The following is a 72,089-nucleotide window of genomic DNA, read 5'->3' as shown; positions in this document are numbered from 1 at the left end:
TGCATATAGGTTAAATAAACAGGGTGACAATATACAGCCTTGACGAACTCCTTTTCCTATTTGGAACCAGTCTGTTGTCCCATGTCCAGTTCTAACTGTTGCTTCCTGACATGTATACAAATTTCTCAAAAGGCAGATCAGATGGTCTTGTATTCCCATCTCTTTCAGAATTTTCCACAGTTTATTGTGATCCACACAGTCAAAGGCTTTGGCATAGTCAATAAAGCAGAAATAGATGTTTTTCTGGAATTCTCTTGCTTTTTCCATGATCCAGCGGATGTTGGCAATTTGATCTCTGGTTCCTCTGCCTTTTCTAAAACCAGCTTGAACATCAGGAAGTTCATGGTTCACATATTGCTGAAGCCTGGCTTGGAGAATTTTGAGCATTACTTTACTAGCGTGTGAGATGAGTGCAATTGTGTGGTACTTTGAGCATTCTTTGGCATTGCCTTTCTTTGAGACTGGAATGAAAACTGACCTTTTCCAGTCCTGTGGCCACTGCTGAGTTTTCCAAATGTGCTGGCATATTGAGTGCAGCACTTTCACAGCATCATCTTTCAGGATTTGGAATAGCTCAACTGGAATTCCATCACCTCCACTAGCTTTGTTCGTAGTGATGCTTTCTAAGGCCCACTTGACTTCACATTCCAGGATGTCTGGCTCTAGGTCAGTGATCACACCATCGTGATTATCTGGGTCGTGAAGATCTTTTTTTGTACAGTTCTTCTGTGTATTCTTGCCATCTCTTCTTAATATCTTCTGCTTCTGTTAGGTCCATACAATTTCTGTCCTTTATCGAGCTCATCTTTGCATGAAATGTTCCTTTGGTATCTCTGATTTTCTTGAAGAGATCCCTAGTCTTTCCCATTCTGTTGTTTTCCTCTATTTTTTTGCATTGATCGCTGAGGAAGGCTTTCTTATCTCTTCTTGCTATTCTTTGGAACTCTGCATTCAGATGCTTATATCTTTCCTTTTCTCCTTTGCTTTTTGCTTCTCTTCTTTTCACAGCTATTTGTAAGGCCTCCCCAGACAGCCATTTTGCTTTTTTGCATTTCTTTTCCATGGGGATGGTCTTGATCCCTGTCTCCTGTACAATGTCATGAACTTCATTCCATAGTTCATTAGGCACTCTATCTATCAGATCTAGGCCCTTAAATCCATTTCTCACTTCCACTGTATAATCATAAGGGATTTGATTTAGGTCATACCTGAATGGTCTAGTGGTTTTCCCTACTTTCTTCAATTTCAGTCTGAATTTGGCAATAAGGAGTTCATGGTCTGAGCCACAGTCAGCCCCCGGTCTTGTTTTTGCTGACTGTATAGAGCTTCTCCATCTTTGGCTGCAAAGAATATAATCAATCTGATTTCGGTGTTGACCATCTGGTGATGTCCATGTATAGAGTCTTCTCTTGTGTTGTTGGAAGAGGGTGTTTGTTATGACCAGTGCATTTTCTTGGCAAAACTCTATTAGTCTTTGCCCTGCTTCATTCCGTATTCCAAGGCCAAATTTGCCTGTTACTCCAGGTGTTTCTTGACTTCCTACTTTTGCATTCCAGTCCCCTATAATGAAAAGGACATCTTTTTTGGGTGTTAGTTCTAAAAGGTCTTGTAGGTCTTCTTAGAACCATTCAACTTCAGCTTCTTCAGCGTTACTGGTTGGGGCATAGACTTGGATTACTGTGATATTGAATGGTTTGCCTTGGAAACGAACAGAGATCATTCTGTCGTTTTTGAGATTGCATCCAAGTACTGCATTTCAGACTCTTTTGTTGACCATGATGGCTACTCCATTTCTTCTGAGGGATTCCTGCCTGCAGTAGTAGATATAATGGTCATCTGAGTTAAATTCACCCATTCCAGTTCATTTCAGTTCGCTGATTCCTAGAATGTCGACATTCACTCTTGCCATCTCTTGTTTGACCACTTCCAATTTGCCTTGATTCATGGACCTGACATTCCAGGTTCCTATGCAATATTGCTCTTTACAGCATTGGACCTTGCTTCTATCACCACAGTAACATCCACAGCTGGGTATTGTTTTTGCTTTGGCTCCATCCCTTCATTCTTTCTGGAGTTATTTCTCCATTGATGTCCAGTAGCATATTGGGCACCTACTGACCCAAGGAGTTCCCCTTTCAATGCCCTATCATTTTGCCTTTTCATACTGTTCATGGGGTTCTCAAGGCAAGAATACTGAAGTGGTTTGCCATTCCCTTCTCCAGTGGACTACATTCTGTCAGATCTCTCCACCATGACCCACCCATCTTGGGTTGCCCCACGGGCATGGCTTAGTTTCATTGAGTTAGACAAAGCTGTGGTCCTAATGTGATTAGATTGACTAGTTTTCTGTGAATATGGTTTCAGTGTGTTTGCCCTCTGATGCCCTCTTGCAACACCTACCGTCTTACTTGGGTTTCTCTTACCTTGAGTGTGGGGTATCTCTTCACGGCTGCTCCAACAAAGCGCAGCCATTGCTCCTTACCTCGGACAAGGGGTATCTCCTCACCACCGCCCTTCCTGACCTTCAACATGGGATAGCTCCTCTAGGCCCTCCTGCGCCCATATCAAACTAAACCTATCCAAAACTGAATTATTGATCTCTCCCCAGCCAACACACCCCATCTCTGTAATGACAGCTCCATTCACCCAGTTGTTCACTAGGTACCTGGGAGCCGTGCTGGCCAGGTCTGTTCCTTGAAAGGCCTGGCCCCACCCATTGTCCCCTCACAATACTGTGCACCAGGCACCCTGGTTTTCCTTCAGATCCCTAAATATTTTATGTCTCTCTCCCTTGAGACCACTGCACTGCTTGTTGTTCCTTCAGCCTGGAATGCTCCTAAACTTACCCACCTCCAAGCTAATCATCACTAATCCTTCCATTTCAAATTAAAGGTCACTTCCTCAGAGAAGCTGCTTCTGAACCTCTAACCAAAGTAAAGCCCATCTCTGCTCTCTCATACAACCTATATGCTTCCTTCAGATTTGTGACTGTATATTTTGGGGAGTGGTTAAATACTTAGTATCTGTTTCCTTGCAATCTCATGACTGGATTCTACAGACTCTAGTATTTGAATGTTAAAAGAGTGTCCTTAGGGCTATACAGATCTTAAGATCTTAATAGCAAAATAGACACACCTATTTACACAGTGAGTTCTCATACTTACAAGAAAAGAAACTTAAGACACAAATTTAGGAAACACTGACTTTATGTCCTGAGATTCCTAGTTGCTTCTGAGTAGTTTTTGAATTGAAGACCACACCGTTTAAGAACTTTTGTCATCTATTTGTTTGAACAAATAGATAGTTGGTTGTGGTGAGTTTCACTTGGCCCAAGTGTCACCTTAGTCAAAAATGCCCAAACCACTTTTGTCCTGGTTTTGGCGTTAATCTGGCAAGGAGCAGAGATGATGTAGTACAATTCAACTAGACCTCCACATAAAAGTTTTCTCTACAGGAAACCAAAATGGAAATCCCACCTCATTCTGGAAAAACCAAGGTGGATCACCAGAAGAGTTGATTACTTGAGATCAAGGCACCTCCAAGAAGGAAAGTGAAGATGATATTGAAGCTGCTGATCAGAACCTCACTAGTGCAGTAGTAACAGAATTTTTAAAGGCATAAGCCCCCAAGAGCAAAGAAATAGAGGAGAAACTACAACAGATAATTAGCAGTTTGCTGTCTAAAGAAGATGAATCAGGGAGAGCCCAGGCACAGCTGAAGGTAAGGTGCCATATTGAAAACAGGAGAGTTGAGTAAAAGAGATGACTGCAGCTTTGACTGACACCCTGGCTGCAGTGTGATGAGACACCCTGAGCCAGAGAACACAGCCAGATCCCTGATCCACAGAAATTAATGAAGTGATAAATGTTTGTTCTTTTAATCCACTAAGATTGGAGGTAATTTGTTATGTACCAATAGATAATGAATGCAAAAACCAAACTATCAATCAAATGTTAAGGTAAAACAAAAGACAATTTCAAATATTCAAGGCTTCAAAGAATTTGCTCCATTTTTTTCTTAGAAACAAGTAAACAAAGACATGAAATCAGGAAAACAAGAAGACTTACAAAAGAAAGAAGAAAGGGGCATCCTCAGGATGATAAGGGAGACCCCAGCTGAATGACAGTTCTAGAAAGCATCCAGCTCATTTTGGAGCACAAATAAAGGGAATATAATAACAGTATATACTATATAGCTTGGTAGATTGTTTGCTAGGGCTGCCATGACAAAGTACCTGAGGCAGAGTCAGAAAGAACAGAAAGAATGAGATTATTTAAGCCAAGTAATGAGAAAGTAAATGGGTTACCTTTCTATGTCTGAGGCTTAGAGGAAAGGCTTCTTGGTGCCTTCACCCTCAGAATGACTGGATTGTGAATATTGGAGCTTCACGAAGATTCTCATTCCCATGGAAAGGATGTCCACTCTTAAAGGATGGTGTAGATTTGAACTATGGTTTACTATGAGAGTCTCTGAAGTTGCTCTGCTCTATATAAATTCTCCAAAACCTATACCTGATTCAGGAACGGATATGGGGAAAACTTCAATGATGACTGAAATTTAATTTCCCAGAAGCTCAGAGGGATGGAGCTCAGATAGAGATTTAAATTGGTTCTTGTGTCTTGAACACCCGAGTTTGTGGAGTAAGACTCAGGCCCATTACATAGATGAGTTTACAGTGCAATTTGCCAAGAAATTCAAAGTTTACTAAGTAAACAAGCAAAGAAGGTTAGATAATAAGTAGTGTTATCCATCTTTCCAATATCCCAAATCCTGTACTAGGACCACATACAATTGTTGATACTGTCAGAAGATTAGGAGGCTATTTCTTATAACATACCTCAATGTCTTTATTGACAACAGACAACATTTGGTTCAACAGAAATGAGAAAAAATATTTCTATTGCATGTCTAATAATCACAGTTAATAGCATGCCAGTTATCACTTTGGGGACTCTTAACTCAAAATTCATCATTGTTTGCCTGCTTTACAAAAATGGAGCTGGACCCTGTAAATATTTCTCCTTTGCCAGCTGGCATGATGTTAAGCTTTGTCAATAGAGGGCACCAGGGGGCCACTGCAGAAGGAAGAGACTTTTCTCTTCTAGGGTCTGATGTGCTTCACTCTCCCAGTTTCTACAGCCTATGGAAGCTCCAGTGTCTGCTTTCCAATGTGGATGACTTCTCCAGCAGGCAATGACCAGCAGCTTCCCCAACACAGCTGAGGCACTTTTCTGTGTGCAACTCCCCCAGCACCCCAGAGAGCAGATCTCCAGCAAGTTCTACTGGCACAGCACCTCAGCCAACTTACCCACCATCCAGGGAGCCACAGCCTCATCCTCCCAACAGGAGGAAGGGCTCCTTCTTGAGTCCACTGTCTCCAGCCTTGTGGTACTGGCTACTCCTCACACCTGCTATTCTTGCATTCTTTACAGTCCTACTTATTACTTGCCAATCTCTCATTACTTCAGTCCCCTGGTATAGTTACTAATTCTCCATATTAAACTTTCCATGTTCAAATACTATGTGCTTTCTGTCTCCTGGTTGGACCCTGACTGGTACAAATTGTTTTGTTTTGTTTTCAGATATTCAACACTAAAGACTGGACAGGAAAGTCTCCATCTTACAGCATGTCTCTGTAAGAAGCAGTCCTGCCCTGGTGTACTTCTAAGCCTGCCAGCTCAGGCCACTGTCTGCTCCAGAAACCTCTTACATGAGGAAGAATAACATCATAACTACAAGGTCAATTCATTTTACTCCCGTTACTTCTAGATTATTATTTATAGCACATGTTTGTTGCCTTAGAAGTAATATTGAAATATACTCATGCAAACACTAGGAAAAGAAAGAGTCCTAAGTTTCTGATGTTTAGCTCGCTGAGCGGGATAACTGACAGTATAAATCACCATTGCATTGTTCTAGCTGAGAACCAGATACACGTATTCAGATGCTGTGAGGATATGTAGGGGTAGGATGCTTAGATTGTTGGTTTCTGATCCCCAGAGATAACAATTTAACAAAAATTCCTTTGTGAGCTTATCCTAAGTTCACAATATAGAAGGAAGGGGACTGGCTTCACTGGGGGAAGAAAGAACCTATGGTAAGGCTTACCATGCAAGTGAGGATTTCCTTTACAAGCTACATTAATTTAATATAACCTGGTACATGGTCTTCTTCCAGAACAATGGAAAGTGTCACTTTGGCATTTAAATTGTTTCATTCATGCTGAAAGGCGTTTTTAGTCATGTCCATTAAAATTAAAATACACATACCCTAATTTCTGGAAAATATAAAGAATTCCTAAAAATCAATGCAAAACAGTCAGACACTCCTATAGGAAAATAGGCAAAAGGCTAGAACATGCACTTTACAGAAAAGGATATTCAAGTTACAAGTAAATGTATTAATAGGTGCTCAACTTCATTGGTCATCAGATCAAAGCACACTGAACTCATAATGCAATACAGAGACATGCTCACTAGAATGGCCAAAACAGAAAAAGTCAATAACACTAAGTGCTGGAAAGTAAGAGGAGCAACTCCCTCACTTTGCTGGAGGGAGTATAAATTTACACAACCACTTACTAAAGTAGAACATACACTTACTCTGTGTCCCAGCATTTCCACTTCTAGATCTACACCCGACAGAATGCAGACACATGTCCATCAAAAGACTTGTACAAGACCGTTAATTTTAGCACTGCTTTTAATAGCCCCAAACTGTAAAGTATGATAATAATAAAATGATGAAATAAATTGTGGTTTAGTCACACAGTGAAATATTACACAGCAGTGATAACAAATGAACATGGATTAATCTCACAGACATAATGTTGAGAGAAAAAGCCAGACACTAAAGAATACATTGTATGATTTCATTTAGATAAAGCTGAAGAACAGGCTAAACAAATCTATGGTGTTAGATGGCAGAGAGTGGTCAGCCTGTGGGAGATGAGAGATGACTGGAAGGGGCAGCAAAGGGCTGCTGAGTAGCTGATAATGTTCTGTTTCCTAAGCTGGCTTTATAGATGTGCTCAGTTTGTGAAATTTCTTGAGCTACTTAGTTATGATATGTGCACTTCTTTCTCATTTATACCAATAAAAAGTTAAATAAATACATAGACAAATATACACATACATACATACTTCATGGCCCTCAACTTTTATATCCCTGAGTTTTTCCTAGAGAAATGCTTACAACTATGTTCAAGGAACGAGTCAGCTTGGGTCCCCTGAGAAGCAGCTGCCAAAACCAGAGTGGATGTGCAAGAGATCTGTTGGAGAAAACATCTGTAAGGAATAGGGGGAAAGGGCCAGGGAAAAGCAGAGAGACCCTTCAGACTATGACCAAGATCTGACATCTCTGAAAGGAGAAAAGAGAGGAAGATTGGGGAGGACGATCCTCAGACCACATTGCAGTTTGGAGAAAACATAAGTCTGTTCACTGGGGAGACATCAGACATAGGTGTCCTGGAATCCTGTGTGTCCTCAGGCAGGCAGAGCAACCCTGCCATACTCAGTTCTCGGTGAGCAACAGCCTGGGGGCAAGTGTGGTTGGGCAGTGATGGGTGCCGGGGTGAGGCAGCTGGAAGGGTCAATCAGCTCTGCTCCCAGCCATCACTCTCCAGAAGAGGGACAGCCACACAGGGAAGCCACACAAAGAATGTCCTTTGAGACACTGTTTGTACCTGCAAAGAATGTAAATGGCCTCAGTGGTCCACTGCTAGAGAGGTAACAGATAACTAAATATCCACACTGCAGAATATGAAATAAGTTAAAAACAAACAGACAGATTTTTATATACTGACAAGAATAGATGCTCACAATTGAATCACTTTGCTGTACAGCAGAAATTAACATAACCTTGTAAATCAACTCTACTTCAATAAAAAGATACAGTCACGTGCATTTCACTTGCCATTAAATAAACAGATATTCTAATCACAGAAAAAAGAATAGATGTTCAAGACATATCACAAAATAAAAAATAAAAAAATAACCTGCAGAACTTTTTTTCTTCCTTCTGTGACCACAAGACTCTGCTTTAATTATGAAAGCAGTATTCCTTATCACTACACATATAAGAATTCTGATAAACTTTAAATATTACACATTAAAACAAACATATACAAAACATATCCCTTTAGCTGCCTTTGGTAAATCCATGAATTGTGTGTTAATTTACTTTTCATCACTATCTTTCCATTGTTCCTTTCTTAGCCCCTGTTTGCCTTAAGCCTTTGAAAATGTATTTCAATAGAGACTTATATCTCTCAAGAAAAGAATCAGCCATTGATTACCAATGAGCTCCCTTTGGTAATCAGCCATTGATCACCAATGAGCTGGACAAGCCAGCTTGCCACATCCTGGCTTCCACCTTTGAAATCTCAATGCTTTCCCTTAGTTCATCTTTCCCTAGGAACAAGATATTCATATTATTTGGGAATCTTTGAACCCCAAAGTATTATGTTTTGTTTGCAAAAACTTATGATATGAATTGGTGAGTTCTTCACCCTGGTATTTTAAGTTGGTAAGTTTCTTTCCCAGTAACTTGTATGTATTTGCTCAGGGGAGCTCCCTTCTTGCATCTGATTGGTCCCTGCTGCTCCTTCCCCTCCCCTCCTACCAGGACCAGTTTTACACATCCCCCAGACTGCATGCTGGTGTAAGTGGCCAAGAACTAGAGTCACTTAACTTACAATGAACCGCAAATAATAACAGCACAGCCCTGGCATCAGATCTCCCTGGTTCACATCTTGGCTCTGTCACTTATCTGCTAAATGGTTTCAGCCAAGTTAGCTAATCAGTCCTTACCTGAAAACAGTAACAGCGGTTACCTCTAAGAGTGTTGTAAGGGTTAAATGAGAAAAGTTCACATAAAGTGCATAGAGCATGACTGATTACCCAACTGAAGAACTATATGTGGAACCAATCCTTAATAGATAGTTCTGTACATTAAACAACTAAGCTAGCAGAGGTGGGGCCCTGGAAGGAAAGAAGAAAGCACTTTGCAGGTCTGTAAAGCAAAAAGTTTATAGCTATTCTCTGTATTTAGCAATAGGCACTGGGAACAGTTCCAGACACCTGCAAAGTGACCAAATTCTAGTTCTTCAGTCTGTGGGGACCTGGACGCAGTTGAGAGAACCATGACTCAGCAGAGTGACGCTCTCTCGGCCAAGTCAGAATGTCACCATTACCAAATCTCAGCAGGAAACAGAACCCAGGGTCCCTCAAGTTCAACGAATTCCAAGTAATTAAAATCAAAAGCAAAGGATTGAGATTTTAACACAACATGTTTATAATGTGTGTCTCTGAAACAAGTCAGCTGCTTTTTGGGGCCATAAATAGTTCTGTCATTTCCCAATTTCCAGCTCTCACATTTAAAAAGATTTTTTTTAGATCAAAACAATAAAAACAGAAAGATCAGAAGATGATATATGACAGGATGTTAAGCAACGATGAATGACCTTTTACTACGCACACTCACTTAGTCATCACCCTCAGATGGTCAGCCTTTCAAGTTGGAATTACAAATAATTCCTTCCGTCAGCGAGTCACAAACAACCCACTTATCAAAAATTGTCAAATAAATCTGTCACTCATTAGGGATTACAAGACAGTTGTAAATGTGGCAGGCTTCCCAAAGTAGCAAGCCCCCCAACGCCCTTGACTGTCTCTTAGGAAGAGAAAAAGCAAACGATTGAATAGTTGCCAGAGACTTGGACATTCCAAAGCCTAATGTGGCAGCCAAGGGGTCGACGGAAGCCCAGGAGGCCAGCTGCAGTCTGCAGGCTCAGCACTTGGCCAACATACATAGAAACTGTTTATTCTCAGGGCACACCTGTCAGACAGGCTGTGCAGGTGTTGGCTGAACAGTGGCTTTGCCTGCCTTGCCCTTCCACTATTCCTAAAGAGAGAGGGCTGTAAAAAAGAGACCAGAACACCCATCTGGAGTCAGGGACTCATTGAACTTTTAACCCAGAAAAATCCTTTATTGCCACCTAACTCTTCCCCCTTCACTCAATTCAAATGGTGCCCTTGGAAGATCTCATAATTTGCCTGAGACTCATAAAGGCAGAATCCAGAGCAGAAGCCTGGAAACCCCACCTTTTATTTAGCACTATGGGAGATAGTAATACCAGATAAAAGACACAGACTGTCTTAAAAGATGCCATCTTATATTCATGTGTAGGACCTAGTGTATAAGGCTTTACTCAACAAAGGATAGTGCCCACCTTTCCCCCAGGTGAAATATTAAATTATAGCTGGTAAATTACTCTTTCAACAATTGCAACACAAAATAAATTTGAAATAGACTGTTAACTCACATTTTAAAACAAAAAAAAATCATTTAATTGAAATAGACAATTAAATATTTAATCCATTTCTAGATTTTTTTAAAAGTCCAATGACTGCCAAAAAAGAAAGTTAAAAGTTTCTAACCCTGATTTGCAAAAACAAATATTAATGTAACTGGTCAGACCAAATGCACTCCAGAGCCAGTGCTTACCATTAGAAATTGCCTTCCAGAGAGTTCTTGCCTAAAACATATTGTTAAACCCTCATTTTTACTCCTTGCTAATTTCTCATAAGATTGTACAGTGTATTCATTTTCATTCTACTCCCGCCCCTACCAGGAGCATTTATAGTGTGTTAATCAAAAGCAGGAGATTAGGGCTTCCCTTTGGTGGCTCAGTGGTAAAGAATCTGCCTGCCAACACAGAAGACATAGATTTGATCCCTGGTCTGGGAAGATCTTACGTGCCACAGAGCAACAAAGCCTGTGTGCCACAACTATTGAGCCTTTGCTTTAGAGCTCAGAAACCACAACTACTGAAGTCTGCACACCCTAGAGCCTATGCTCCGCAAAAAGAGAAACCACCACAATGAGAAACCTGTACACCACAGTTAGAGAGTAGCCCCCCCCCCCAAGTTTTCACTCTAGAACCCTCAACTAGAGAAAAACCTGCACAGCAACAAAGACCCAACACAGTCAAAAATACATAAATACATAAAGCAAGGACTTAAAATTTAATAATTCAGATCTGTATTTCCAGTTGGGGGATGTGAATGAGTAGTTCACAGTCCCAGTTTCTTCATCTGTTAAATGGATATAATAACATGGCTTATCCATATGGCTTTTGTAAGGATTAAATAAAAATAATGCCATCAAATATTTGAGAGTTTACTCTGTACCAGGCACAGTGCAAGGCCCTAAGAATTCAGCGATGATGAATGATCAAAGCCCTCACTGTAGCCCGGAACAAGAGAGAGATAAACTCTAAACAAATAATCACACAAAGAAATATATAAAGACAACTCGTCTCCAAGACAGGAAAACTGAGTTAAAACCAGAAAGATGCCAGTGAGAATTTTCAGAATATGTGTATAAGGCAGAGGGTCAAGGAATTAGTATCTCCTTCCATGTGCTTTCTCTGGGAAATCCATAATTAAGACTCATAATTGTGGATGGATACTGACAACAGTCACAGGATACATTCTTATCCTAATTCCTTTCAGTAAGTTGGTCAAGAGTCTGCCAAAAGTGGAATATCTTGAAAAGACTACATCTATTCCTGAAGCACATGGAGAAGCCATCTTATGTTCTCATCGAGACCTAGAGGATATCTGCTGCTCACCTGCATGACATGAGCTCAGGGGATTCTATGGCCTTTTCTCTGCCTTTAAGAAGCTGAAGTGAGAAAGTGGTGCATGTCCAGAGATTGAAGGAGGTCACCTGGAGGTCTAAAATGCCATTGCCTTTGGAAAAGTATTCAAATAGTTATGAGAACTTCTGTAAGCGCCTCAAGAAGCAACCTCACCAGGAAGAGCTTATAGAAAAAGAGAAAATTCTAGTGGGTTTTTTTAAACAAACTTCTGACCTATTCCACTTTGTAAAAAAACTGTTAAATAGAACTTTTAAAATAAAATATATCCAAATGAAAAAGAACTTTTATTCAACTGCTCAGGGAGAGAGAAGGGGCTTATTTTCATCAGAATATCTTTCCATGTCTCTTTCTGTTTCTAATTTCTTCGCTTTAAGACCAGGAAATGTGTCCATCTCTTGGAAGGCCCCAGTTGAGAAAAATCACTGGCAGCCAGTTCTCAGGAGCTGCTTGGGAGGTCAACCAGTCTTCTGCAGCTGCTCTCCAGGGCCCACAGACATGGGGTGAGGAAAGGTCAGGTGAAAAGGGGGAGGCCCATGGCATTGCCTGAGGCCGGCATCCCTTCAGGTCCAGGGAATGTCCAGCAAGAGCAGATTCCATGATCACAGAGCCCAGATGACTCCTGTCAACTTCCCTTTAAACTGACAGAATGCATGTTTCAGAAGGCTGGAGGCCAGCCAATGCTGGGGCAGGGTGTGTGTGTGTGTGTGTGTAGCCTGAGAGAAACCTCAGGCTTGGTGTTTTGTAAATGTGGGACTGATTACTTTTGACAGGAGGGCAAGTCAGGAACGATGTAGGAAGACATCAGAGAAAGCAAATGCCATGGAAACCTGAAGTCTTCCTTCTGCCATGCTAGAGCCACTGGCTCCGGGGAAGAAGAGTGTGCCCATTTTAACAATGACAGAAAGACCTTCTCATCTGTCACATTTGGTCCCTCACAATATTCTGGGGCAAGTGAAATTGCTCCATGTAACAAATAAGGAAATGATGTCCCTGAAGTAGACCCAAATCTTCTGACATTGTGTCAATGTGATCGACTGGCCCACCCTCATCCTAGAACCTAAGAGAAAATTTTTAAATACTATTAAGTAAAGAACCTCTTGATGAAGGTGAAAGAGGAGAGTGAAAAAGCTGGCTTAAAACTCAACAGTTGTAAATCAGATCACAGCAAATTTAAGGGGGAAAAAATGGAAACAGTGGCAGACTTTATTTTCTTGGGCTCCAAAACCACTGAGGATAGTGACTCCAGCCATGAAATTAAAAGACACTTACTCCTTGGAAGGAAAGCTATGACAAACCCAGACAGCGTGTTAAAAAGCAGAGACATCACTTTGTCTCTGACATATAGTCTCTTTGACATATAATCAAAGCTACGGTTTTTCCAGTAGTCATTTATGAATATGAGAGTTGGACCATAAAGAAGACTGATGCTTTCTAACCATGGTGCTGGAGAAGACTTTTGAGAGTCCCTTGGACTACAAGGAGATCAAATCAGTCAAAATAAAGGAAATCAAACCTGAATATTCATGGGAAGGACTGATGCTGAAGCTGAAGCTCCAATACTTTGGCCACCTAATGGGAAGAGCCAACTCATTGGAACAGACCCTGATGCTGGAAAAGATTGAGGGCAGGAGAAGAAGTGGATGACAGAGGTTGAGATGACTGGATGGTCCCCTTCTCCTCCTGCCTTCAATCTTTCCCAGCATCAGGGTCTTTTCCAATGAGTCGGTTCTTTGTGTCAGACGGTCAAAGTGTTGAAGCTTTAGCATCAGTCCTTCCAATGAATATTTAGAGTTGAATTCCTTTAGGATTGACCAATTTGATCTCCTTGCAGTCCAAGGGACTCTCAAGAGTCTTCTCCAACACCACAATTTAAAAGCATGAATTCTTTGGTGCTCAGTGTTCTTCATGGATCAACTCTCACATTCATGCATGACTACTGGAAAAACCACAGCTTTTATTATATGGACCTTTGCCAGCAAAGTGATGTCTCTGCTTTTTAATTTGCTGTCTATGACCAATATTTTGGTCATAGCTTTTCTTTCAAGAAGCAAGCGTCTTTTAATTTTGTGGCTGCAGTCATCATCTGCAGTGAATTTGGAGCCCAAGAAAATAAAGTCTGTCACTGTTTCCATTGTTTCGCCATTTATTTGCCATGGAGTGATGTAACCAGATGCCATGACCTTAATTTTCTGAATGTTGAGTTTCAAGGCAGCTTTCTCACTCTCCTCTTTCATCCTCATTAAGAGGCTCTTTAGTTCCTCTTCGCTTTCTGCCTTTATTATCTGAGGTTGTTGATATTTCTCCTGGCAATCTTGATTCCAGCTTGTGAGTCAGCCAGCCAGCATTTTGCAGATATACTCTGCATATAAGTTAAATAAGCAGGGTGACAATATACAGCCTTGACGTACTCCTTTCCAATCATGAACCAGTCCATTGTTCCATGTCTGGTTCTAACTGTTGCTTCTTGACCCGCATACAGGTTTCTCAGGAGACCAGGTAAGATGGTCTGGTATCCCCATCTCTTTAAGAATTTTCCACTGGTTGTTGTGATACATACAGTCAAAGGTTTTAGCATAGTCAGTGAAGGTTTTAGCACAAAGGTTTTAGCACAGTCAGTGAAGCAGAAGTAAAAAAATTATGCCATGGCCATGTCTAAATCATCTAGGTTAAGCAAAGTTCTCCTATGTAATAAATAGATTATTACCTTTAAAGGTAAAGAAATGGGATATTGAGGAAAGCAAACCCAGCACACTTAGAAGTTTTCAGAAAGCAAATTAGATAGCTCTAGTATTATAGTCTTAGTCGTGCTATTTAAATATATCATAATCTGCCTTTAGTAATTGAAGATGTACTTGAGTTGACTGCAGTCAAGATCTGTGTCCCATCCATACCTAGTATTAGTTTGCGCCTCAGGGGTCTCACAAGTGAAATCTGAACCTGGACCCCAGACAAGGAAGGCAGAGAGAGATCAAAAAAAGAGGCAGGTCACCTCAGATTAGTAAGTGGAAGGTTTAACCAGCAAGAGAACTTGCAAATGAGGCTTGCCTTGGGAGGTCTCAAGAGGAATAGATCTCCACACCCACCCACCAGAATTGTAAAATTTATACATAGGCCTTAATGGGTTCAGTCACATAGTCCATTCAGATGTTCCCTGATGGATGTGCTCTCTCAAGGCTATGTCCTTGTGTCCACCTCCCACTGTGGGAACAGTGAGCAGAATATACATTCCAAGAACAAGGGAGGGGTGAGGAGTCTCCAATGGCCTGAGTCCAGGTCAGTGGTCACATCCTCTTGGTGACCTTCTCCAACCCTCCAACCCTCCCGACTGGTCCTAATCATCTTACATGCCCCGTTCCTTGACATACCCTGAGATGTTAAAAAGGGTTTCACTAACATGGAGGTGGCTTATTTGGCAGCCATCTGGCTGCACTGGAGGCAGATACCACGGCAACAATAGAAGCACATGGAAGAGAAAAAAGATGACGATGATTCCCAAGTGGGTAATAATTTTCCCACTAAGAGCCCCATGATCCATACCACTGATTTATAAATCCCCTAGGCCAAAGGTCAGATCACTCTGGCCATTCACTTGTGCCCTCAAGTGATTTAGTAAGCTGACATATTAGCAGACTCGTCAGATATGAACACATAGCATTCTGTCTGGATAATGGCACAGGTGCCTCCTTGCGAAGCAACAATAATGTCTAAGCACATTCTATTTTGTGGTTTCCCTGGTGGCTCAGATGTTAAAGAATCCACCTGCAATGCAGGAGATCTGGGTTGGGAAGCTCCCCTGTGAAATGGAATGGCAACCCACTCCAGTATTCTGGGCTGGAGAATTCCATGGACAGGGGAGCCTGGCAAGCTACAGTCCATGGAGTCACAAAGAGTCAGACACGACTGAGCAACTTTCACTTTCACATTCTACTTTGGAGGACAGCTTTTGTCATTAGAGACTGTTAAGGTTCAGTAAAGATGAGCTTTGCCAGCTATCATTTAAGGTTTATTGGGTGAATTTAATAACATTCTCCAAGCCAAAAGAGGAGGCAAAGACAGCAGCCAAGTGACTGTACCAGTAGAAAACAGAATATGCCCATCTGGCCTTGAGGAGAGGGAAGTTTGCAAGTTTGGTACTATGAGGCACATTCTCCCCTGTGCCCAAGGAAAAGCCAGAGTGAAATGGTCCAACTACCCAAGTGAAAGCCACAGCCAAATAGCTGTGTCATACAACCATTCAGCCCCATTTGGGGCTAATAATAAATTATTATGATAGACCTGGACAGCATGGCCAGTCAATGCCAATCCAGTCATAACAGAATGACTACACAGTTCTAGTGATATTCATTCCATATTCCCTGTACAGTGGGGTTGATTCGGTTTAGAGTGATTTTTCTGTTCCCAGTGGAGGGGCACCCAAGTGCCCAAATTTCCATAACCTGGGTTGAACTACATGAATCCATCCCAAATCTGAAAGTAGCCACCCTAGTTCTGATGGTAGTATTTTTAGGACCCTTCCAGTTAGGAAGTTTGATGGACTCACTGTATAGTTTGATTGACAGAGAAAGAGTATCCATGCTCAGTGTTATTGATCATGGGTGCCACAGGCCAGGGTTCTAGATCAGTATGGGTGATACCAAATGAATTGACAGTACTTGTCCTGGCTTGTTCTTCCTTAATGTACTGCTTTAGGGCCTTCCAGTCCCCTCCCTGTGGTGGTAGTACCTAACATGGCAATTCTGATGAGCTCAGAAGGGGCAGTCTCCTACCTACCTAACAGCTGAATTGATTCCTTTGCCAGATAGATATACAAGGGGGCCACTGTGGGAAGGTATTTCCATCAGGTGCCTATCCCATGACCAGACACTATAGACAGAAGTCTAAAGTCAAAAAGACAAATATTTAGTAGAAACCTTTATGGGAAAATCTTCCTCTTCTGCAAGAACTACACTTGCGGACTGATCCCGGTATGCTAATGTGGCTGTAGCTTTAGGAATCTGATGCGGTTGTACAAATCATACATGTTGACTGGGGGAAGCACTGTTGTCCAGTGTGAGGAGACAGACTGGGGGCAGGATAAGGCAGAACAGGATCCCCATCCTCTCCCTTCTTTCAGTGGTGCATGTTCCATTCCAGGTATAGTGTTTCACTCTACAACTCACAGTGGGACAACAGGAGCCCAGAGAAAACTGAGTAGTTCCCCTCACCCAGGGGTGTGAGTGCCAGTTCCAGTAGATAACGCCTTCCCCACACACAGTGGGGCGTGGCAGCACAGCACGTGATAAACAGTGAGAGTCTCTGGAGACTTCTGCCCCTTCAAGGTGTTGGTCTCAGCGGGGGTCCCGGTCTGGCATATGGGGCCATAGGCCCTACTGGCTGATCCTTCAAATGTAGTAAAACCTAGGGCAGTACTTCATTTTACCTGGCCAAGGTGTTTTCCTTGTTGGTAATTTAACCTGCTGCTTTACTATTTCAGTCATCCTTTTTACCAACACTGCTGCTGTGGGGTCCAGGGCAGATGGAGCTTCCACTTGGTGCCATGCTCTTTTGCCTAGTCTTGCACATCATGACCTTTGAACTGTGATCACCAATCACTGTCTAGTCAACGAAGCTACCTGATCATGGTCCTCAGCTTCTCTAATCCCCTAAGGATAACAGCCTGGTTTGAGTGATAACAGGGGAAAATTGGATTAGGCCAGATACAGTGACCACACAAACAAAGGAATATTTTGAACCCTCACTTGAAAAACCTGGCTTAAAACTCAACATTCAAAAAACTAAGATCATGGCATTCAGTCCATGACTTCATGGCAAAAAAAAAAAAAAAATGGGGAAAAAAATGGAAAGAGTAACAGACTTTATTTTCTTGGGCTCCAAAATCACTGTGGATGGTGAGTGCAGCCATCAAATTAAAAGATTTTGCTCCTTGGAAGAAAAGCTATGACAAACCTAGACAGCATGTTAAAAAGTAGAGACATCACTGCCAACAAACATCCGTATAGTCAAAGCTATGGTTTTTCCAGTAGTCATGCACAGATGTGAGAGTTGGACCCATAAAGAAGGCTGAGCACCGAAGAATGGATGCTTTCGAACTGTGGTGCTGGAGAAGCCTCTTGAGAGTCCCTTGGACGGCAAAGAGATCAAACCAGTCAATCCTAAAAGAAATCAACCCTGAAAATTCACTGGAAGGACTGATGCTGAAGCTGAAGCTCCAGTACTTTGGCCACCCAATGTGAAGAGCTGACTCATTGGAAAAGACCCTGATGCTGGGAAAGACTGAGGGCAGAAGGAGAAGGGGGCAACAGGATGGCATCATCAACTCAATGGACATGACTTTGAGCAAACTCCAGGAGATAGTGAAGGCCAGGGAAGCCTCGTGTGCTGCAGTCCATGGGGTCACAAAAAGTCAGACACGACTGAACAACGACGACTTGAAGGCAGGGGCTAATATAATCAATTTGCAATCCTCACTGGTTGAGAACTCCAGTGAATGGCTCCAGACTCCTTTGGCAGTTTGCTGTCTTGGGTGTTGTTTAGAATACACAGGACATGCTGTTACTGCATTAAACAAGTCATTGTATTTCAAGGACAATCCCACATTCTTGGCAATATGTCACCCAGGGACTAAGGTGGCTGCTCTTTCTATACACACAGTCTGCTTTAGCTACAGGATTAGGTTGCTAACGTTTGCACCCAAGTTTCCTAATTGCCAGGGGGTGTCAATGCCTTACCAGGTAGGACTTTAGAAGACAGTGAGCCTCAGGCTCTTGCAGATGAACCCAGATGTCTTTCCAGATATCCTGACCCCATAGGGCTTATTCATGATCATTTACTCCTTAGCTTCCTATTGTTCAAGCCACAGGATTGATCCCTTTAGAACATGCCAGCTGTCAATGCAAAGAGCTAAGGGCTGGGGCTCCTGAGTGATCACAAGCCAAACTGCTCTGAGTTCAGCCCACTGGCTGCTAGGGTGCATTCCTGTTTTGATCCAGATGGTGTCAGTGTTGAGCTGCAGGCCACCTGGACTGGTTGCCCTGACTAGACTCATCAGAACACCAGGCACCGCAGGAACTTCTCCCATTAACTTCTACAGGCCACGGGCTGCCACAGAAATAGGGAAGGGGCATCTGGAGGGTCTGCATACTCTAGCACCCACATATCTAAAGATTGAGCTGGCAGAAGGGTGCTCCTCTGCTGTGAAAAAGCTGCTATGTAGCATGGGAATTTGAGCCATGGCAGAGGTGAATTGATGGAACATATTCTCAACCCATCCCTTGATAGAAAGGGAAATTCTTGCCTATATGAGAGGCTCTACCTGGAGGAGTGCTGTGTACACTGCCAGGAGCTGTTCATCTATGGGATCCAGGGGGTTTCTGCCCCCTCCCAGACCTAAGACCAAACTCCTACGAGTACTCTCTTCTGCTGTCTCTGCCATAGTGCCCAGCCCATACTTTGCAGAGTCACAGATACACTGAACTCAAAGGGCAGCCCTGCTTGAGAGATGCCCAGAGCTTTCAACTGCTTCATTAGAGCTCTTCCTTCTCAAAGGCAGCTTGTTGCTCTGATTCCCAATCCCACACATACCTTTTCTTTACAAGGAGGCTTGAGGAATGGGGTACTCTGCCAGGTGGGGAATGAAAGTCCTCCAAACCCCAAATCCTTACAGAGGCTTGCTCCTCTTTCAAGTTCTTAGGGGTTGGACAGGCTTGTATTTTACCAATCACAGCTTCCGAATCAGTGAGAATCTTACCCAACCACATGATTCCTAAAAACTTTATGTCAGCGACTGGGCCTGGACTTTTCTGTGAGTTCACCACCAGTCATTTCCTCTCAGGTGTTCCAGCTAAGTTTTCAGAGTGTCCTTCAGCAGAGGAAAGTCTTCACAGGTTGACATGATATCATCCATGTAGTCCAGGGCCCCTTTTCCTGATGTGGGGAAGGAGAACAGGGACAGGTCTTGGGGTCCCATCCCAGGACAGGTGGTGAGGCTGTGTAGGCGGCCTTGGGGAAGCACTTGGAAGTATTTTTGTCCTTCCCACATGAAGACAAATTGATCCTGTGACTTGGCGGCCCAAGGTGTACTAGAAAAAGCAACACAGCATTTTACCTTCCTAGAACGATGGCCAAGGTGTCTAAGATAGGGGTGACGTTGGGCACAACGCTGCACAGACTGGGTATCCTACCTTGCTCTAGTTCTCTGCAGTCTATGGTCAGTTGCCATGAGCCATCTGACTTTTTACCAACCATACCAGCTAAAAGGACTCTGGGCAGGGCATACAATACCCATTGGGCACAGTTTCTCCTGTCTCCTTATGCCCCTCCAAACTGCCAGGAAACTGGCATTGTTTCACAGCAGCCCTCTTCACAGAAGCAGTGGGCTACTGGCTCCCAGTTGCTGTTGCCCCTCAGCACCTGTTTGATTATTCTAACCCAGAGGCAGAACTCACGTATGAAGGCTTGAGAGTTTGACCTTGTAGGGTATCAATGCCCAATACATTCTCTGGTATTGGAAACATAAAAACCTCTTGTTCTTGTGGGGAGAACACCAAATTTGCAGTGTTGAAGGGGCCTTCTTAACCATAACCATTTGCCCTCTGAAATCATGGGTAAAAAGGCAAGGAAACCTCTACAGGTGACCGTGTGTCAGAGCACATTAGGCTCCAATACCAACCAGAGCCATACCTTTTATTTTTTATATCTGGGAGTCCAGTAAATAGTGAGCTCCACATTAGGCCTCTGATTGCCTCCATTGGCTCTTACCTGGAGGTGATCTTGGCCTGCATCCTATACCTGGGGAAAAGGAGGCACCCATTCCAAATAAGACTGTATCCATGAAGCTTCTGCTGAAGCAGACAGGTCATTAGGGATGACACTGGCAATTTGGACAGGTTTTAATATTTTTCACAGGTCAACCAACCCAGTGTTGGGTTGCCAAATCTATCTTTTCAGGCGGCATCCTGGCAGCAAGGGGATCAAAGCATATTTGCCTCCAAGTTACTTTTACAGGACCCTTTAGAGCCAGTTGGACTTTTGGAGCTCCCTATCTGTCTTGGGTCTTTCTCACAGCCATATCCCATGCAGGATTTGTCAGTTTCCCCCAGATCAGCAGTGTATTGCCTAACATCATAAATGTATTAACCCACTACTGGGTTCAGCATGGTATTGGCATCCCATACCAGGTGCTGGAGGCAGGCTGGACTACCTTGGCCCTCATTCCTATGAAGAAAGTGGCCTGATCAAGGCCTTCAAAGACAGAGGCATTGATGATTCATCTCTTTCCCAACTCCCAAAGAATTTGTTGTATCTCCTCTATAAATTTCCAGGATTCCATGTGCTTCATTGGGCCAGGCCTCCCTGTGAGCTAGATTTATCCAAGCACCATGCAGTTGTTGATGAAGGCTGGATGTGTGGTGATGCCACTCATGTTCTGTGCTTTCCACTGGTCAGAGAAATGCCATCACCTCTCACATCCCATAACTGCACTAACCGTGCCTGGATACTTTCCCTGATCTTTTGCTGGAACTTGGCCACTATATCAATAAGCCCAAAGGCTCTCATCATGGATATTTACTAAACTGAGGGCTGCCCTGCTGACTAGGCCATTGTTACTTTGCTTTTATTTTCCTTTGTACTGGGGACTGGCAGCATGGGGTGATTTCACTGCCAATCACTACTTCATCCTCCTCTTCGCTTCCTCACTTTTCCAGGGATTCCACCTCTTAGAGTCCCACTCAGGTTTTGTCAAAGCATTTGGACTTTAATCTCAGGCAGCTTGTGCCCTCCAAGTGTTGCAGGGAAAAGTAGGACACAAGAGGAGGGTCATGTCCCAGGACTTGAGTGAGTCCCTGGGATGGGCCACCAAGTGTGGACGCTTGGCTTTGTGCAGGAAAAAATTCAAGAGCAAGCCATAGTAAAGTGAAAGCATGTTTACTGAGAAAGCAGTTAAAGTGAAAGCAGGCTTACATTCCATAGACAGAATGCAGTTTGCCTCAGACAGTGAGAGTGGCCCTGGGAGAAATACTGTACAGATAGAGTATGCTGCTGCTGCTAAGTCACTTCAGTCGTGTCTGACTCTGTGCGACCCCATAGACGGCAGCCCACCAGGCTCCCCTGTCCCTGGGATTCTCCAGGCAAGAACACTGGAGTGGGTTGCCATTTCCTTCTCCAATACATGAAAGTGAAAAGTGAAAGTGAAATCGCTCAGTTGTGTCCGACTCTTAGTGACTCCATGGACTACAGCCTACCAGCCTCCTCCATGCATGGGATTTTCCAGGCAAGAGTACTGGAGTGGGGTGCCATTGCCTTCTCTGTAGATAGAGTATGGGCCATCTCAAAATGCTGAAGCCCCCAAAATATATGGTGGTTAGCTTTTATGAGCTGGATAATTTCATAAGCTAATGAGTGGAAGGATTATTCCAACTGTTTTGGGGGAAGGGTGGAGATAACCACTTTTCGGCCTTTTATTGTCTGCCTCAGAACTGTCATGTGCCTGTGGGTGTCATTTAGATGCTAATGTATTACAATGAGTGCATAATGAGGTTCAAGGTCTACCAGAAGTTGAATCTTCCACCATCTTGGGCCTGATTGGTTCTAACCAGTTTATGCCATGTCCTCAATGGCTATGTCCTTCTTTTAAAGGTTTTACCCTGTCCCTTTCCTATCTCACTAGCTTTGCAAAATGACATGCCAATTTCTTCCATTCATCATCCTGCTCTCCCACTTTGTCTGCCAGCCCTGAAGCTAGCAGAGTGGTGGACCAGGCACACCCTTCCATAACCTCAGCTCTTCTGCTTTCTAACTCAAGCCTGAGCCTCTTGTTGGACATTGGAGGCCACCAACCTACCCACAGCAGAGACAGCCATGCATTTGTCTTCTTTGCTGGAGTGCACTCTGAAAAGTTCCTCAGACAAGTGCATCAGCCCAGCAGGTGTTTAGGGACATCCCTGTAGTCACATGGTGGTCCCCCAGCATCTGATATACAAGCCACCCCTCCCCACATAGAGATCAGGATTTCCCCTCATACCTCTTTCCTGAGGCCTATTTCTTGGATGGTCATCAATTGTTAGTTTGCAACCTCAGGATTTCCTTAGGTGAAATCTGAAACTGAACTATGTATACACAGGGCATTGAGTGAGTGTTAAGTCACTTGTCGTATCCAATTCTTGCAACTCTATGGACTGTAGCTCCTCCAGGTTCCTCTGTCCATGATATTCTCCAGGCAAGAATACTGGAGTGGGTTGCCAGTTCCTTCTCCAGGGGATCTTCCTGACTCAGGGATCAAACCCAGGTCTCCCACATTACAGACATGTTCTTTACCATGTGCATCACCAGGGAAGCCCCTGTACGTGGAAGGCAAGGAGAGACCAAAGACAGAGCCAAAGCACTCCAAACCAGTACATGCCTGATTTAAAAAGCAAAGGCACTTACGTGAAAGCCTGGTCTTGGGTGACCTCTAGAGGAGTAGATCCCCACACCCACCCACCAGAGTACTAAAGTTTATACAGGAGCTTTAACTGATTTCAGTTGATCCCAAAACACATGCTCTCTCAAGGCCATGTCCTTGAAACCAGCTCCCACTGTGGGAACAGTGGGTAGAATGTACATTCTGAGGACAGGGAAGGGGTGAGGAGTCTCCAGTTGCCTGGGTCCAGTTTGTGGGTCAACAGTGGTTATGTCCTCTCCATGACTTCCTCCAACACCTAGCACAGGGGAGGCATACAAGAGGGCATCACTGAACATTGACTATTGAGTGAATGGTCACTTAAGGGAACATCTGAACTCAGGCCAGTTAATGGAGATTTCCAGTGATAACACATCAGAGAAGCCATTAGAGACTGGCACTCGTTCTTTAAGAACTTTGTTCTACAAATTAGAAATGCCTCTCTGAAATGCCATCAACACTCCCCCATCTCAGGAAATGGGACCACTGATTCTTCAAGCCAGAATGCTGGAGATTCCTTCAGCTGATTCCTCCTGTCTGTTTCTCTTACTCCCACATCCAGAGCATAATTGTGTCTAGCCAAGGCTGTCTCCAAAAGACACCTTACATTCATTCACTCCCTCTCCATCTTTAACTCCACCACCACCTTGGAGGGCTAAGCCTCCACTATCACTTGTTTGAAGGCTTGCGATTATGTCCTAAATGGTCTCCCCTGGTATCCTAGCAAATATCTTCAAAGGGATATCTTCAGAATACCTTCTTCAGCCTGTCAGTCCATTGTAACTTTTTACTCTGTTTTATATGCTTCCCCTTCCAGACATGGACGTCCATAAGGGCCTGAACTTTACTGTTTTTCTTCAGTCACCATTCTACAGTACCTAGCAGGTAAAAGGCAATAAAAATTGCCTAAAATGAGAAATGTCCTTGAAAATCATCTAACCTAGTAACTTGTAGCTTTGGGGAGGTCGTGGATTGCTTGGAGAAATCAATGAAAGCTATGAATGTTCTCCCATAAAAACAGATTTATATAAGATGTATAATATATTAACTATAATTTACAATTTTAGCTATTATGATATTCCCCCATAATGCTCCATTTAGAAAAACTCTAAATAACCTCTTAACTTTTTCAGAAGCTTAAATTATGTAGTTGATTGAGTTGAGATAAAGTGAAGTCGCTCAGTTGGGAGTTGAAATAAGCATGTTCAATAAAACTCTAAGTGATTAAACTAGAACCCACATTTTCCAAAGCAATGGTAAAGGAAACCATTTAGCTAAGAAATCCTGACTATAATACTCAAGAGCTGAAAAAGTATATAAAAAGCTACTTACCAGTTTATTTCTTAGTAATCAAATTTGTAGAATATAATCATAACAACAAGAGAATTTCCTTTTTTTATCATTTGTGCCATAGAAGTTCCATGACCAGCTAGAGAAGTTACAAAATCCTAGGACCTGGAAAAGTCTTTTGAGACCTGGCAGGTCTTTTACAAAAATGGAGACAAAAACATCCCTAGGGGCAGTTAGACTGAAACTAGTGATGACATTCCAGGCAGAGGGAACAGCCATGGCAAGGTGCAGAATCAAGGGCAGGTCTGATGTGCTCAAAGAAAAGCAAAGGAGCCAGGTTGGCTAGCTCAGAGCAGACTTGAGGGAGGGTAGCAAGAGATATGCTCAGGTAGGTGACTGGGGTATTTGACTTCTCAGCAGCCAGTTAATGCTGGAGAGGTGAGGACAGTGTGGGTAGTAGGTAAAGTTGTGGGCACTTAAGTCAACTATGGATGGGATCCAGATTCAAGGGAGGAGAAATGAAGACAGAATCTTTCTTGTTTTCTACAGTGGCACATTTCCAGTTTTTATTAGATCCTTCCTATTGTTCCCTCCCTCACCAGAGCCACCTTCTCTGTTGACTTTCCTCAGGTCAGTTTGGGAGAAGAGGAGAAATGATAGGTCAGAGGTGGTACTGGGACTGAGTTCAGCTATATCCTTAACAGGGAGGTTGGGGAAGAAGTAGAGAAGGGTATAGCATGGGATTTCTTTTTTGTGTCAAGCCTTCACACAAAAAAAGAATCAACACACATAGGGTTTGCTTCATAATCCAGTCCCATGGCCCCTGTGAACTTCCAGATGTTCAAGCTGGATTTAGAAAAGGCAGAGGAACCAGAGATTAAATTGCCAACACCTGTTGGATCATTGAAAAAGCAAGAGAGTTCCAGAAAAATATCTACTTCTGCTTTATTGACTATGCCAAAGCCTTTGACTGTGTGGATCACCATAAACTGTGGAAAATTCTGAAAGAGATGAGAATACCAGAACACCTGACCTGCCTCTTGAAAAAATCTGTATGCAGGTCAGGAAGCAAAGGTTAGAACTGGATATGGAACAACAGACTGGTTCCAAATAGGGAAAGGAGTATGTCAATGCTGTATATTGTCACCCTGTTTATTTAACTTATATGCAGAGTACATCATGATAAACGCTAGGCTGGATGAAGCGCAAGCTGGAATCAAGATTGCCGGGAGAAATATCAATCACCTCAGATATGCAGATGACACCACCCTTATACCAGAAAGTGAAGAACTAAAGAGCCTCTTGATGAAAGTGAAAGTGGAGAGTGAAAAAGTTGGCTTAGAGCTCAACATTCAGAAAACTAAGATCTTGGAACCTGGTCCCATCACTTCATGGCAAATAGATGGGGAAACAATGGAAACAGTGGCTGACTTTATATTGGGGGGCTCTGAAATCACTGCAGATGGTGACTTCAGCCATGAAATTAAAAGACACTTGCTCCTTGGAAGAAAAATTATGACCAACCTAGATAGCATATTAAAAAGCAGAGACATTAATTTGCCAACAAAGGTCCATCTAGTCAAAGCTACCGTTTTTCCAGTAGTCATGCTTCTTTGTGAGACACCGAAGAATTGATGCTTTTGAACTGTGGTGTTGGAGAAGACTCTTGAGAGTCCCTTGGACAGCAAAGAGATCCAATCAGTCCATCCTAAAGGAAATCGGTCCTGAATATTCATTGGAAGGACTAATGCTAAAGCTGAAACTCGAATACTTTGGCCACCTGATGCGAAGAGCTGACTCATTTGAAAAGATCCTGATTCTGGGAAAGATTGAAGGCAGGAGGAGAAGGGGACAACAGAGGATGATGGTTGGATGGCATCACCAACTCAATGGACATGAGTTTGAGTAAACTCCAGGAGTTGGTGATGGACAGAGAGGCCTGGCGTGCTGCAGTCCATGGGGTCACAAAGAGTCAGACACTACTGAGCGACTGAACTGAACTGAACTAAACTGACATCCCCCCTTAGTTATAACACCACCAATTAGACCTTCTAAAGAAGAAATCACCCAAACCAGGTCATTTAAAAAAAAATAACACAGCTGATGTGGTAGGCAGAACAATGGCCCCCAAAGATATTGGATAATATGATGGAAGTAATAAGGGGTCACAGGCCAAGGAAGGTGGGCAATCCCTACAAAGGGGAAAAAAAACAAGGAAATGGATTCTCCCTAGGGTCTCCAGAAGGAACACAATCCTGAGGACACCTTGATTTTAGTCCCATGAGACCTGCTTCAGACTTCCAGCCTCTAGAACTGTCAGATAATAAATTTCTATCAGTAATTTGTTACAACAGCAACAGGAAACAGGTACACATGTAAAGCTGGTTCTCATTTACTCATTCATTAATTCAATAAATATTTATTGAGAGCTTCTTTGTTCTGGACACTGTTCTTGGCTCTAGGGATACAGTTTTTTTAAAAAGACACAAAGTCCACAGCCCCTTGGAGCTTACATTCTAATGGATATAGACAGACAATAAACAAGAGAATGTCTAATGTATCAGATGACATAATAGGTCAGGTAAGTCCTATGACTGAAATAGATGGAAGTAATGATGAGTGGGAGGGACGATGTTATACAAGATATTTAGAGACATCTGACAAAATGACATTTGAGACCTACACATCAGGAGCCAAAGCATTCCAGGCAGAAGAAGAGCAAATGCAAAGCCCTGAGGCAGGAACTGTGATATAAAACATTGCGATTTCGCTGGTGGTGTAGTTCCAAGAACTATCACTGCTTATATTTATAGTCAAAGGAAATGCTACTTTTGTGTTAGAGGTTAGTGTGTTTTTCTCTCCCTTTTCTAATTCACACTGAATTTGGATTAAGATCTGGTTTAAAACCCTGGTAAAATCAAGGCATTTACTTAATCTCTTAAAAATAGATAGTACTATAGTAAGTTAAAGTAGGAGCCCACTCTCCTCAAATCTCTAGAAACCCTCTCTTTTCAATTCAAGTTTTATTAAGTACTTATAGAGATCTTCATGTGCACAATATGAGCAAATAAAACAACAGTAATAGGAAGTCAATGACAACATGCAAGTAAAGCAAGGATTCTGATAATTATTAGAGGAAAATTTCACCTCTAACTTAAAAATAAACGTATTTGTGTTCTAAATCTAATGAAACCAAACCCAGATGGGGGAGGGGCAGAAGGAAATGAGGTATATAGGATTTGCAAGCAGGACAACAGTGACATCTAGTGGGACCTTTGTGGTAAAGCACCTTGAATACTACCAAGAAACCCAGCAGACAGAAATAAGCACAGAAAGACATAGTCATTAAACATGTATTGAGCGCCCAGAGGAGATACCCCACATCCAAGGTCAGGAGTGGCGGCTGTGCTTTGCTGGAGCAGCCCTGAAGAGATATTTCTCATCCAAGGTCAGAGAAACCCCAATAAGACGGTAGGCGCTGGAGTGGGCTGTGAGGAGATACCCCAAGTCCAGGGGCAAAGGAGAAGCCCAAGCAAGATGGTAGGAGGGGCGAATTCACGTTTAGAATCAAACTCCATTTCTGTCAGAGAAGCTAAGAGGGCTCAAACAAACCTTGTGCGCACCAGGACCCAGGGACCCCACAGAGACTGACACAGAACTGTTTGAGCATTTCCCCTGGAGGTACGGGTCAGCAGTGGACTGCCACAGGGACAGCGGCTCTGGGTGCAGCAGACTTGAGTATGTCATAAGCCCTCTCGGAGGACGTAGCCATTAACCCCACCATAGAGCTGCCAGAACTTACTCAGGACTGGGAAATAGACTCTTGGGGGCACAATCAGAACCCTGCGCACCAGGACCCAGGAGAAAGGAGCAGTGACCCCACAAGAGACTGACCCAGACTTGCCTGTGAGTGTCCAGGAGTCTCCAGTGGAGGCTCGGTGGTGGCCTGCTGCAGGGTTGGGGGCACTGAGTGTAGCAGTACATGCATGGGATGTTTTGCAGGAGGTCACCATTATCTTCATTACCTCCACCATAGTTTGGCCCCAGGTAAATAGCAGGGTTTTGCCAAGAGAACGCACTGGTCATAGCAAATACACTCTTCCAACAACACAAGAGAAGACTCTACACATGGACATAACTAGATGGTCAACACCGAAATCAGATTGACTATATTCTTTGCAGCCAAAGATGGAGAAGCTCTACACAGTCAGCAAAAACAAGACCGGGAGCTGACTGTGGCTCAGATCATGAACTCCTTATTGCCAAATTCAGACTTAAATTGAAGAAAGTAGGGAAAACCACTAGACCATTCAAGTATGACCTAAATCAAATCCCTTATGATTATACAGTATAAGTGAGAAATAGATTTAAGGGACTAGATCTGATAGAGTGCCTGATGAACTATGGACAATGGTTCGTGACATTGCACAGGAGACAGGGATCAAGACCATCCCCATGGAAAAGAAATGCAAAAAAGCAAAATGGCTGTCTGGGGAGGCCTTACAAATAGCTGTAAAAAGAAGAGAAGCTAAAAGCAAAGGAGAAAAGGAAAGATATAAATATCTGAATGCAGAATTCCAAAGAACAGCAAGGAGAGATAAGAAAGCCTTCCTCAGCAATCAATGCAAAGAAATAGAGGAAAACAACAGAATGGGAAAGACTAGAGATCTCTTCAAGAAAATTAGAGATACCAAGGGAATATTTCGTGCAAAGATGGGCTCAATAAAGGACAGAAATGGTATGGACCTAACAGAAGCAGAAGATATTAAGAAGAGGTGGCAAGAATACACAGAAGAACTGTACAAAAAAGATCTTCATGACCCAGATAATCACGATGGTGTGATCACTCACTTAGAGCCAGACATCCTGGAATGTGAAGTCAAGTGGGCCTTAGAAAGCATCACTATGAACAAAGCTAGTGGAGGTGTTGGAATTCCAGTTGAGCTATTTCAAATTCTAAAAGATGATGGTGTGAAAGTGCTGCACGCAATATGCCAGCAAATTTGGAAAACTCAGCAGTGGCCACAGGACTGGAAAAGGTCAGTTTTCATTCCAATCCCAAAGAAAGGCAATGGCAATGAATGCTCAAACTACCGCACAATTGTACTCATCTCACATGCTAGTAAAGTAATGCTCAAAATTCTCCAAGCCAGGCTTCAACAATACATGAACAGTGAACTTCCAGATGTTCAAGCTGATTTTAGAAAAGTCAGAGGAACAAGAGATTAAATTGCCAACATCTGCTGGATTGTAGAAAAAGCAAGAGAGTTCCAGAAAAACATCTATTTCTGCTTTATTGACTATGCCAAAGCCTTTGACTGTGTGGGTCACAACAAACTGTGGAAAATTCTGAAAGAGATGGGAATACCAGACCATCTGACCTGCGTCTTGAGAAATCTGTATGCAGGTTAGAAAGCAACAGTTAAAACTGGACATGGAACAACAGACTGGTTTCAAATAGGAAAAGGAGTACGTCAATGCTGTATATTGTCACTCTGGTTATTTAACTTGTATGCAGAGTACTTCATGAGAAACGCTGGGCTGGAAGAAGCACAAGCTGGAACCAAGATTGCCGGGAGAAATATCAATAACCTCAGATATGCAGATGACACCACCCTTATGGCAGAAAGTGAAGAAGAACTAAAGAGCCTCTTGATGAAAGTGAAAGAGGAGAGTGAAAAAGTTGGCTTAAAGCTCAACATTCAGAAAACTAAGATCATTGCATTTGGTCCCATCACTTTATGGCAAATAGATAGGGAAACAATGGAAACAGTGGCTGACTTTATTTGGAGGGCTCCAAAATCCCTGCAGATGGTGACTGCAGCCATGAAATTAAAAGACATTTACTCCTTGGAAGAAAAGCTATGACCAACCTAGATAGCATATTAAAAAGCAGAGACATCACTTTGCCAATAAAGGTCTGATAGTCAAGGCTGTGGTTTTTCCAGTGGTCATGTATGGATGTGAGAGTTGGACTATAAAGAAAGCCGAGTGCCAAAGAATTGATGTCTTTGAACTGTGGTGTTGAAGACTCTTGAGAATCCCTTGGACAGTAAGAAGATCCAACCAGTGCATCCTCAAGGAGATCAGTCCTGAGTTCATTGGAAGGACTGATGCTAAAGCTGAAACTCCAATACTTTGGTCACTTGATGCAAAGAGCTGATTCATTTGAAAAGACCCTGATGCTGGGAGGGATTGGGGGCAGGAGGAGAAGGGGACAACAGAGGATAAGATGGTTGGATGCCATCACCAACTCAATGGACATGGGTTTGAGTAAACTCCAGGAGTTGGTGATGGACAGGCAGGCCTGGCACGCTGCAGTCCATGGGGTCACAAAGAGTCAGACATGACTGAGCAACTGAAATGAACTGAGCTGAGCACCTATTATAGACTAATATTTCTTAGGCCCAGGCCAATAGCCCATTCATGTATCTTTCCCTCCCCTGGCTCCATCCCACACCATAATGCCTTTCTGTGTACACATTTAAGCCAGATACAAGGTCGGTAAAGAAAACGGCCCTGGGTACTCTTCCCTTTCATAGACTGGCTAATTGAAGATGTAGAGAAGGCAATGGCACCCCACTCCAGTACTCTTGCCTGGAAAATCCCATGGATGGAGGAGCCTGGTAGGCTGCAGTCCATGGGGTCGAGAAGAGTCAGACACGACTGAGTGACTTCGCTTTCACTTTTCACCTTCATGCATTGGAGAAGGAAATGGCAACCCACTCCAGTATTCTTGCCTGGAGAATCCCAGGGACAGGGGAGCCTGGTGGGCTGCTGTCTATGGGGTTGCACAGAGTCGGACACGACTGAAGCGACTTAGCAGCAGCAGCAGCAGTGCCATAAAAGGTCATGCAGATATGAGGTGACCAAATCTAGGCCAAGGATGTTCGCCATGAGGACAAAGGAAAGCATGTTCCCTGAAGTAGGTTATAATTTTGGAGACCTGGAGTGGAATCACTCGGTTCCCCACAAGCTACATCCGTGTTCTCTCTCCCTTTGCCCTTTCCTTCCTCCAACAAACCCAGAGTGCCTGAGAGGTAGTGCAAGGGCCATGAGAGAAGAAGATAGACAGCATTTGCTGCAAAGTGAGTTTCCTGGGACACTGCTCAGACCCACAGGAGTACACATTGCGGTGATCCACCCTATGGACAAGGGCAGCCTGAGGACTGCTGAGGGCAGGTTGGAGAGGCACTGAGACCTGGGTGGTCAGAATGCAAAGGCTGAGAATGGTCCAGGCAGAAACATGCTTGGGGCCCATTGTGAAGGGAGTTCCAAAGTCTCAGGTACCCAGTGTAAGCCTTTTAAGGGTCTAGAGGTGGTCTCCAGGGGGAAATACTCTAAGCCACATGGGCTCCTCAGCCAGTGGGACAGACATGCCAGAAGGAGCTGCAGGAGGAGAAAGGATTCTTGCCAAGAAGGGTAGCACTGCCCTTACCTGTCCTCCCTTCTGCATTTCCTGGTTTTGGTGTTTACATGACAGTAGCAACTCTAGACATTCACATAGTCCGTATGGAAGAGGAGTGAGAGAAATCAACCACATCTCTCTAACAATGCTCTGTGGTATAGTCCAAGAGTGGGCACCTGCTCCTGCCAGACTGGTGGGAAGCCTTCCCAGGACATTGTCAGAACTTTCAGCATTTCCAACTGTAGAGTCATAATGGGCATGGCAAAGTTCATCCTTTTCACCTAGTTGAGTCAGCCTGAGAATAACACCACTGCAGAAGAAAACAGAGCCAAGACATGGGGAGAAAGAGGCAGGGCTCTGATGAAATCCTGAGTCCTGCCACAGCTCTCACATCTCAGTTATGACAAATACACTCCTTTTGTCCCTGAGCTACTTTCAGATGGTCTCTTCTCTTCCTGATTTCAATCTTGCAAGATACAGACAGCAGCTGATTTCAAAATGGAGACATTATTGCTCCCATTTCAAAGGGACACATCTTCCAGAAGCCTTTCCCAACCCCTCTAATCAGCAAGAAGCCTCTTGCATTGAAACCTACAGATCTGGGGAGTCACCTGGTGACCTAGCTGTTATGACTCCTAGTTGTTATGATTCCTGCCTTGGCCCAGGTTCAGGGAACTGAGCCCTCACAAGACACTCAGTGTGGTCAAAAAAGAAAAAGAAACCCACAGTTCCAACAGCCCCAGGCCTCTCATTTGGAACTTTTTATTTATAATCCCATTTATAAAGCATTTTCCAGTTATGAAGCCTCTTTCAGACACATAGTCCATACAAGAAGTAAACTGCCTGGGTTCAAAGCCCACTTTGCCCCTTCTTAACTATGTGATGTTGGGCCAGTTACTTAGCTTCTTTGTGATTCCGTTTCTTCTACTTAAGGCTGCTATGATGTTTGGTTGGTTGGTGTTCAGTCGCTAAGTCGTCTGACTCTTCGCAACCCCGTGGACTGCAGCACACCAGGCTTCCCTGTCCTTCACTATCTCTCTGAGTTTGCTCAAACTCATGTCCATTGAGTCTATGATGCTATCCAACTGTCTCATCCATTGTAGTCCCCTTCTCCTCTTGCCCCCAATCTTTCTCAGCATCAGGGTCTTTTCCAATAAGTCAGCTCTTAGAACAGTGCTCAGCACATGGTAAGATCCATATACATGCCTTCCATTACTTATTATAACTACTGATGTTATTTTATCCCAAAGCAACCTTTCAAAGTATGTATTACTGTTTTTATCCTTATTCCCATTTTACAGGTTAGTGAAACAGAGCAGGACCCTATAGCCCTTGTTCCGCCACCACCCCCCCCCATATCCTCTGCCTGTCTTTTGTCAGTGGTAAACTTTAATCATAGAATAAGTTTAATAGAGAAATGAAAAATGCAGAAACAAAGGAAGACAGTCAAAGGAGACCAAATAATAATAATGTAGTCATTAAGCATAGTCAAAGACCTTTAGTTCCTTCTCAAGGGCTATAAATATTCTGAGCCACAGCCCATGAGCTGTCTTATAGAAACTGAAACCCCAGGTGGTGAAGTTAACTACATGATGACCAGACTGTACAGATGACATGAGTTGTGACAATTATGAGAACTGGGCTCAAAAAAATGGAAACAAACTGACCTGAAACTGAAGATTAACTGTACCTAAAACAATTGAGATGATGCTGCTCAGACCACTGATGACCAGTATGAAGATGACTGTGCTATTTCTGCATGTAGCCCCCTCCTTCTGTCTATAAAACCTCTTGCTTCCCCTAGAGGTTGACATCAGAGGCTGGTATCAGAAGCTGGCATCTGAAAAAAAGCAAACTTTTCTTTCCACCAACCTGGCCTGTTTATTGGCTTTTGAGCAGCTAAGCAGCTGTACCCCTCACCTCTTGCTAACATTGAAAGTGAAAGTCGCTCAGTTGTGTCTGACTCTTTTCTGTATAGTCTATAGAATTCTCCAGGCCAGAATATTGGAGTGGATAACCTTTCCCTCTCCAAGGGTATCTTCCCAACCCAGGGATTGAACTCCAGTCTCCCTCATTGCAGGCAGATTCTTTACCAGCTGAGCCACAAGGGAAGCCCAAGAATACTGGAGTGGGTAGCCTCTTCCTTCTCCAGCAGATTTTCCTGATCCAGGAATCAAACCAGGGTCTCCTGCATTGCAGACAGATTCTTTACCAACTGAGCTATTATCAGGGAAGCCTTGGTAACATTAGGAGACTGAAAATATTGTATGGAAAATTCATTTAGTGAACAAAATTGCTGAGATAATTTCAAGTCTTCTGATTCTATATACCCATCAACAATCTTCCCAAACTGTAGTGTGTGGACTTTCCTAATATTGTCATGTTATTTAGCTATTTTATTTGTATGCCTATTTTAGGTCTTCTCATTAACTAAACTGTAATCTCCTTGATGCTAGAAACTCTCACTAATACATCTTTAAAATCCCTGTATAGTGTTAGAAAGTGTTCTAATTTCATTCTTTTACAAGTGGTTGACCAATTTTCCCAGCACCACTTGTTAAAGAGATTGTCTTTTCTCCATTGCATATTCTTGCCTCCTTTGTCAAAGATAAGGTGTCCATAGGTGCGTGGATTGCCTGAGCAAGTAGCACAGTAGCGCCAGATAGTAAACAAGCATCGTTGTTGTTTAGTCCCTAAGTGTCCAACTCTTTGCAACCCCATGGACTGTAGCCACCAGGCTCCTCTGTCCATGGGATTTCCCAGATGAGAATATTAGAGTGGGTTGTCATTTCTTCCTCCAGAGGGTCTTCCTAACCCAGGGATTGAACTTGTGTCTCCTGTGTCTTCTGCACTGCAGGTGGTTTCTTTACTCTCTGAACCATCAGGGAAGCCCCTAGTAAACAAATACCCAGTGACTAATAATATTTAATGGGATAGAAATACATTAATACATAATGTGTTATACATTAATTCTTTAGGTGGTAGAGACAGTTTGTAAAGCAGGATGTATATGAATCTTATTACTGTAAAAAATATTTTTCTATATATTTTTCTGTATAGAGACAGAAAAAAATGACTAAAGGAACTTATATCCAACAAGTCTGTCATTTCTGGGTAATGGCTTATGGATAACATTTTGTATGTTTCTGGGATTTTAATTATTAGATTTCCAAAATTACATACACCCCAGTGTCCATAGCAGAATTATTTATAACAAAAAATATGGAAGCAACCTAAATGCCCATTAACAGATGAATGGATAAAGAAGATGTTGTATGTACACACAGTGGAATACTACTCAGCCACACATAAAAAGGAATAAAATTCTACCATTTACAACAACTTGGATGGACCTGGGGGGTATTATGTTAAGTGAAAAAAGACAGAGAAAGATTCTGTGTGTTATCACTTATACGTGGTATCTAAAAAAAAGTTTATGGATAAATATAACAAAACAGAAACAGACTCACAGACATAGAGAACAAATTAGTATTTACCAGTGAGGAGAGGGACAAGATTGGCGTGGGATATTAAGAGGCACAAACTACTGTGTATAAAACAAATAAGCTACAAGGATGTATTATACTTCACAGAGAATATAGTTAACATTTTATAATAGTATAAATGGAATACAACTTCTAAAAACTGTGAAACACTGTATTGTGCACATGAACCTAATATAATATTGTACATCAGCTATACTTTAATAAAAATAAATAAAAATTTAAAGAGACTTCCAAAGACTCAACAGCTGGCAGGTGTGATGTGTGTGCTCTCTCACTTCCATCCTCCCCAGTGCTACCTGAGGGCTGTCAGGGTTCCTGTAATCATCTCAATTGGAAATGGACCAAAGGAGCCTTCTCAAGTCCAGAATCTATATTTGTTAATATCCTTGGTGTGACCACCTGTCTCAAGCTCTCCCAGTTGGGTTCCAACAGCTTGAGTGAATGCACCACTTTTCAGTGATGCATAAAACTCCCTCTTAGTGCTGCTTGGTGTCTCCTCAGTAAATGATTCTCAGAGGAGCATAGAAACTGCCTGTTCTTCATTCAAGAACTCTCCCAAATAGGGGGTGGAAGATCCCAGGTGATCCTCTGAACAGAAGAGAGCGAAGTTCCCCATGGGGGCTCTCCATTCTACATCTTCTACCACCAACATACATCTTACAATAGAGAAAACACATTGTTAAAAGCATTATAATCTATATTGAAAATATACTGAAATGAGTTCTTTGTCCAAGTCTTGCCAAGTTTGCATGCTTTTCCTAGTATTTATTTTTGCTCTTTGGGAGTCAAAGCATAATCATCTTTAAACTGTCTATTCTGGATTTTTTTGTTTATACTTCCTCTCAGATTCCTGGGATAGTTTTTTATCTCTACAATGACTGGCACAGACAACTCTAGACATCTGTAAAAGGTCTTACCTAATTTCTTTTTTTTTTTAAGTATTGGGGGTTTTTTTTAGTGTTATCTTTAAATATTTCAAAGGATTAAAAATCAGGAAACTATAGAATAAGACTGGTTCCTCTTTATTATTTAGCAAATATTTTTTGGTACCTTCTATGTAACAAGCCCTGGGAAAAAGTGAATTAAAATACACACTTTTCTTATCTTCCAGGAGCTTAGAGTCTAGTAGCCTTCAATCTCACTCACCTCTAGAAGTGATGTCCCTTTTCTCCAACTGTCATCTGTCTATGCTATTATTGTTGCTACTGTTTAGTCACTAAGTGTGTCCAGTGCTTTGCAACCCCAGGGAATGTAGCTTGCTAGGCTCCTCTGTCCATGAGATTTACCATTCAAGAATACTGGAATGGGTAGCCATTTCCTTCTCCAGAGGATCTCCATGACCCAGGGATTGAACCCACATCTCCAGCCTTGGCAGGCAGATTCTTTACCAGTGGGCCACCAGGGAAGCCTATGCTCTATGCTCTTTAAATTTTCCAAAATCAAAGCTTTGCATACACACTAAACAGAAATATCAGAAGGAAAGGAATTAGGGGAAAAGGAGAGGTTGCCTCACATATTGTCTTCCTAGTTATTGGTTTAACATCTACCTTTACAAGTGTATTGCGAACTCCATTAGGGCAGAGACTACATCTTTTCATTCATTGCTTTATCTCCAGCACATAGAACATTGACTGGCACAGAGGAGGCACTCAACAAATACCGATTGATTTGTTGAATGAATGAGTGGACTTAGGAACATTGCCTGACAGGGAATTCACTGGCTGTCCAGTGGTTAAGACTCAGCACCTTCACTGCCATGGGTTTGGGTTCAATCCCTAGTCAGGGAACTAAGATCCCACAAACTGTGTGGTGTGGGGAAAAAAAAAAAGAACATTGTCTAACAGATGTAGGTGCTCATTTATGGATAGTTAAATGAATAGGTGGTCTGAGTAGATGAGCGGATAAGCATATAGATTAGCTAACAGTGGGGATGAATAGGTAAAAGGGTGGGAAGGTCAAGGAGTGGATGGATGGGTCAGGTGGTGGGGTAAGCAGATACATGGTTGGGTTGATGCATATGTGGTTGGTTGATTTTAAAAATGGAAAGTTTCAGTACAGTTACCAAGATTCTTGTGATAATGTTTATAAAGAGGTTTGAATTTTCTCTAGTCAGGAAGAAATCACAGAAGCACCACCATAGTTTGGAGCAGCCCACGGCCTGAATATTCCTAAATCACACCCCACACCCAGGTCATGAGGCTCCAGCAGCACACATGGTTCAAACCAGGTACCTTTTGCTGCCCTCACCCATTCTTACTCCTGGCAACAGCATCTATTTACCCTTTGAAGAACCACCCACCCCTCCAAATATGATCTCATGAGTGCACAATAACATGAGCTGGACTACTCGGATATTTTGAACCTGAAGCAGGAAAACACTGTATTTGTTTCCTAGGGCTGCCATAACAAAGTATCACAAACTGAGTGGCTTAAAACAGTAGAAACTTTTTATCTCATAATTCTGGAGCCTCGAATTTTGAAATCAAGTTGTTGACAGGGCGTTGCTCCCTCTGAAATCTAGCAGAGAATCCATTCTTGCCTCTTCTAGCTTCTGGTGTTTGCTGGAAATCCTTGGCCTCCCTTGGTTTTTAGTTGTGTCACCCCAATCTCTGCCTCCATGGTCAATCACGATCTTCTCCCCATGTCTTTGTCTCTTCTCCTCTAATAAGGACACTAGTCATGTTGGATTTGTCACCCCACTCCAGTATGACCTTGTCTTAATTCAGACAACCTACTTTCCAATAAGATCACATCTGCAGATATTGAAGAGAGGACCTCCACATATCTTTTGGTCAACACAATTCAATGCCTAACAGACACAAAGCCTGAAACTATTTGTCTGAAAAGAGAAGCCTAAAGTGATTTGATCCCTCTATGCCTTAGTTCCTGTGCTTTCCAAAGTCTAATGGGGAGCTTTTCCCTGAGTCTGTGAACTGAAGCTACTTAACCGTACATTTCAATTTTATTTGTTCACTCTTTTAAGACAGAATTGGTTTATGTTGTCTACAATCAAAATATCCTAACAGCTAGACCCAGTCCTCCAGGACAAAGGGATTGGGTGTGGTGTACACACAAACACACCACAAACACACACACACACACACACACACAGTCATCTCTCCTTCGACATTGATGAGTGAGCTTGTCAAGAAGAGGCCAAGGGGTTCCTGTGTCAACTCAAATGAAAACAAAAGGTCTTTTCCAGTACATTTTGCTTAACCTTGGGGGCTCAGACAGTAAGGAATCTGACTGCAACGCAGGAGACCCAAGTTTGACCCTAGGTTGGGAAGACCCCCTGGAGAAGGAAATGGCCACCCACTCTAGTATTCTTTCCTGGGAAATCCCATGGACTTCCCAGGAAGTCCACGAAGAGTCAGACACAGCTGAGCGACTAACAGTTTCAGTTTTCCTCTCCCTCTGTATTTTAGTTTAAGAATCTTGAACAGTTCATCAGCTTGATTGTGTTGAATCCTTGTCTAAACTTATCATAAGGGTATTGTGAAAACTAACTAGGGGAAAGAGGTTTGAAAACACAATATGACCAACAAAGTGTCACGAAACAGTGAAGGCCATACTTTAGTTGATGAGGACTGAGAGTAAACTGTAGATTCAGAAGACTCTTGTTAAGGGTCAGTCTCTTATCCTTCTGTATTTTCCTTTGTAAACAATTTAATTACCTGAAATTGCATTTTATTTGTATTTATTTATTTATTTGCCTATAATCGACTTTCCACTAGAAGACAAGTTCCTCTAAGTGGGGACTTGATTTCCCTAGCTGAAGTCTCCATAATGCCTGGATGAATGACTGAAAGAAGCTGCATTGTCAGCACTGAAGACAAATTGGTTAACCTGAGTGTTTGTTGTTTGCCAACTTATTACAGGAATTGAGATGAACTAAGACTAGTAATAGGCTTCCCTGGTGGCTCAGACAGTAATGAAGCATCTGCCTGCAATGCAGAGACCTGGGTTGGATCCCTGGGTCGGGAAGATCCCCTGGAAAAGGAAATGGCAACCCACTCCAGTACTCTTGCCTGAAAAATCCCATGGACGGAGGAGCCTGGTAGGCTACAGTCCATGTGGTTGCAAAGAGTCAGACACAACTGAGTGACTTCTCTTTCTCTTTCTTTCTTAAGATTAGTAATGCACAATATAGCCTGGAGACCAGCAGCATTGGCATCATCTGGGAGCTTGCTGCAATGCAGGTTCTCAGGCCCCAACACAGACCCACTGAGTTGGAATTTGCATTTTAACAAGATACCCATGTATGCCTGTGGCAGATTCATTTTGATATTTGGCAAAACTAATACAATTATGTAAAGTTTAAAAATAAAATAAAATTTAAAAAAAAAAAAAAACAAGATACCCAGATGATTCATCTGCAAGGTATAGTTTGAGAAGCCTTGAATGTGAAAGGTGCATGAAACTGTTCATTTATTAAGGTGAGTGAAACTATAAAACATAGACATTATCACATTATTATATTGTCGCTATATGTCCCTCACTTTTTCACTTGTGTGTCAAAAGACAGGTCTCCTAAGGGCCTAATAGAACATAATATTTAATATAAGAGTGATAACAATGCATAATAATCTTAGAGGAGTTCTGATATACTGCTGGACAGAATATTAACAGATACAATCTTTCTGGTGAAAAAGCTTTACAATCATACCAAAACTCTTTATTTTTTACTCATTTTTGTTTATTTAAACATCTGGATGCTCTGAGTCTTAGTTGTGGCATGCAGGATCTTTTGGTTGTGGCATGTGGGACTAGTACCCTGATCAGAGATGAAACTCAGACTCCTTGCATCGGGAGCATGGAATCTTAGCACTGAACCACCAGGGAAGTCCCCCAAAACCCTTTAAATTTTTACATACTTGCACAAAAATTTAGCAAGATGTCCAGCAGAGCCTTAACTTGGAGGGCAATGGAAACAATTCAGAACAGTAGATAATGGATTAAAATAAATAATGCTTACCCAGACAGTAAGTAGAAAGCTTGTAATCATGTTCAGTATATATGAACATATGTATTATTAGTACAATGATTAAGCAATATTAATACAATTCATACATCATAATCTTTTAAAACTATTTTACTTGTTTCCCATTCTGCCTGTAGACACAAGGAGAAGGGGTATTTATCTTCCCTTGCTGCTGCTAAGTCGCTTCAGTCATGTCCGACTCTGTGCGACCCCATAGACGGCAGCCCACCAGGCTCCCCGCTCCCTGGGATTCTCCAGGCAAGAATACTGGAGTGGGTTGCCATTTCCTTCTCCAATGCATGAAAGTGAAAAGTGAAAGTGAAGTCACTCAGTCGTATCCAACTCTTCGTGACCCCATGGACCGCAGCCTACCAGGCTCTGCCGTCCATGGGATTTTCCAGGCAAGAGTACTGGAGTAGGGTGCCATTGCCTTCTCCAGATATCTTCCCCTACTTGGGTGAAAATCAGGGCAGCTTTTATAAGATATCTGGGCCCTCTTAGATCATGAAAAGTGCTCCTGACACTCGCTGGTCCTTTAAAAAAAAAAAAAAAAAGTTTGATAAGTGATAGTCTAGTTTCATGTAAAAATTTAAATATCAACTTCATTCAAAGTTAAAAGTTCTCCTTCCTCCACCTGTGCTTCCCACAGCTTCACCACCTGCAGTGCTAGTTCTTAAAGGAAGGTTAGGAATTTACACAAAGAAAGGGTGGAGGAGGGCAGTACAGACAGAAAGAACTGTGTAAACAAATGTGAGAAGCAACAAAGAGCACACCTTTCTCGGTGGACTCCAAGAAAACCATCCTGCTGAGATAGAGCCCTCTTAAATGGCAATAAACTCTCAGAAGCTGCCAGAAATTCAACCTATCAAAACTAGGTAGAATTGGAATTTGCAAAACAATACTGCATGTGTGTGCCAATAGTATTGTGAGCTATTGAGAGCATTGGTTTGAGAGTTAAACAGGTCCAAGTTCAAATTCCAAGTTTTCCACTTAATAGCTGAGTGACCTTGAGCAAATTGCTTAAGAAGCTTCAGTTTCCTCATCTGTAAAATGTCCCCTTAGTTTGTGAGGATTAAGTGACATAATGCACGCAAAGAACTAGATACTTTGCCTGGGACACAGAAAGTACTCACCAAAAGGCTAAAGACTGCCTCCATGACCCAGGAAACTGCAAACTTGAGCTTACCCTCTGTAGTGGTCAAGGATTGGAGCAACTGTCATTTGCAATTACTACGAAGAAGTTGAGGTTGCCATCTCCTGTTCACTTCCTAAGAACCAAGAAAAATGCAGGAGAGATATTCACTGGAAGCCTTAGGGCAAGACTCAGACTCAAACTGGGCTCGGGAAAGGAAAGACATTTCCTTTAAGTTAGTAAGTACTTAGAGAAGACAAATTTTTAGAGACCAGTGGAACTGGAGCCCAGAGAGCCCTTCCATAAAGCTCTATAACCCTAAGATGCTGGATGGAGGTCAGGGAAGTAAAATCCAATAACAACAGATAACAACAGAAATCCCTTGCATTCCTATACACTAATAATAAGAAAATAGAAAGAGAAATTAAGGAAACAATTCCATTCACCATTGCAACAAAAAGAATAAAATACTTAGGAATATATCTACCTAAAGAAACTAAATATGTATATATAGAAAACTACAAAACATTGGTGAAAGAAATCAAAGAGGACACTAATAGATGGAGAAATATACCATGTTCATGGATTGGAAGAATCAATATAGTGAAAATGAGTATACTACCCAAAGCAATTTATAGATTCAATGCAATCCCTATCAAGCTACCAACGGTTTTCTTCACAGAGCTAGAACAAATAATTTCACAATTTGTATGGAATTACAAAAAAAACTCAAATAGCCAAAGCAATCTTGAGAAAGAAGAATGGAACTGGAGGAATCAACCTGCCTGACTTCAGGCTGTACTACAAAGCCACAGTCATCAAGACAGTATGGTACTGGCACAAAGACAGAAATATAGATCAATGGAACAAAATAGAAAGCCCAGAGATAAATCCACGCACCTATGGACACCTTATCTTTGACAAAGGAGGTCAGAATATACAATGGATTAAAGACAATCTCTTTAATAAGTGGTGCTGGGAAAACTGGTCAACCACTTGCAAAAGAATGAAACTAGAACACTTTCTAACACCATACACAAAAATAAACTCAAAATGGATTAAAGATCTAAATGTAAGACCAGAAACTATAAAACTCCTAGAGGAGAACATAGGCAAAACACTCTCTGACATACATCACAGCAGGATCTTCTATGACCCATCTCCCAGAATATTGGAAATAAAAGCAAAAATAAACAAATGGGACCTAATTAAAATTAAAAGCTTCTGCACAACAAAGGAAACTCTAAGCAAAGTGAAAAGACAGCCTTCAGAATGGGAGAAAATAATAGCAAATGAAGCAACTGACAAACAAGTAATCTCAAAAATATACAAGCGACTCCTACAGCTCAATTCCAGAAAAATAAATGACCCAATCAAAAAATGGGCTAAAGAACTAAATAGACATTTCTCCAAAGAAGGCATACAGATGGCTAACAAACACATGAAAAGATGCTCAACATCATTCATTATCAGAGAAATGCAAATCAAAACCACTATGAGGTACCATTTCACGCCAGTCAGAATGGCTGTGATCCAAAAGTCTACAAGCAATAAATGCTGGAGAGGGTATGGAGAAAAGGGAACCCTCTTACACTGTTGGTGGGAATGCAAACTAGTACAGCCACAACGGAGAATAGTGTGGAGATTCCTTAAAAAACTGGAAATAGAACTGCCTTATGATCCAGCAATCCCACTGCTGGGCATACACACTGAGGAAACCAGAATTGAATGAGACACGTGTACCCCAGTGTTCATCGCAGCACTGTTTATAACAGCCAGGACATGGAAGCAACCTAGATGTCCACCAGCAGATGAATGGATAAGAAAGCTGTGGTACATATACACAATGGAGTATTACTCAGCCATTAAAAAGAATACATTTGAATCAGTTCTAATGAGGTGGATGAAACTGGAGCCTATTATACAGAGTGAAGTAAGCCAGAAAGAAAAACACCAATACAGTATACTAACGCATATATATGGAATTTAGAAAGATGCTAACAATAACCCTGTATACAAGACAGCAAAAGAGACACTGATGTATAGAACAGTCTTTTGGACTCTGTGGGAGAGGGTGAGGGTGGGATGATTTGAGAGAATGGCATTAAAACATGTATAATATCATATATGAAACGAATCGCCAGTCCAGGTTTGATGCATGATACTGGATGCTTGGGGCTGGTGCACTGGGACAACCCAGAGGGAGGGTATGGGGAGGGAGGAGGGAGGAGGGTTCAGGATGGGGAACACGTGTATACCTGTGGCGGATTCATGTTGATATATGGCAAAATCAATACAATATTGTAAAGTTAAAAAATAAAATAAAACAAACAAAAAAAAATAACATTTCCCACTATCATAGCAGAAGGGAAAAGGCAAGGAAGAAGGAGTGGTTTAAAATACTTTTGAAAAATTATTCATTTAAAATTTTTTAACAGGTTAAAGCCTATACTTGATTAAAAGCAACAGATTTGTTAGAGGAAGCATGCTGATTGAAACCACCCACCCTGGCCATGAGTTGTTTTGCAACAGGAGGTCCTGGTAAGGAACAGGGGACTAATAAGCCTCCACCAACCAGAAGAGTTCAGGAAGGTCAAAAGGAGACACCACCTGCCCGACCACCTCCCAGAATCCTTCTCTCTGGCATCCATCTTGGCTGAACAAGGCATGCACCACCAGGAAGGACTCTGTCAGAATTTTTGGCCAAAGACAACCCAGAAACTAATCCCATCACCATAAAACCCAAAACTGCAAGCCATGTGACAGAGCAGTTCTCCTGGGTTCCCTTACCCTACTGCTCTCCACCTGGGTGCCCTTTCCCAATAAAAATCTCTTGCTTTGTCAGCACATGTGTCTCCTCGGACAATTCATTTCTGAGTGTTAGACAAGAGCCCAGTTTCAGGCCCTGGAAGGGGTCCCCCTTCCTGTAACAGATTCATACACCATTCCTTGCCATACAGTGTCCTCCTGTTCCCAGAGGCAAATATTTCTAATTCTTTTAGCTCTTTCTCCTGGGTGTTAAATCTATATCTCTATACAGTGGAACCTCATTACTCAGTTCCATATTTGAGAATTTGTCCAGCCTTCCCTGGTGGCTCAGACAGTAAAGAATCTGCCTACAATGCAGGAGACCCAGGTTCGATCCCTGGGTCAAGAAGATCCTCTGGAGAAGGGAATGGCTACCCACTCCAATATTCTTGCCTGGAGAATTCCATTGACAGAGGAACTTGGCAGGCTACAGTTGATGGCGTCACAAAGAGTCAGATGTGACTGAACAACAAACACACACTACTAGCTAAACTCTATTTGTAACTCCAAAATTAATATTCAAGGTGCTTTTGCAGCAGACAACAAAAAATCTGAGTCATCTCTAACATGCTAGTGTCCAACTGAGGTGGAGCAAGACAGTAGATGGCTTTCTTATTTCATGTCTCACACAGATGTCTTCAAAAATAATCAATAAAGAACTTCCCTGATTGTCCAGTGGTTAAGAATCTGCCTGCCAATGTAGGGGCCACTGGTTCAATCCCTGGTCTAGGAAGATTCCACACGTCATTAAGCAGCTAAATCCACGTGCCACAACTACTGAACCCTGCTCACTCTAGAGCCTGTCCTGGGCAGGGCTCTAGAGAAGCCAACACAGTGAGAAGCCTGTGCACCACAACTCGAGAGTAGCCTCTGCTCTCCAAAACTAGAGAAAGCCTGCACGCAGCAACAAAGACCCAACACAGTCAAAAATTAATAAATGAACAAATAAAATTTTAAAAATAATAATCAGTTAGAAATCTACAATAGTAGTATAAGAGAGATTTATTTGACCCAAATTGAGGACTATGGTCAGGGAGACAGCAACTCAGATTACTCTGAGGAACTGCTCTGGAGAAGCATGGTTTTCCGCACAGTTTTATATCTTATCATAACAAAGAACATCAAGCAAGTCAGGGATACATCATTTCAAGTTTTCAAAAATAAACAAATAAGCACATACACAGCCAGTTAGTATGTCCTTGGCACCTAGGAAGGGAGTCATCACTGAAGGAATACCAGCATTGGCATCACTTGAAGACAGGCATTTCAACTTTATTTTTAATGTGGACATTTCTTTACTTCTAGTCAATGCAATCCTTTTTTTTTAGTGATTAAAGCAGATGTACAGTGTATGTTCAAGAGACCACAAACAAGCTGTTTAAGTTAACATAAATTCAATTAAAATCATGATTAACCCAGAAACCAGGCATTCCCATACCTCAATAGGTGAAATTTTCCATCCATTATTTTTCCCTTTTGATGGCAAATCTTTCTATAGAAAGCACTAATGATCAAAATATTTGTCCCCTCAAGGCCAAGGTGGTTGCTGCCTGCCCTGGGCCCATCATGTCCCTCAGTGCTAAGCTTCCTTTTTTGTTGTTTACATATGTATAGAGATCTGCCTAAGAAGGAGATAGCCTGCCATCCAAGTGAGGGGCCTGTGCCAAGAGGAGCCACAGTGGAACAAAGCCTGAGCATGGTGGGAGCCAAGCAGAACATAGCCCCAGCGCACAGAGGAGATCCTAATCCCACCTGGCCCGCACTGCCAAGGCAGGCCTGGCATGCAGGAGGAGTGCTGGGTGCTCTCCATTCAGAGCCATGTCATCCACAGCTAGAGGGCAACTGAGTGGCCATGTTCCTGCTGCAGGTTTTGGGGTTTGAGGTGGACACAGTGAATTTTGTCCAGTTTTCAAACCACACAGGCCACTCTCCCTAGAAGGGCCAAGTGTTGAACTCAGATGAACTCCCCAAGCTGTCAGATGGGCTGAAGTTGAATGACATGAAGAAATATGACAATGTGCTCACAGGTTACATGCGAGACAAATCCTTCCTGGCCGTGGTGGTGGACATCCTGTGGGAGCTGGAACAGCAGAACTCCAGGCTTATGTGAGCAACCCCATGACTGGAGACAAGTGAAATGGAGAAGACTCCATGTACTTCCCTTGAGGACTTCCTTCAGGTTTACAGAGGGAAGGTCATGCTGGTTGCAGACATCATAACCCCCAACCAGTTCTGGGGCTTCCAGTGGTAAATAACCCACCTCCCAGTGCAGGAGAACTAAGAGATGCAGGTTTGATCCCTGGGCCAGGAAGATTCCCTGGAGGAGGACATGGCAACACACTCTAGTATCCTTGCCTGGAGAATCCCATGGACAGAGGAGCCTGGCGGACTACAGTCCATAGGGTAGCAAAGAGTCAGACATGGCTGAAGCAACTTAACACACACAAACAACCAGCTCAAGACTGCGTTGCTGAGCAGGAGGAAGATCCCTAGCCAGAAACAAGCCTTAGCAATGATGCATGTGCTGCATGATGGGCCCCAACATGGTGGTCATCACCACCTCAGATCTGCTGCCACCCAAGAGGCAGAAAATACCCAGTCGAGCTGGGGAGCCTGAGGATGCTGACCACCGATGGCTCTGTGGTGACACAGCACATTCATGTGGAGATGAGCAGGGTGGACACAGCCTTTGTGAGCACTGAGGGCCTCTTTGCAGCCATGCTCTTGGTGTAGACACACAGGCACCCTTAGGATCTCTGGGTGGTCTGTGAGAACACCATGTTGCCAGGTACCATGTTCTGCAGTGGACAGTCAGGTGCACAAAAGCCAAGGCTGGGGACAGACCAAAGCCTAGCCTGGCCTAGCTGAAGCTGAGAATGGTCCAGAGCAAAAAGAATATCAAGAACCCAGAGATCATTGTCCAGGCCACAGTGCTATGAGTGATGCAGAAACCTGCCTCCTTAATGCCCATCGTTAGGTTTTCATCCTTGTGAAAAATGTAACATCTACCTTAGAGCTGTGACTGAAATTTGATTTTTCTTTTATGAGAAAAAAAAAAGAAAGAAATTTGCCTGATTATTCAACAGGGGGAAGGCAGAGTGGGGGGACAAGTCAGACACAGCTAATTGGGCATGCACAGGCATGCTAATTGGGGAACATTTTATAGGCGATGCATGCATGCATGCATGTGCTAAGTCGCTTCAGGCATGTCCAACTCTTTGCAACCCTAAGGATTGTAGCCCACCGGGTTCCTCTGTCCGTGGGATTCTCCAGGCAAGAATACTGGAGTGGGTAGCCATGACCTCCTCCAGGGGATCTTCCCAACTAAGGGACTGAGCCCACATCTCTGATATCTCCTGTGTTGGCCGGTGGGATCTTTAACACTAGCACCACCTGGAAAGCCCTTCAGATCAGATCAGATCAGATCAGTCGCTCAGTCGTGTCCGACTCTTTGCGACCCCATGAATCACAGCACGCCAGGCCTCCCTGTCCATCACCAACTCCCGGAGTTCACCCAGACTCACGTCCATCAAGTCAGTGATGCCATCCAGCCATCTCATCCTCTGTCGTCCCCTTCTCCTCTTGCCCCCAATCCCTCCCAGCATCAGAGTCTTTTCCAATGAGTCAACTCTTCGCATGAGGTGGCCAAAGTACTGGAGTTTCAGCTTTAGCATCATTCCTTCCAAAGAAATCCCAGGGCTGATCTCCTTCAGAATGGACTGGTTGGATCTCCCTGCAGTCCAAGGGACTCTCAAGAGTCTTCTCCAACACCAGAGTTCAAAAGCATCAATTCTTCGGTGCTCAGCCTTCTTCACAGTCCAACTCTCACGTCCATACATGACCACAGGAAAAACCATAGCCTTGACTAGATGGACCTTTGTTGGCAAAGTAATGTCTCTGCTTTTCAATATGCTATCTAGGTTGGTCATAACTTTCCTTCCAAGGAGTAAGTGTCTTTTAATTTCATGGCTGCAGTCACCATCTGTAGTGATTTTGGAGCCCAGAAAAATAAAGTCTGACACTGTTTGCACTGTTTCCCCATCTATTTCCCATGAAGTGATGGGACCAGATGCCATGATCTTCGTTTTCTGAATGTTGTGCTTTAAGCCAACTTTTTCACTCTCCACTTTCACTTTCATCAAGAGGCTTTTGAGTTCCTCTTCACTTTCTGCCATAAGGGTGGTGTCATCTGCATATTTGAGGTTATTGATATTTCTCCCAGCAATTTTGATTCCAGTTTGTGTTTCTTCCAGTCCAGCGTTTCTCATGATGTACTCTGCATATAAGTTAAATAAACAGGGTGACAATATACAGCCTTGATGAACTCCTTTTCCTATTTGGAACCAGTCTGTTGTTCCATGTCCAGTTCTAACTGTTGCTTCCTGACCTGTATACAAATTTCTCAAGAGGCAGGTCAGGTGGTCTGGTATTCCCATCCCTTTCAGAATTTTCCACAGTTTATTGTGATCCACACAGTCAGTCACTCAGTCATGTTGGACTCTTTGTGACCCCATGGACTGGAGCCCACCAGGCTCCTCTGTCCATGGAATTCTCCAGGCAGGTATACTGGAGTGGGTAGCCATTCCCTTCTCCAGGGGATCTTACTGACCCATGGCTCGAACCCAGAGCTCCTGAATTGCATGCAGATGCTTTACAGTCTGAGTCACCAGAGAAGGCTTTATAGGCCATAAATTTTATCAATTATACTGAATTGTCACATAAACATTGTTACACTTGTTTTTAGCAATAACCTTAAAGCACGTCCTGAATAACTTCATAGCCAGCAAAAGAATAATAATACCTACTATGACAAAGATGATCATTTGTAAAGCAAAGCAGGAAAAAAAGATCAGATGACCTTGTAGCCATTTCATCCTTTTGGGAAATTGTGTGTGTGTGTGTCTACTTTTCCAGGGTTGTTGATATAAGTGCAACAAGTAGTGTGAGCAATAGAATTATTGCTTTCTTGTTTAACCAGCAAAACTATGAGGCAGTTCTATTATCCAATATTATGTGGGCTAAGGAATTTAGGGATGTCTGCTATGCTGCAGTGCTTTTTGCAGTTTCCTCAACTATTTGACCAATGGTGGCTGATGGATTTCTAATCATATCTCTGTTTATACATACTCCTGCGTTAGGAACCAAGATTGCCAAAATATTTTGACATGAGATATCTTATTATCTTGCTAACATGGATCTCTTGACTCTGTAATAAAGAGGGAAAATGGATTCATCTCTTTACTTATGTATAGACAATGTAGTAATATATTATCCTAGTAAACATAAGCCTTCTATTTGCCAGCTAGTTAAGACTATGTGCCCATCTTTAGGAAGGTGGATCAGCTCCAATATCACATACAAAGACAAAACCTGGGTGAGCACAAGTAATCTCTCCCACAGTGCTTTCACTGCTAGCCTCATTAGCTGGAAGTTTTGTTAGCATGAAATTAAGCCATGGGTCATTTCTCTTGCAGGCTTTCCAAAAGCCATCTCTATAGTATTTGACATAAGGGAGTCACTGGCATAATTTACTTGTGTTTTTTTTTTTCATTAAGACATTTGTTAAGTAAATAAGAAACAGAATGAGGTGTCCTAAAGTAAGTTATGTCAAGTCTCTAAGGATCAAGGATCATATCAAAGGAGGGACACATCAATATATTGAAATATTTGTACCTGAAAGGTTAGGCCAGAGGGAGGTCAGTATAGGTGGATGGTAATGTTAGAAACATTTGAAAAGTCAGCAATATAGGTATTATGGTCTTGTACTATGGCCAATTGGTCTTGTGCTAACAGAGGAATTTGATGGCAAATCCAACAGTCAATTAGATTGCCTCCAGCAGTTATTGTTGTTGTTCAGTCGCTGTCATGTCCAGCTCTTTGAGACCCCATGAATTGCAGCACACCAGGTTTCCCTGTCCTTCACTACCTCCCAGAGTTTGCTCAAACTCATGTCCATTGAGTTGATGGTGCCATCCAACCATCTCATCCTCTGTCACCCCCTTCTCCTCCTGCCCTTAATCTTTCCTAGCATCAGGGTCTTTTCCAATGAGTTGGCTCCTCACATCAGGTGGTATTGGAGTTTCAGCCTCAGCATCACTCCTTCCAATGAATATTCAAAATTGATTTCCTTTAGAACTGACTGATTTGAACTCCTTGCTGTCTAAGGGACTCTCAAGAGTCTTCTCCAGCACCACAATTCAAAAGCATCAGTTCTTTGGTGCTCAGCTTTCTTTATGGTTCAGCTCTCACATCCGTGCATGACTACTAGAAAAACCAAAGCTTTGACTATACAGATTTTTCTTGGCAAAGGGATGTCTCTGCTTTGTAATATATATTAATGTCTAGTTTTGTCATAGTTTCTCAAGGAGCAAATGTCTTTTAATTACATGGCTGAAGTCACTGTCCATGGTGATTTTGGAGCCCAAGAAAATAAAATGTCACTCTTTCCACTTTTTTCCCATCTATTTGCCATGAAGTGATGGCAGTGGATGCCATAATCTTAGATTTTTGAATGTTGAGTTTTAAAGCCAGCTTTTTCACTCCCCTCTTTTGCCTTCATCAAGAGGCTCTTTAGTTATACTCTGTGACAATTTTACTAAAGAATTTTCTTTTCATTCTCAGCATTAGGACAAAAGTATAGCTAGAAGCAAAATAATAACTTTGTATTTTGAATAGGAGGACAAGTATTTAGTACACAGAACAATTGAATTTTAGTAGCATGGGTCTTACAGGCCCAGTGTGGATTCCTGTGTCAGCTGTATGCCATTGCTGTCATCCTTCTGTCTTAGTGTGGGTGTCATTTGAGGTCAGAAGTCCTTTCTATACAACAGTCCAGTGCAGAAGCCCTTCTTAAGTAGGAAATACAAACTTAAGAGTCAATTCCCATCAGTTTCACTGTACATGAGCTACTTAAGAATATTTTTTTATTTAACTTATTTTTTATTGAAGGATAATTGCTTTACAGAATGTTGCTGTTTTCTATCGAACCTCAACATGAATCAGCCATAGGTATACAAATATCCCTTCCCTTTTGAAACTCCCTCCCGTCTCCCTCCCCATCCCACCCCTCTAGGTTGATACAGAGCCCCTGTTTGAGTTTCCTGAGCCATACAGCAAACTCCTATTGGCTATCTATTTTACATATGGTAATGTAAATTTCCATGTTACTCTTTCCATACATCTCAACCTCTCCTCCCCTCTCCCCATGTCCATAAGTCTGTTCTCTATGTCTGTTTCTCCATTGCTGCTCTGTAAATAAATTCTTCAGAACCATTTTTCTAGACTCCATATATATGTGTTGCTGCTACTGCTAAGTCACTTCAGTCGTGTCCGACTCTGTGTGACCCCATAGACGGCAGCCCACCAGGCTCCCCTGTCCCTGGGATTCTCCAGGCAAGAACACTGGAGTGGGTTGCCATTTCCTTCTCCAAAGCAGGAAAGTGAAAAGTGAAAATGAAGTCACTCGGTCGTGTCTGACCCTCAGCAACCCCATGGACTGCAGCCTTCCAGACTCCTCCATCCATGGGATTTTCCAGGCAAGAGTACTGGAGTGGGGTGCCATTGCCTTCTCCGTATATGTGTTAGAATATGGTATTTATCTTTCTCTTTCTGACTCACTTCACTCTGTATAATAAGTTCTATATTCTTCCACCTCATTAGAATAGACTCAAATGTGTTCCTTTTTATGGCTGAGTAAAGGCCCATTGTGTATATATACCACAACTTCTTTATTCATTCATCTGTCAATGGACATCTAGGTTGCTTCCATGTACTAGCTATTGTAAATAGTGCTGCAATGAACAATGGGATGCATGTGTCTCTTTTAATTTTGGTTTCCTCAGGGTATATGCCTAAGAGTGGGATTGCTGGGTCATATGGTGGTTTTATTCCTAGTTTTTTAAGGAATCTCCATACTGTCTTCCATAGTGCCTGTATCAATTTACATTCCCATCAACAGTGCAAGAGTGTTCCCTTTTCTCCACACCCTTTCCAGGATTTATTTTTTGTAGACTTTTTGATGAGGGCCATTCTGACCAGTGTGAGGTGATATCCCATTGTAGTTTTGATTTGCATTTCTCTAATAATGAGCAATGTTGAGCATCTTTTCATCTGTTAGCCATCTGTATGTCTTCTTTGGAGAAATGTCTGTTTAGGTCTTCTTCCCACTTTTTGATTGGGTTGTTTGTTTTTCTTGTATTGAGTTGCATGAGCTGCTTATATATTTTGGAAATTAATCCTTTGTCAGTTGTTTCATTTGCCATGATTTTCTCCCATTCTGAGGGTTGTCTTTTCACCTTGCTTATAGTTTCCTTTGCTGTGCTAAAGCTTTTAAGTTTAATCAGGTCCATTTACTTTTGTTTCTATTTCTATTACTCTAGAAGGTGGGTCATAGAGGATCTTGCTTTGATTTATGTCATCAAGTGTTCTGCCTATGTTTTCCTCTAAGAGTTTTATAGTTTCTGGTCTTACATTTAGGTCTTTAATTCATATTGAATTTATCTTTGTGTATGATGTTAGGAAGTGTTCTAATTTCATTCTTTTACATGTAGCTGTACAGTTTTCCCAGCACCATTTATTGAAGAGGGTGTCTTTGCCCATTGTATATTCTTACTTCCTTTGTCAAAAATAAGGTACCCATAGGTGCATGGGTTTATTTCTGGGCTTTCTATCTTGTTCCATTGGTCTATATTTCTGTTTTTGTGCCAGTACAATCCTGTCTTGATGACTGTAGCTTTGTAGTATAACCTGAAGTCAGGAAGCTTGATTCCTCCAGCTCCATTCTTGTTTCTCAAGACTGCTTTGGCTATTCAGGGTCTTTCGTGTTTCCATATGAATTGTGAATTTTTTTGTTCTAGTTCTGTGAAAAATGCCATTGGTAATTTGATAGGGATTGCACTGAATCTGTGGATTGCATTTGGTAATATAGTCATTTTCACAATATTGATTCTTCCTACCCAGGAACATGGAATATTTCTCCATCTGTTTATGTCATGTTTGATTTCTTTCATCACCATCTTATAATTTTCTGTGTACAGTTCTTTCATCTCCTTGGGTAAGTTTATTTCTAGATATTTAATTATTTTTGTTGCAATGGTGAATGGGATTGATTCCTTAATTGCTCTTTCTGATTTTTCATTGTTGGTATATAGAAATGCAAGTGATTTCTGTGTATTGATTTTGTATCCTGCAACTTTACTAAATTCACTGATTAGCTCTAGTAAATTTCTGATACCATATTTAGGATTTTCTATGTACAGTCATGTCATCGGCAAACAGTGAGCAATTTACTTCTTCTTTTCTGATCTGGATTCCCTTTATTTCTCGTCTTCTCTGATTGCTGTAGCTAGGACTTCCAGAGCTCTGTTGAATAATAGTGGTGAAAGTGAACACCCTTGTCTTGTGTCTGATCTTAGGGGGAATACTTAATGCTTTCAGTTTTTCACCATTGAGAATAATGTTTGCTGTAGGCTTATCATATATGGCATTTACTATATTGAGGTAGGTTCCTTCTATGCCTGTTTTTTGAAGACTTTTAATCATAAATAGGTGCTGAATTTTGTCAAAGGCTTTTTCTGCATCTATTGAGATGATCATATCATTTTTATCTTTCTATTTGTTAATATGGTGTATCACATTGATTGATTTGCATATATTGAAGAATCCTTGCATTCCTGGAATAAACCCAACTTGATCATGGTGTATGAGTTTTTTGATGTGTTGCTGAATTGTTTGCTAAAATTTTGTTGAGGATTTTTGCATCTATGTTCATCAGTGATATTGGCCTGTAGTTTTCTTTCTGTGTGTTGTCTTAGTCTGGTTTTGCTATCAGGTTGATGGTGGCCTCATAGAATGAATTTGGAAGTGCTCCTTCCTCTGAAATTTTTTGAAAGAGTTTTAGAAGGATAGGCATTAACTCTTCTCTAAATGTTTGATAGAATTCTCCTCTGAAGCCATCTGGTCCTGGGCTTTTGTTTTTTGGGAGATTTTTGATCTCAGCTTTAATTTCTATGCTTGTAATTGGGTTGTTCATAATTTCTATTTCTTCCTGGTTCAGTCTTAGAAGATTGAACTTTTCTAAAAATCTGTCCATTTCCTCCAGATTATCTATTTTATTGCCATATATTTGTTCACAATAGTCTCTTATAATCATTTGTATTTCTGCATTTTTCATTTCTAATTTTGTTGACTTGATTCTTCTCTTTTTTTCTTGATGAGTCTGGCCAAGGATTTGTCAATTTTGTTTATCTTCACAAAGAACAAGCTTTTAGTTTTATTAATCTTTACTATTCCGGAGAAGGTAATGGCACCCCACTCCAGTACTCTTGCCTGGAAAATCCCATGCATGGAGGAGCCTGGTGGGCTGCAGTCCATGGGGTCGCTAAGAGTCGGACACAACTGAGCAACTTCACTTTCACTTTTCACTTTCCTGCATTGGAGAAGGAAGTGGCAACCCACTCCAGTGTTCTTGCCTGGAGAATCCCAGGGACAGGGGAGCCTGGTGGGCTGCTGTCTATGGGGTCACACAGAGTCCGACACGACTGAAGTGACTGAGCATAGCATTGTTTCTTTCATTTCATTTATTTCTGCTCAGATCTTTATGATTTCTTTCCTTCTACTAATTTTGGGGGTTTTTCCTTCTTCTTTTTCCTGAAGTTTTAGGTGTAAAATTAGGTTATCTATTCGATATTTTTCTTGCTTCTTTTTTTTTTTTTTAACTTTACAATATTGTATTGGTTTTGCCAAATATTGAAATGAATCCGCCACAGGTATACATGTGTTCCCCATCCTGAACCTTCCTCCCTCCTCCCTCCCCGTACCATCCCTCTGGGTCGTCCCAGTGCACCAGCCCCAAGCATCCAGTATCGTGCATCGAACCTGGACTGGCAACTCGTTTCATACATGATATTATACATGTTTCAATGTCATTCTCCCAAATCTTCCCACCCTCTCCCTCTCCCACAGAGTCCATAAGACTGTTCTATACATCAGTGTCTCTTTTGCTGTCTCGTATACAGGGTTATTGTTACCATCTTTCTAAATTCCATATATATGCGTTAGTATACTATATTGGTGTTTTTCTTTCTGGCTTACTTCACTCTGTATAGTACGCTCCAGTTTCATCCACCTCATTAGAACTGATTCAAATGTATTCTTTTTAATGGCTGAGTAATACTCCATTGTTTCTTAAGGTAGGATTGTATTGCAATAAACTTCCCTCTTAGAACTGCTTTTGCTGCATCCCATAGGTTTTGAGTTGTGTTCTCGTTGCCATTTGTTTCTAGAAATTTTTTTTATTTCCCTTTTGGTTTCTTCAGTAACATTTTGGTTGTTTAGAAACGTGTTGTTTAGTCTCCATGTGTTTGTGTTTCTTACAGTTTTTTTCTTGTAATTGATATCTAGTGTCATAGCATTGTGTTCGGAGAAGATGCTTGATATGATTTCAATTTTCTTAAATTTACTGAGGTTTGATTTGTGACCCAGGATGTGATCTATTCTGGAGAATGTTCCCTGTGCACTTGGAAAGGTGTACTCTTCTGCATTTGGGTGGAATGTCCTGAAGATATCAATGAGATCCATCTCACCTAATGTATCATTTAAGACTTGTGTTTCCTTATTCATTTTCTGTTTTGATGGTCTGTCCATTGGTGTGAGTGGGGTGTTAAAGTCTCCTACTATTATTGTTTCTGTCAATTTCTCTTTTTATGTCTGTTAGTGTTTGTCTTATGTATTGAGGTGCTCCTATGTTGGGTGCATAGATATTTACAATTATTATGTCTTCTTCTTGGACTGATCCCTTGATCATTATGTAGTGTCCTTCCTTATCTCTTGTAATCTTCTTTATTTTAAGGTCTATTTGTCTGATTTGAGGATTGCTACTCCAGCTTTCTTTTGCTTCCCATTTGCATGGAATATTTTTTCCATCCTCTCACTTTCAATCTATATGTGTCTTTAGGTCTGAAATGGGCTTCTTGTAGACAGTATATATATGGGTCTTGTTTTTGTATCCATTCAGCCAGTCTATGTCTTTTGGTTGGAGCATTTAATCCATTTACATTTAAAGTAATTATTGATATATAGGTTCCTATTGTCATTTTCTAATTGTTTGGGGTTGATTGTAGATCTTTATTTTCTTCTGTTGTATTTCTTGACTATAGAAGTTGGTGTAACATTTGTTGTAAAGCTGGTTTGGTGGTACTGAACTCTCTTAACATTTGCTTGTTGAAAAAGCTATTTATTTCTCTATCAATTTTGAATGAGATCCTTGCTGGGTACAGTAATCTTGGTTGTAGATTTTTTCCCTTTGTGTACTTTAAATATATCTTGCCATTCCCTCTGGCCTGCAGAGTTTTGCTGAAAGATCAGCTGTTAAACATATGGGGTTTCCCTTGTATGTTACTTGTTGCTTCTCCCTTGCTGCTTTTAATATTCTTTCTTTGTGTTTAGTCTTTGTTAGTTTGATTAGTATGTGTCTTGGAGTGTTTCTCCTTCGGTTTATCCTGTATGGGACTCTTTGTGCCTCTTGGATTTGATTGGTTATTTCCTTTTCCATATTGGTGAATTTTTCAACTATAATCTCTTTAAAACAATTTTCATACCCTTTCTTTTTCTCTTCTTCTGAGACCGCCTATAATTCAAATGTTGGTTCATTTGATATGGCCCCAGAGGTCTCTGAGACTGTCCTCAGCTTTTTTCATTCTTTTTACTTTATTCTGCTCTTTAGAAGTTATTTCCACCATTTTATCTGATTCATTCTTCTGCTTCAGATATTCTGCTATTGATTCCTTCTAGAGTATTTTTAATTTCAGTCATTGTGTTGTTTGTCTCTGTATGCTTATTCTTTAACTCTTTTAGGTCTTTGTTAATTGATTCTTGCATTTTCTCCATTTTGTTTTCAAGGTTTTTGATCATTTTACTATCATTATTCTGAATTCTTTTTCAGATAATTTTCCTATTTCCTCTTCATTTACTTGAACTTCTGTGTTCCTAGTTTGTTCCTCCATTTGTGAAGTATTTCTCTGCCTTTTCTTTTTTTTTTTTTTTTAAGTTATTGTATTTGAGGTCTCCTTTTCCCAGGCTTCAGTGAAAGTTGACTTCTTTCCTTGAAGAAGATTGAATTCTTTCCTCCTTTTGGTTTCTGCCCTCCTGAGGTTGGTTCAGTGGTTTGTGTGAGCTTCATAGAGGTTGAAATTTGTGCTGAGTTCTTCTTTGTTTGTTTTTCCTCTGATGGGCAAGGCTGAGTGAAGTGGTCCTCCTGTCTGCTGATGACTGGGCTTGTATTTTTGTTCTGTTTGTTGTTTAGATGAGGCGACCTGCACATGGTGCTACTGGTGGTTGGGTGATGCCAGGTCTTCAAGTGGTTTCCTTTGTGTGAGTTCTCACTATTTGATATTCCCTAGGCCTAGTTCTCTGGTAGTCTAGGGTCTTGGAGTCAGTGCTCCCACTCAAAAGGCTCAGGGTTTGATCTCTGGTCAGGAACGAAGGTTTCACAAGTGGTTTGTTATGGCATGAAGGGAGAGTAACACAAATATCCAAAAATGAGAAACCAAAGATGAACCCCAGATCAATGGCAGTTACAAAATCAGGCAAATAATAATTAAAATAATTGAATATACCCATGTATCTATACACTCATGAGCATAGTGAAAACAGTCCAACAAAAATAAAGCACAGTAGTGATCCAGTGAACAAAGGAAATCAAAAATTGTATTTATCAGTTAAGAACAAAACTAACTTGTGCACAAACTGGAAAACAAAACTAAAGCAAGGTTCCAAGTGGAGAATAAAGCAATGAAAACAAAAGTAACAAATGTATTGAGAGGAAAGGAAAGAAAAAAAAGAAAGAAAGAATAGATATGCAAAGTTATATAGAGGTAGATGAAGAAGATATATGTGCATTAAAGATTTACTGCAAGGGGAACAGAATAGTAGGAAAGGCAAACAAAGGAAAAAATGTAGAAAAAATATAACAGGTTTAAAAGATTAAAATTAATAAAAGAGGAAAACTCCACAGAACTGCAAAAACCCAATGTAGAAGTTTATGACAACAATAAAAAATGTGATTGAGAAAAACAAAAAAAAAAGCTCAAAAGCTTAATTGGATTTCTTAGTGCCAATAAAATAGTCAACTACAACAAGGTGGGGGGGGGGGGTGCAAAAGAATCTACAGAACAAGTCAAAAAATAAGAATAACAAATGTTTTTCTTGAGTCACTGCTGTCAGAGTCCTTTCCCACGCTGGGAATCACAGTCCACCTTACCTCCCTAGGATGCCTTCCAACACTGTGCTGATCTCTGGACCTGCTGTGGGGGCCGCTCAGATTCTAATCTGGTCCTACACCTGTGTGTTCTTGCCTCCAATGTCCTCAGCTATCAGAGCTAGTGCGTTTTCTTTTGTGGGAGCTCTCAATGTCCTTTTATATATTCCATAGACACAGAGTCTGCCTAGTTGATCATGTGAATTTAATCTGTAGCTTGTACAGCTGGTGAGAAGGTTTGAGGTCTTCCTTAGTCACACTGCCCCTGGGTTTCAACTGTGATTTTATTTCCACCTCTGCATGTGGGTCGTCCACTGGGGTTTAGCTCCTGAGGCTGCCCTGAAGGGCTTGGATTTGCCCTTACGAGGGCCAGGTGTGGGGGTGGTGCAGCTGCTTGGGTCGCAGGGGTTCTGGCAGCACCAGGTACTCAGGGGGGTTGACGGCTAGGGCAGCAGGAAATATAGTGCTCTAGAAGGTATGGCAACCAGTATTGGCTGATGTGCTCCAGTATTCTTGCCTGGAAAACCCTTTCTCTGACAGAGAAGCCTGGCAGGCCACAATCTACAGGGTCACAAAGAGTCAGACAGGACCAAAGCGACCCTGCGTGCATAAACACAAGACTTATTTGGTTGTGGGTTGTTTTTTTGTTTTGTTTTTTTTTTTGCCTCTGGCAACTCTGCCCCAGTGAGAGTTGAACACAAAAGTGGTGCAGCTGCTTGGCTTGTGGGGGCCCTGGCAGCACCAAGTGTGCAAGGACACAGACTGCCTCCGCTGCAGGAGTTATGGCCCTATCAGAGTCTTTTCTTCAAGCCTCAGGTAGCTGGTGATCAGAAGGCCTCTTTGGCCAGTCTTTGTCCCTAGCTTCCCATTCAGGCACTTAGAGGCATCCCTTGCCTTGGGTCCTTCTCTGTTGTTCCACGCGTCATGCACATAGAGGGGGCCCCCCCTAACAGGGGTCCTACTCTGTAATCTGGCGCATCAGGCACTTAAAGGGGCACCCTGGGTGGGGTCCTACTCTGTAGTTCAGTGCATCAGGTTTTGGTGCCAGCCTCTCTATTATTCAGCTGCCAATGCTGGTATGTGGAGAAAGGGTTTGGCTCCACCCCCTACACCTGGCTCAGCAGTATCGCCTTGCTTCCATGGCTACCTGGCTTTCCTCCACATGCATTTTCCACCATGATCTCCTCCCTCACATCCCCTCAATCCATCTCTCTGCAGTCAACAACAGCCCTTGCCCTGGGATTGCTCCACAATCCCTAAGCTCCATCTCCCAGCCGCTGCCCCTTCCAGGAGACCCACATTCCTGCCCGGCATATGTATGGCTGTGGCAAGGACCGTCTGATTCTCATTCCATTTAGGCTGCCACGGATCAGCTATTTCACCCTCAGCCTTAAATTTTTCTCCTCTGACTCAGACAGTTGCCCCACTGTGGGGTTTGGAGCCCTGCTTCAGTGCCCCCACCCGCCGAGGGCAGGTCCAGTCCTACTAACACTCCTGTTTTTCCTCCTAGTTCCTTTGTCCTACCGAGTTTTGCGTGGTTCTATATATTCTTTTCCACTGGTCAAGTACTCCTGTCTGCTCTCAGCTAGTGTTACGCATGCACTTCTGTGTCTGAAGGTGTATTCCTGATACATCCGTGGAGAAAGATGTACTCCACATCCACCTACTCCTCTGCCATCTTGTTCTCCCATCAAGAATATCTTTCATCTATGATGGGAAGTCCTTTACATGGTGTCTCTCTCAGTAAGCATGGTCTCCTGGATGCAGATCATGTGGCATCTAATCTTCATCCAAAGATAGATTACTGTAATCAACTTCAGAAAAAGCTTAGAATATTCTTTCAATAATTCAATAAAATTTACAGTAAAGTAACATAGCAACAAAGAGGCACCTCAGGTGTAGGTAGTAAAAGCAAAACTTCAGTATAAACAAAACCTCAATATCCATAAAGATATATTATGGAAACATAATTTTTCTCTCTAAATTATCTTCATTTTTACCAAATATAATAGTCAAATTAAGACTAATTTGTTTGTAAAATAAGCCTGGTTCCAGTAAACTTGGCCTGATTACATAGGTGGAATTGATCATATAGGTTCTTTTAAATATGGCTTTGCTGGAACTTTTCAAGAGGAATCAAAAGTCCTCTCAAAGAGTAGCTTTGAAAAATACACATTCAGTTCAGTTCAGTTCAGTCGCTCAGTCGTGTCCAACTCTTTGTGACCCCATAAACCAGCACGCCAGGCCTCCCTGTCCATCACCAACTCCCAGAGTCCACCCAAACCCATGTCCATTGAGTCGGTGATGCCATCCAACTATCTCATCCTCTGTCGTCCCCTTCTCTTCCTGCCCTCAATCTTTCCCAGCATCAGGGTCTTTACTATGTGTAAAATAGATAGCTAATGGGACATGGTGGTATTATGCAGGGAGCTCAGCCTTGTGCTCTGTGACAACCTAGAGAGATAGAATGGAGTGGGAGGTGGGAGGGAGGTTCGAGAGGTAGGAGACATGTGTATACCATGACTGATTCATATTTATGTATGGCAGAAGCCAACAGAACATTGTAAATCTACTACAATTGAAAATAAAATTTTTTAAAGTCCTCTGAAGACCAAGAGTGTCATGCCAAGGGCTTGCCATGAGATTCTGCCTGCAATATCTAAAGATTTAGGGGTATATCTCTTTTCCCAGGGTCTAAAATATCTTGAGGTTCCTGCATTTGCCAGGAAGTAGCCTTCCTTACTCTCTTGGATAGGCTGCTGGGAATCCAAGAGTTTCTAAATTCTGGAGGGTTCAAGTAGAGAGGAAAGATAAATGCTTCAATCTGCTTACAAAGATACAATTTACAAAATTGTTGTAAAATTAGCTTAGGATGGAAAGTTTCCTTTGTTTCAGAAAAAAAATTAAAAATTAGTAATATTTCAGACAAAAAGGTCATTAAAATTGTATTTAGTTCATTCAGTCTCATGTAATTAATTTCTGTTCTACTCAAGTCCAGTTTTCCCATTAGTTTTATTGACCTTGCCTGATGATTGAGGATGACAGTGTCAGTGATAATTTCAAGAAATTTGCAAAGGTTTTTGTTAATACTCATCTGATTTGCCTGGTGAAGAGGTGCCTTAATCACTGGAGATTGTAGAAGATATTCTCTAAATGGAAAACACATTTTCTAACAGTTTATCATTGTTAAATCATCAGCCTTGCAGAAAGAGAAGATTTTAACCCATCAAATGAAAACTGGGATTTGTCAGAGAGCTGGGGAGAACCCAGCAACCATCTTGAGTTTCCCACTTACAGTTGTCACTTACCCACCTTAATTTCTCTGATTTAGGAACAAACTGATCATGTTACAAGGACATAATGATGGCAAAAGCCTGACGATAAGGGGTCAATCTTGCAGAGGCAGAATGGACTTTATCTATATGTGCCATAATCTTACAGATTCTGTTGTTACCTTTACATGAAAGCCAACTAGGGCATTCTCTTAATATTTGAGTTCAGTTCCTTTGACATAAGCCTCAGTTTTAATGACAAGATAAGATTTTATGTCAGGACATATGACTTCCAGGAATTCACATAATTTCAGGAGACTCGCTGTCCATGGAATTCTCCAGGCAAGAATACTGGAGTGGGTTGCCATTCCCTTCTCCAGGGGATCTTCCCAAACCAGGGATTGAACCTGGCTCTCCTGCATTTCAGGCAGACTCTTTAACATCTGAGCCACCAGGGAAGCCCACATAATATATTCTGATACCTATATAACATGTATGGAGATGATTTAATGCTACCTTTTATTTTACAGTGCTTCCCATATAATTTAACATACTGAATAAGCCTAATTAGTTTACTATCTCTCTTTGAGATGCTTCAGGACAAAAATCTTAATTTTCTTTTTATTTATTTATCTTTGGTTGTGCTGAGTCTTCGTTGCCACATGCAGGGTTTTCTCTAGTTGCCACAGTGGGGACTACTTTTCATTGCAGTGCATGGGCTTCTCATTGCAACGGCTTCTCTTGTTGCAGATCATGGATTCCACGTGTGCAGGCTTCAGTAGTTGTGACTCATGAGCTCTAGAGTGCTGGCTCAGTAGTTGCAGAGCAAGGGTTTAGTTGCCCTACTTCATATAGGATCTTCTCAGACCAGGGATCAAACTTATGTCCCCTACTGGCAGGTGGATTCTTAACCACTAGACCACCAGGGAAGGCCCATTTTGTTTTTATTTCTGTATTTTTAAATTTTTATTCATTTATCCTGGCTTCATCACGCAGCATGTGGAATCTCAGTTCCTTGACCAGGAACTGAACCTGTACCCCTGCATTGGAAACACAAAGTCTTAACCACTGGACCACCAGGGAAGTCCCCAAAATCACTTTCTTTGTCTTAACAAAATGCATTTCCACTTTTCATACCCTCTTTTACTGAAAACACACATCTTATTTTCATTGTATAGTGAAATATTTCCCTATTTCAAATAGTTTTGCTGCTGCTACTAGGTCGCTTCAGTCAGGTCCGCCTCTGTGCGACCCCCCAGATGTCAGCCCACCAGGCTCCCCCATCCCTGGGGTTCTCCAGGCAAGAACACTGGAGTGGGTTGCCATTTCCTTCTCCAATGCATGAAAGTGAAAACTGAAAGTGAAGTCGCTCAGTCGTATCCGACTTGTAGTGGCCCCATGAACTGTAGCCTGCCAGGCTCCTCCATCCATGGGATTTTCCAGGCAAGAGTACTGGCGTGGGCTGCCATTGCCTTCTCCTTCAAATAGCTTTAATTACCTATATATTACTATTTTTAATTTTTTTAAAAACCTGGAACTTCCCTGACAGTCCAGTAATTAAGACTTGTGCTTCCACTGCAGGGGGCATGGGTTCAATCCCTGGTCCCAGAACTAAGATTTCACATCCCATAGGATGTGCAGGGAAAACACAGGGGGCGGGGGATGAGACAAAAAAAAAGCCTGAATCTCTAGCAAAAACAAAAGCAAGCAATTGTGAACTGTTTGTCATATCAGCATTTCCTGATTGGCAAACTTGTAAACATACTCTGTAATCTCTAAAAACATGCATTTACTCATATCAAAATTTCTTCCCTCAATGTTATACAAGACATGTTTCCAATAAACTCAAACATCTTTAATTTTTCTCTAATAAGGGGAGAAAAGGGGTAAATTTAGACTTGCTTAGCAATTAATGTTTTAGTATCTTACCTTAATTGGAAGTGATCCGAATATTCAATGAATTCCTATCATTTAACTTAATTTAGAAAAAACTTTCAGAGAAGGAAATGACAACCCACTCTAGTACTCTTGCCTGGAAAACCCCAAGGACAGAGGAGACTGGTAAGTTGCAGTCCACAGGGTCGAGAAGAGTCAGACATGACTGAGCGACTTCATTTTCACTTTTCACTTTCATGCATTAGGGAAGGAAATGGCAACCTTCTCCAGTGTTCTTGCCTGGAGAATCCCAAGGATGAGGGAGCCTGGTGGGCTGCCATCTATGGGGTCGCACAGAGTCGGACATGATGGACACGACTTAGCAGCAGCAGCAACAGCAGCAGAAAAAAAACTTTAAAGCTTCAAGGTACCAAAAACCTGGAGAAACTATTTTTAGGTAGACATACTACAAAGCCTGACTGGCCTCTTGAGAAACCTATATGCAGGTCAGGAAGCAACAGTTAGAACTGGAAATGGAACAACAGACTGATTCCAAATAGGAAAAGGAGTTCATCAAGGCTGTATATTGTCACCCTGCTTATTTAACTTATATGCAGAGTACATCATGAGAAACGCTGGGCTGGAAGAAGCACAAGCTGGAATCAAGATTGCTGGGGGAAATATCAATAACCTCAGATATGCAGATGACACCACCCTTATGGCAGAAAGTGAAGAGGAACTCAAAAGCCTCTTGATGAAAGTGAAAGAGGAGAGTGAAAAAGTTGACTTAAAGCTCAACATTCAGAAAACAAAGATCATGGCATCTGGTCCCATCACTTCATGGGAAATAGATGCGGAAACAGGGGAAACAGTGTCAGACTTTATTTTTCTGGGCTCCAAAATCACTGCAGATGGTGACTGCAGCCATGAAATTAAAAGATGCTTCCTCCTTGGAAGGAAAGTTATGACCAACCTAGACAGCATATTCAAAAGCAGAGACATTACTTTGCCAACAAAGGTTTGTCTAGTCAAGGCTATGGTTTTTCCAGTAGTCATGTATGGATGTGAGAGTTGGACTGTGAAGAAGGCTGAGCACCGAAGAATTGATGCTTTTGAACTGTGGTGTTGGAGAAGACTCTTGAGAGTCCCTTGGACTGCAAGGAGATCCAACCAGTCCATTCTGAAGGAGATCAGTCCTGGGTGTTCTTTGGAAGGAATGATGCTAAAGCTGAAACTCCAGTACTTTGGCCACCTCATGCGAAGAGTTGACTCATTGGAAAAGACTCTGATGCTGGGAGGGATTGGGGGCAGGAGGAGAAGTGGACGACAGAGGATGAGATGGCTGGATGGCATCACCAACTCGATGGACATGAGTTTGAGTGAACTCCGGGAGTTGGTGATGCACAGGGAGGCCTGGCGTGCTGTGATTCATGGGGTCGCAAAGAGTCGGACACGACTGAGCGACTGAACTGAACTGAACTGAACTACAAAGCCTACCACAGTGCAGTCCATGGGATTGTGAAGAGTTGGACATGACTAGGCAACTGAACAATGAACAACTGCAAGACAATCATTCTTAAAGAGTTCACCTAAAAACTTTTATACCATTTATTTCTATTCATTACTGATGAAAATTTCATATTGACAAGTTAATTTTCTTGTTGATAAATTTTGTAACAGAGGTAACATGAGCTTACTGATTTTTAGTAAACCGAGGTAAAATATAAATGTTATATTTAATGTTGGTGACTAAAGACATGTCTCCCTTAGTCAAACCAACAACTTAAACTTGTTTTCATTCATTAAAGATTAATCCTAGATCACATGATCTTTTAAAATTTGGGCTTAGTTTTATGTTATGTTTATAAATATTTGATTTGAGAATTCACTGGAAGGCTAGTGGTTAGGACATCATGCTTTCAATGTAGGGTACGTAAGATCCCACATGTCACTTGGGACAGAAAAAAAAAAAAAATTTTTTTTTTTAATTTGTAGGTGCTTTTTTCTTAAGCCAATTAGTAGAGCTCTTTAAAAAACTAATTTTTATATTATCTAGAGGTATAAACATCATAGTTATAATGTGTACACATACATAATACATCTGCTGCTGCTGCTGCTAAGTCGCTTCAGTCGTGTCCAACTCTGTGCGACCCCATAGACGGCAGCCCACCAGGCCCTGCCGTCCCTGGGATTCTCCAGGCAAGAACACTGGAGTGGGTTGCCATTTCCTCCTCCAATGCATGAAAGTGAATCTAGCTAGACACAAACAGAGACCTCATAGTTTTCTTGCTTGAGTTTTAAATGACCTCTTTTTCCATTTTTTCTTTTTTTAAGTTTTAGGATCTACTAACTGAACTGTAGTCTGAAGCAATGTGGGCTGTGTTTACATTTCAGGGACATGATGAGAGTTAAAATTTCAAATATTCTCCTAGGACTGCTTTTGTACTATCAGGATTACAATTTGGAAAAGACGTTTTATTAAGCCAGCTTACTCTAACTGTGCACACAACAGACTTGGAATGTCAAAAGTGTCCCATTCTTGCCATTTTAGGGCTGGATAAGTACTGGCAAGTATTGGCTCTGTACCAATGGTACACGAAGCTAACTGAAGTTCCAGTGGGTAATCAGTCTGTCCAGGAGCTGGTAGTCTTTAAAAGCACAATTTCCTTCTCCTCTTTTTTTTCCAATTTTATTTTACTATAAAGGACAAATATCTCCAATTTTAAGCCACATCTTTTTTAAAAAGTCAGCCAACTCGCTTCACTTCAAAGTTCCTTCTAGGCTTTTCCTGCCTAGCAATTCCCTCTAGGTTCTCTACCCCGTAACTTTCCCCTATGCGCCTTTCATTAGGAAATATAGTGGTATCCCTTTAAGACTCCAAGTCTTAAGATAACAAGCAGCTCAAATAAAATTCATTGACCATCACTTAATGCAAGGAGATCCAGATACCAGGAAAAACTCAAGGAAGCACCTGAAAGATGCTGTGAAGTTTGTAGGGTTGGGGCCCAAAGTAGACTCCAGGTAACCTCCGGTGAATTTTTATGATATCCTGTGGGTTATGCCAAGCAATGTCATTGGAAATTATCAGTTAAAAAATCTATAATAGAACTATAAAAGAGTTTTATTTGGCCCAAATTGAGGACTATGGTGTGGGAGAGAGCCTCTCAGATTAATTTGAGGAACTGCTCTAGAGAAGCATGATTTTCAGCAGTATCATATCTTGTCAGAGCAAAGAACATCAAATAAGTCAAGGACACATTCCTTCAAGGTTTCAAAAATAAACAGATCAGCAGAGCATATATACAGTGAGTCAATATGTCCTTGGCAACTGGAAAGGGTGTTTTATAATTGAAGAAATACCAGCACTGCCATCCTAAGAAAGGATAATTTAATCTTTATTTTTAATATGGACATTCTTTACTTCTAGTCAACACACCCTTTTCTTTAATAGTTAAAGCAGATGTGCAAAATATGCTCAATAAACCACACACAGACTGTTTCAGTTAGCATAAACTTTAAGCTAAATCATTTACAAGCCAAAATGATTTCCCCATACTTCAATATGTGAAATTTTCTTCCATTATAGAGGAAGAAGAATGGAGAATGACCAGAGGATGGAGATCAGTGGACAGTGTCGTGTTCTGCAAAAATCTCCAGCTCTGGGGTCATTTGGATGCAGTGTGAATCCCAACTCTGGCATCTATTAGTGGAGCAGCCTAAGTTAGCCACAACATTTCTGAACCTCAGAAAATTTTTAAAAATAGAAGCTACCAGGATAAGTTGTTTTTAGATTTAAAATTATGATCTATGGGAAATATGTATGTATGTGTGTGTGTGTGCATATATCTCCCAAGGAGCAATGGTTCATTATTGACTAATCCAATGGTCATGGCAACTTTATAGAACATAATTCCCATGAATAAGACGACTCAACTGTATATAATATGTTTCTACTACTAATTCTTAAGTTATCAATTTGAGACATCTGTGGACTTCCATGTATAATAGATGAGTATTAAGTTCTTTTACAAATCTCCCACCTCCAAAAATAGGTATATCTAGGCATATTTTTCAGAGAAGGCAATGGCACCCCACTCCAGTATCTTGCCTGGAAAATCCCATGGAGGGAGGAGACTGGAAGGCTGCAGTCCATGGGGTTGCTGAGGGTTGGACATGACTGAGTGACTTCACTTTCACTTTTCACTTTCATGCATTGGAGAAGGAAACGGCAACCCACTCCAGTGTTCTTTCCTGGAGAATCCCAGGGATGCAGGAGGCTGGTGGGTTGCCATCTATGGGGTCGCACAGAGTCGGGCACGACTGAAGCGACTTAGCAACAGCAGCAGCGGCAGACATATTTTTAATTTAGTTCTTCTCTTGGCTACTTTTGTTACGCCAGTCCAGGTTCGATGCACGATACTGGATGCTTGCGGCTGGTGCACTGAGACGACCCAGAGGGATGGTATGGGGAGGGAGGAGGGAGGAGGGTTCAGGATGGGGAACACATGTATACCTGTGGTGGATTCATTTTGATATATGGCAAAATCAATAAAATAAATAAATAAATATTTTTTAAAAATTAAATAAATAAATAAAACAAATTAAATCCAAAAAAAGAGTAATATATTAATACCTTGATTACTTGTTTATTAAGCATATCTTTTGGCATTCTGTAATGTAACATGAGGCTTTTAGCACCTCTGAAAGTTCTCATGAACCGAGAACTTCCAGATGTACAAGCTGGGTTTTGAAGAGGCAGAGGAACCAGAGATCAAATTGCCAACATTTGTTGGATCATGAAGAAAGCAAGGGGGTGGCTTCCCTGAAAGCTCAGTTGGTAAAGAATCTGCCTGCAATGCAGGAGACCCTGGTTCAATTCCTGGGACAGGAAGATCCACTGGCAAAGGAATAGGCTACCCACTCCAGTATTCTTGGGCTTCCCTTGTGGCTCAGCTGATAAAGAATTCACCTGCAATGTGGGAGACCTGGGTTTGACCCCTGGATTGGGAAGATCCCCTGGAGAAGGGAACAGCTACTCTTTCCAATATTCTAGCCTGGAGAATTCCATGGACTGTATGGTCCATGGGGTTACAAAGAGTCAGACATGACTGAGCGAATTTCACTTTCCAGAAAAACATCTACTTCTGCTTCATTGACTACACTAACATTTTTTGACTGTGTGAATCACAACAAACTGTTGAAAATTCTTAAAATGATAGGAGTACCAGATCACCTTACCTGTCTCCTGAGAAACCTGTATGTGGGTCAAGAAGCAACAGTTAGAACCGGACATGAAACAATGGACTGGGTCAAAATTTTTGGGAAAGGAATATGTCAAGGCTGCATATTGTCCCCCTGTTTATTAAACTTATATGCAGAGTATATCATGCGAAATGTCATGCTGGATAAATCACAAACTAGAATCAAGATTTCCAGGAGAAATACCAACAACCCCAGATATGCAGATGATACCACTCTAATAGCAGAAAGTGAAGAGGAGCTAAAGGGTTTCTTGAGGAAGATGAAAGAAGAGAGTGAAAAAGTTGGCTTGAAATTCAACATTCAAAAAATGAATATCATGGCATCCAGTCCTATCACTTCACAGCAAATAGAAGGGGAAAAGTGGAAACAGTGACAGATTTCATTTTCTTGGGCTCCAAAATCACTGTGGACAGTGACTGCAGCCATGAAATTAAAAGACGCTGGCTCCTTGGAAAGAAAGCTATAACAAACCTAGACAGCATATTAAAAAGCAGGGACATCACTTTGTCAACAAAGGTCCGTATAGTCAAAGCTATGGTTTTTTCAGTACTCATGTACTCATATATGAACGTGAGAGTTAGACCATAAGGAAGACTGAGCACTGAAGAATTGATGCTTTTGAATTGTGATGTTGGAGAAGACTCTTGAGAGTCCCTTGAACTGCAAGGTGGTCTTAAGGGAAATCTTAAGTGAACCAGTCAATCTTAAGGGAAATCAACTCTGTATATTCATTGGAGGGACTGATGCTGTAGCTGAAGCTGCAATACTTTGGCCACCTGATGCAAAGAGCTGACTCACTGGAAAAGACCCTGATGTTGGGAAAGATTGAAGGCAAGAGGGGAATGAGGTGACAGGGGATGAGAATGTTAGAAAGCATCACTGACTCAATGCACATGAATTTGAGCAAACTCTGGAAGGTAATGGAGGACAGAGAACCCTTGTGTGCTACAGTCCATGAGGTTGCAAAGAGTCAGTCATGACTTAGTGACTGAACAACATTCTTTATTCCACCCCAAAATTCTGCCACCTGTGCCTTTATCTTTGTATTGTTGAGGTTGACTGGAAGGTTTTTTTCCCCCAACCAGTTCTTATTCTCTGACACAAAATGGTGTCCTTCAAGTGAATGCAATTCTGTCACTGGCCACCTGGAGTAGCAGCAGACCCCACAGGTATAAGAGCTCAGTCCCACAAGACTGTCCTCACTTCAGATGCCAGTGATAAGAACTGCATCCCAAGTTACCTGTATTCTGTCTGATCTGGTTACAAAGTCAGACATTCCCACAATCCCCTTTCCTCAATGCAAAATAATTTACTGGAAAGATTCACAGCACTCAGGAAAAATGCTGTATTTACTACTCCAGTTAATTAGAAAGGATACAAAGGAACAGGCAGATGAAGATACTGAGAGTGAGGTCCAGAAGGGTGGAAAGTTCAGGGGCCTCTGTCTCGGTGGAGTTGGGTGAGGATCTCCTGGCATGTGGATGGGTTCACCAACTCAGAGCCTCTCCAAAAACCATCACTGAAGGGGTTTTATAGGCATGATTGTGGCAGGTGGTGATAAAGTCAAACTCCAGCTCCTGGAGATTAGAGGATGGTGCTGAAAGTTTTTAATCAAAGCCTGGTCTTTCTGGCCACCAGCCCCAGCCAGAGGCTATCTAGGGCCCTGTCAAGAGTCACTAGTTACAACAAAAGACACTCCTGTCGCCCTTATCACTCAGGAAATTCCAGAAGTTTTAGGAACTGTGTGTCAGGAACCGGATGAAGACCAAATATCTTTCTTACTATATCACACTGACAATGTTTACATCCTGTTTCATAACTATAATTCAGTCTTATCTGCTTTGTTTATGGATTAATTTTTGAAATTGAGAAAGTTGTATATCCTTTTTTACATCTATTTTCTTTCCTGAGTTTTCTAATTGACTTTACTTTTTCTTGCACTATTTTCCTTTACCAATCCCAAATCTTTTTCCAAACCTCTCCTAGCATCAAATATTCTTGACATCTTCTTTTGCCCTATAGACTTCCTCTCAGGGAAAGAGGTCTTCTTTGCTTTTCAGAATTGAATCTACTGTTCCCTGTATCCTAATTGTCCCTCTCTCTTGATTCACTACCTTGCTTTCTTGAACTCATTTTGAGAATGTTTCTAAGACAGGTTTTGTGAGAATTAAATTTTCTGAGTCCCAGCATTTCTGAAACATATTTGATTGATGGTCTGACTCGGTATAGAAAGTTCATTTGGGTTCTTTTATAGATAAGCTGGGTTTTCTTACTAAAAGCTTTTGAGTTTGTATATTTCCACAGTGTTATTACATTTCTTAATGCTGTACCTTGATATAGCTATTTCTTACTAATTTGATAGGTATCCAGTAAACTCTTTAAACTGGAGACTCTTTTTCCTCACTCTGGACAGTTTCTCACTCTATTTCTGTGATAATTTATCCCACTGTGGTTTTGCTTTTCTCTTGTATTGACCTTGATGCTTTTAAACTGTGGTGTTGGAGAAGACTCTTGAGAGTCCCTTGAACAGCAAGATCCAACCAGTCCATTCTAAAGGAAATCAGTCCTGAATATTCATTGGAAGGACTGATGCTAAAGCTGAAACTCTAATACTTTGGCCACCTGATGTGAAGAACTGACTCATTTGAAAAGATCCTACTGCTGGGAAAGATTGAAGGTGGGAGGAGAAGGGGATGACAGAGGATGAGATGGTTGGATGGCATCATTGACTCAATGGACATGAGTTTGAGTAAACCCCAGGAGTTGGTGATGGACAGAGAGGCCTGGCATGCTGCAGTCCATGGGGTTGCAAAGAGTCGGACACGACTGAGTGACTGAACTGAACTGAACTGTATTCACCATCTAGGTTTCTTATCTTTTTAACTTGTTTTGTATTATTTATTTATTTGGCCATGCCAAGTCTTAATCACAGCACATGTGAGATCTAGTTCCCTGAGCAGGGATTGAACCCAGGCCCCCTGCTTTGGGAATACAGAGTCTTAGCCACTGGACCACCAGGGAAGTCCTGTTTTTTACTCATTTTTTGTGTGACATTTTCTCATGTCAGTTATTTCAATAAAACTGGGGGAAATAAATAAAATAAGAATTTTTAAAAGTTTGTTTCTCTCTCATGTTGCATGGTTTCCTTAAATGTTTGATAGCATTTGAAAATGGGGATATAGATTTTTTTTGGGGG

General features: G+C 41.8%; 1 pseudogene; it reads left to right on the top strand.

Annotated features, from left to right (window-relative positions):
• The first annotated feature begins 46,011 nt into the window (after positions 1-46,011).
• LOC133258849 (pyridoxal kinase-like) lies at positions 46,012-47,169 on the top strand (annotated as a pseudogene).
• Positions 47,170-72,089: the final 24,920 nt, after the last annotated feature.

This window comes from Bos javanicus, chromosome 13 (assembly GCF_032452875.1).
Source record: "Bos javanicus breed banteng chromosome 13, ARS-OSU_banteng_1.0, whole genome shotgun sequence".
NCBI classification, from domain to species: domain Eukaryota; kingdom Metazoa; phylum Chordata; class Mammalia; order Artiodactyla; family Bovidae; genus Bos; species Bos javanicus.
The sequence above is the reverse complement of the archived record's forward strand: the minus strand, read 5'-3'. Positions and strand labels throughout refer to the sequence as shown.